This window comes from Schistocerca serialis, chromosome 2, assembly GCF_023864345.2.
Source record: "Schistocerca serialis cubense isolate TAMUIC-IGC-003099 chromosome 2, iqSchSeri2.2, whole genome shotgun sequence".
Classification (NCBI taxonomy): domain Eukaryota; kingdom Metazoa; phylum Arthropoda; class Insecta; order Orthoptera; family Acrididae; genus Schistocerca; species Schistocerca serialis.
Window position 1 is genome coordinate 634775587 of NC_064639.1, and position 72089 is coordinate 634847675.

Here is a 72089-nt window from a genome sequence, read left to right on the forward strand (position 1 = left end):
AGTAATGGACTCAAACAACCACGGAGCAAACAGTCAAAGATAAACATGCATCAATTAAACAATCAGAGGAAAACGAAATCTTAAGACAGCCACAAGAACAAGCACAAATACAACACGAAGTGACTCACATGTTAGATATAGAAGAAAAATTTCGGCTGACATATATAGAATACAAAGACACAAATACAGACATTAGCCCATTCTTGCATAGACCACCAAATAACCCACAAGACGAAACAACAATAACAACTATCAACACAATCATACACAACAAAATAAATGAAAATACAACTATGGAAGAGTTACAACTACTGGTTTATGTAGGAGCACTCACTACACTAAATATACACACTAGGCAGAGATCAGAACCAACCAACACACAGAAGAAACCCACAAGTCCAGCATGGCAACACAGGCTACAGATCAGAATAGAAAAACGGAGAAAAGACATCGGACAGCTAATACAATTTATAAGAAATGAAATATCAGGCAAAAAAACGAAAAAGGTTAGGTAAAATCTCGCAACAAGAAGCGATAGAGCAATTAGACGAAAAGAAGCACAAATTACAAGCATTGGCCCAACTACTTAAAAGATAAAAAAAAAAAATGAAAATCGAAGGAATCGAAACCAAACATTCAACAGAAACCAAAAGAAATTTTACCAGACAATAGATACCACACAAATTAAAATAGACAATCCACCAAACATAACAGACATGGAACGATTCTGGAGCAACATATGGTCAAACCCGGTATAACAAAACAGACATGCATGGTGGGTACAAGCAGAAACACACAAACAAGATGATACCACAAACGCCTGAAGTGATAATTTTGCAACTTGAAGTCAGGCTAGCAATGAATTCTACGCACAACTGGAAAGCCCTGGAAAAGATAAAATAGCAAATTTCTGGCTAAAGAATTTCACCTCAACACATTCGCATCTAACTAAATTATTTAACAGTTTCATTGTAGACCCATACACAGTCCCTGATACACTTACACAAGGAATAACTTATCTGAAACCTAAAGATCAAGCAGACACAGCAAATCCAGCAAAATATCGCCCCACAGCATGCCTACCAACAATATACAAAATATTAACTTCAGTCATTACACAGAAATTAATGACACATACAGCACAGAACAAAATTATAAATGAACAACAAAAAGGCTGCTCCAAAGGAGCACAAGGATGTAAAGGGCAACTGATAATAGATGCACAGGTGACATATCAAGCTAAAACTAGACAAAGGTCGCTACACTATGCATACATTGATTATCAAAAAGCTTTTGACGGTGTACCCCACTCATGGTTACTACAAATACTGGAAATATACAAAGTAGATCCTAAATTTATACAGTTCCTAAACATGGTAATGAAAAATTGGAAAACCACACTTAATATCCAAACAAATTCAAATAATATCACATCACAGCCAATACAGATTACGTGTGGAATATACCAAGGAGACTCATTAAGTCCTTTCTGGTTCTGCCTTGCTCTGTACCCACTATCCATCAAAACACAAATTATGGATATAATATTACTGGAACATACCAACACAAAATCACACATTTTCTGTACATGGATGATCTAAAACTACTGGCAGCACCAAATCAACAACTCAACCAATTACTAAAGATAACAGAAGTATTCAGCAATGATATAAATATGGATTTTGGAACAGACAAATGTAAGAAAAATAGCATAGTCAAGGGAAAACACACTAAACAAGGAGATTACATACTGCATAGAAGCGATGGGAAAAACAGATGCCTATAAATATCTAGGATACAGACACAAAATACGAATAGATAATACAAATATTAAAGAAGCACTAAAAGAAAAACATAGCCAAAGACTAACAAAAATACTGAAAACAGAATTGATAGCAAGAAATGACACAAAAGCTATATATATGTATGCTATACAAATATTGACCTACTCATTTGGAGTAGTGAAATGGAGTAACACAGACCTAGAAGCACTCAATACACTTACATGATCACAATGCCACAAATATAGAATACATCACATACATCCAGCAACAGAAAGATTCAAGTTAAGCAGAAAGGAAGGAGGAAGAGGATTTATCGACATAAAATCCTACATTATGGACAGGTAGACAATTCAAGAAAATTATTTAGAGCGAGCAGAAACTAGCAAAATTTACAAAGCAATCACTCATATAAATACATCGGTTACACCATTGCAATTTCATAACCACTTCTACAACCCTTTAGATCACATAACATCAACAGATACGAAGAAAGTAAATTGGAAAAAGAAAACATTGCATGGCAAGCACCTGTATCATCTAACACAGCCACACATCGAACAAGATGCATCCAAACATGGCTAAGAAAAGGCAATATATACAGTGAGACAGAAGGATTCATGATTGCAATACAGGATCAAACAATAAACACCAGATATTACAGCAAGCATATTATTAAAGATCCCAATACCACAACAGATAAATGCAAACTTTGCAAACAACAAATAGAAACAGTAGATCACATCACAAGCGGATGTACAATACTAGCAAATACAGAATACACCAGAAGACATGACAATGTAGCAAAAATAATACATCAACTACTTGCCATACAACATAAACTAATACAACAGCATGTTCCCACATACAAGTATGCACCACAAAATGTACTGGAGAATGACGAATACAAGTTATACTGGAACAGAACCATTATAACAGATACAACACCACATAACAAACCTGACATCATACTCACCAATAAAACGAAGAAATTAACACAACTAATCGAAATATCCATACCCAATACAACAAATATATGGAAGATAAAAGGAGAAAATATTGAAAAATACATCCAACTGGCTGAGGATGTCAAGGACATGTGACATCAGGATAAAGTTAACATTATACCAATCATACTATCAACTACAGGAGTCATACTACACAATATCCACCAGTACATCAACGCAATACAGCTACATCCAAATATATATAAACTACAGAAATCTGTAATTATTGATATATGTTCAACTACCTGAAAGTTCCTAAATGCAATGTAACATATACCGTACAGTTAAAAGGAAGTCACGCTTGATCAAGGTCCGCGTCACTTTCAAATTTTTCACCAGACATAACGTCTGAGAAAGGAAAGAAATAATAATAATAATAATAATAATAATAATAATAATAATAATATAAAAAAAAAGCCCCGTGGAGGCCCGGGAAAAGAATCGGCCTCCGGTATGTTCTGCCAGTCGTAAAAGGCGACGAAGAGAACAAACCACTAATAGGGCTAACCCCCCTTTTAGTGTGATTAGTTGGTTCAGGACAGAACTAAAGAAGCCTCGGACAAGCGCCGTCATGGTCGGGGACGACGCTTGAACCGTATGCCCGCCCACAATGGTAACGACACTGCTAGCCAACTGGAAAATGATTTAAATCCAAATAGAGGTGTTTTGCAGGATATGCTTCCTGCAACCACCCTAGAAGGAAAACAAAGACAGAGGATGAGATGGTCAGATGAAGTTAATCGACACCTCATGTTCTGTTATTACCAAGCAACAAACCTAGGAACCAACACAACTGGATACAGATCACAAGTATACACAACATTTATTACCAGATACCCAGAATTAAAATTTTTAACAGAACAACGATTAGCTGATCAGATCTGTGTCATAATAAAAAATAACAGGATACCCCAGTCAGAATTAGAAAACATCAAACATCAAGTACAACAAATACTGGAACAAAATAATGTGCAATCAGAAGAAGAAGAAAATACAGTAATGGACTCAAACATCCCAGAGCAAACAAACAAAGAACAACATGCACCAATTAAACAATCAGAGGAAAACGAAATCTTAAGACAGCCACCAGAACAAGCACAAATAGAACACGAAGTGACACAGATGTTAGATATAGAAGAAAAATTTCAGCTAACATATATAGAATACAAAGACACAAATACAGACATTAGACCATTCTTGCGTAGACCACCAAATAACCCACAAGTCGGAACAACAATAACAACTATCAACACAGTCATACACAACAAAATAAATGAAAATACAACTATGGAAGAGTTACAACTACTGGTTTATATAGGAGGACTCACTACACTAAATATACACACTAGGCAGAGATCAGAACAAACCAACACACAGAAGAAACCCACAAAACCAGCATGGCAACACAGGCTACAGATCAAAATAGAAAAACTGAGAAAAGACATCGGACAGCTAACACAATTTATAAGAAATGAAATCTCGGAAAAAAAACGAAAAACGTTAGGTAAAATCTCACAACAAGAAGCGACAGAGCAATTAGACGAAAAGAAGCAGAAGTTACAAGCATTAGCCAAACGACTCAGAAGATACAAAAAAAGTGAAAATAGAAGGATACAAAACCAAACATTCAACACAAACCAAAAGAAATTTTACCAGACAATAGATAACACACACATTAAAATAAACAATCCACCAAACATAACAGACATGGAACACTTCTGGAGCAACATATGGTCAAACCCGGTACAACATAACAGGCATGCACGGTGGATACAAGCAGAAACAGACACATACAAGATGATACCACAAATGCCTGAAGTGAAAATTTTGCAACATGAAGTCACCCAAGCAATTAATTCTACTCACAATTGGAAAGCCCCTGGAAATGACAAAATAGCAAATTTCTGGTTAAAGAAGTTCACCTCAACACATTCACATCTAACTAAATTATTTAACAGTTACATTGCAGACCCATGCACATTCCCTGATACACTTACACACTGAATAACATATCTGAAACCTAAAGATCAAGCAGACACAGCGAACCCAGCTAAATATCGCCCCATAACATGCCTACCAACAATATACAAAATATTAACTTCAGTCATTAAACAGAAATTAATGACACATACAACACAGAACAAAATTATAAATGAAGAACAAAAAGGCTGTTGCAAAGGAGCACGAGGATGTAAAGAGCAACTGATAATAGATGCAGAGGTGACATATCAAGCTAAAACTAAACAAAGGTCGCTACACTATGCGTACATTGATTACCAAAAAGCTTTTGATAGTGTACCCCACTCATGGTTACTACAAATATTGGAAATATACAAAGTAGATCCTAAATTGATACAGTTCCTAAACATAGTAATGAAAAATTGGAAAACCACACTTAATATCCAAACAAATTCGAATAATATCACATCACAGCCAATACAGATTAATCGTGGAATATACCAAGGAGACTCATTAAGTCCTTTCTGGTTCTGCCTTGCTCTGAACCCACTATCCAACATGCTAAATAATACAAATTATGGATACAATATTACTGGAACATACCCACACAAAATCACACATTTGCTATACATGGATGATCTAAAACTACTGGCAGCAACAAATCAACAACTCAACCAATTACTAAAGATAACAGAAGGATTCAGCAATGATATAAGTATGGCTTTTGGAACAGACAAATGTAAGAAAAATAGCATAGTCAAGGGAAAACACACTAAACAAGGAGATTACATACTGCATAGAAGCGATGGGAAAAACAGATGCCTATAAATATCTAGGATACAGACACAAAATACGAATAGATAATAAGCACTAAAAGAAAAACATAGACAAAGACTAACAAAAATACTGAAAACAGAATTGATAGCAAGAAATGACACAAAAGCTATAAATATGTATGCTATACCAATATTGACCTACTCATTTGGAGTAGTGAAATGGAATAACACAGACCTAGAAGCACTCAATACACTAACACGATCACAATGCCACAAATATAGAATACATCACATACATTCAGCAACAGAAAGATTCACATTAAGCAGAAAGGAAGGAGGAAGGGGATTTATCGACATAAAAAACCTACATTATGGACAGGTAGACAATTTAAGAAAATTCTTTCTAGAACGAGCAGAAACTAGCAAAATACATAAGGCAATCACTCATATAAATACATCGGCTACACCACTGCAATTTCATAACCACTTCTACAACCCTTTAGATCACATAACATCAACAGACATGAAGAAAGTAAATTGGAAAATGAAAACACTACATGGCAAGCACCCGTATCATCTAACACAGCCACACATCGATCAAGACGCATCCAACACATGGCTAAGAAAAGGCAATATATACAGTGAGACAGAAGGATTCATGATTGCAATACAGGATCAAACAATAAACACCAGGTATTACAGCAAGCATATTATTAAAGATCCCAATACCACAACGGATAAATGCAGACTTTGTAAACAACAAATAGAAACAGTAGATCACATCACAAGCGGATGTACAATACTAGCAAATATAGAATACCCCAGAAGACATGACAATGTCGCAAAAATAATACATCAACAGCTTGCCTTACAACATAAACTTTTAAAACAACACATTCCTACATACAAGTATACACCACAAAATGTACTGGAGAATGATGAATACAAATTATACTGGAACAGAACCATTATAACAGATAAAACAACGCCACATAACAAACCTGACATCATACTCACCAATAAAAAGAAGAAATTAACACAACTAATCGAAATATCCATACCCAATACAACAAATATACAAAAGAAAACAGGAGAAAAAATTGAAAAATACATCCAACTGGCTGAGGAAGTCAAAGACATGTGGCATCAGGATAAAGTTGACATCATACCAATTATACTATCAACTACAGGAGTCATACCACACAATATCCACCAGTACATCAATGCAATACAGCTACATCCAAACATATATATACAGCTACAGAAATCCGTAATTATTGATACATGTTCAATTACCCGACAGTTCCTAAATGCAATATAACACATACCGTACAGTTAAAAGTAAGTGACGCTTGATCAAGGTCCGCGTCACTCCATTTTTAACCGGACTTAATGTCTGAGAAAGTGAAGATAATAGTAATAATAATAAGAGAGCAAAGTAGATACCTAATTTTCTGCTGCTTCCTTCTCCTGTTCTGTTGGGCTCGCTTGCACTTAATCATGCTGGCTGGCTGGCTGGCTGACTGGCTGGCTGGCTGACTGGCTGACTGACTGACTGACTGACAGCGATAGATTTTGAGCAGATGCTGAGCTCTCCTTGTATACACCAAGATGCTGTGCTACAATTTGCTGAACTGCACGACCACATGATCCATCACAGTGCCCTCTAGTGGTAAACTCACGAACCATCTCAGTTCTTTTGGTCTGCTGTATCGGAGGCAGTAGTCTCTTGTGGGGTGGGAGCTTATATGTAGGGTTTAGAAATGACAGACAGTTCCAGCAGAGACAGATGTTTCCATGCATTGTGTAATGCATCTTTAATGCATGTCGATGGAAAGCATTTATTTGCAGGACTGTATTCTTCCTCTTCATACGTTCAGGCATTAATGCTCGCTTCCATTCTACATGTGGGAGACTATGGGTGCAGTCCCCAGCTGTATGCTTACGGGCAATGGCTGTTAAACTCCTCCCAGTCAGACATCAATAGCTCTTCGATAGAGCACATTCTTCACAGGCACGACGATGGGAATGAGCAGTTGCTCTTCAATGGTATATATCACATATGCGAATATGCTTCCACTGAAGCGAATTGACATCAACAAACCACCTCTTCCATTTTGGGAGAGTGAATGCTTCATGTTGAATATCTCAAAAGTCGGCGCATGTGCATGAGCATGTGTTGGTTACGACATGCATCTTGGCCCCATCCCTTTGCACTGTCGCAATCTGCTGAATTGAATTATTCTGCTTCTTTCTCCAACACTCTTCCATTATCATACTATTCCATTCCTCGTGTAGTGAACTGTGGCTACAGTCCGCATTTGACTGTGTACATGTAACGCAGCTATGGAAAGCTGCTCTATCCTTCACATTCATCTCGATGGTCTAAAACATCACGATGGTTCCATAACGACAGCTCAGGAAAGACTGAACGTGTGCCACAAATTCTGGTCACGTGACTAGAGAAAAAAATTCCCTCCAAAATTCGAAATGCCCGCCCATTTCCCAAGAGGATGACGCACCATCATGCAAAAATTCAAACTTCCCACCAGGGGGGCGTGGCACTTTCCCACCAAAAGCCGCCATCTTGGATAACGGTACTCACATCATCAGCTGACGTCACAGCCGCTGAACTTTGTTTTAGTGTATGTCAGAGGTTCATAATGTGGAACGAACGCAAATACTGGCTCATAGCCTTGCAGGGCAAGTGGCTGACGTTCGCTGCGAGCTGTTCACAACACAGCCGAATTCTGATGTACGTGAAAAGTTTCAAGTCGGTGAGGGTACAGTACGAACCTGAAACTAAACGGTCTGACGGAACATCTTGTCAAAGTTAACTTTCGGTGATAAAAAGCTGTTGCCAATGCTGAGCTGTCATTAAGTGTGTGTGTGTGTGTGTGTGTGTGTGTGTGTGTGTGTGTGTGTGTTGTAATAGACAAACCCGTTAAACGCTGTACAAAAACATCAGGCAGTAATTTGCAAGGTACGGTGCCACTAGGCACCGGGAAGTTGTTTTAGGCGAACAGGAGAAGCGGTAAATAAAGCTTTTCGAAGAGAAGTCGGTTTGTAAAGCATGCTATTATAAGTGGGACTACCTGTTCAAGTGTTGTGAATCGCTGTGCTATGTGTGTTTCTTTTGTAGGTGTAGTGATGGGAATGTATTGTCTTGGGAAGTGTAAGAAGAACGGTTGTTGCAAGAAAAGAGTTGCGAAAGGTGTTCCAAAACAAAGGGTTAAAAAACCACTGGATAGATGGACGAAATGCCAAGTGTAAGAATTCATTGGAGCGAGACGACGTTTTGTTGGAGTTGATACATTTAATTTGTTGAGATAAAATCGTATCGTTTTAATTCGTAGGTGTGCAATGGCAAGAGACCTAGCAGTGAAATCTGTTCAATAACATTTGAGTTGATGTAAAGGGCAAAAAATCCTTGAGAGATATTGTGAGATTATGCAAAGTGGGCAATATACGAAAACTAAGTTAATGGATCTCTTAAAGATTAATATAATAATACTACAGCAGTAAAGAATAGCCAGTCTAGTAGTATGTACTTGATTTACATATTTAGGTAAAGGTAATTTCAGTGGAGAACCCGGTCGAAACAAGAGAGACCCTGTATTTTCTGTGTAAGGGGAAGGAGGGGGTGGCTCTGTAATGTCGCTACTCAGTCCTTTAGCAGAAGCTATAAGAAGTAGAGCGAAATCTATCAGTAAGTATTACGTCAGCAGCCATATGTGGTAGTATGGCGACACGTGGGTCAGAAATACATACATGTATGGGAACTGCAATACGAGACTAATTGCACTCTGTGGAAAACTGGAACGCACAGCGGTAACGTTCGTAGCGTGTGGGTCGATGTCACCGATGTTACCGAAACAAATGCATCTCGGAGCTATATAAACATGGCTGAATATTGAAGCAGAACCGCGTATCACCGCTGCAGTCTACCAGCGTCACCGTGACGTTAGGGCCACGCCGGCAGCGTGTGTTAAAGCGTGTTTTAATTTGAAGTATGGTGAAAAGCAATTCAGATTCCCAAGAGCGAGGTTTGTACGGTTATTTATAATTATTTTAATTCAATCATTCTATCTGTTATAATTCATATTTGTTAATACAGTGTGGCAGAAAAATCATTCCTCTACTGGAAATATAAAAAAGTAGCCGCTCGATACCGCAGTTTGATTCTGTACGATTGTTTTACAGTAATTCCTAATTATAGAAAATGCCATTTCCGAAATGATTTCTGAAAACATTTTGTTTACATCCTATGTCCTTTGAAAGCCAAATTAACAAGAAAGGTCCTTATGCTCTTACGAAGAGATGTTCTAAAAAAAGTTTGTAAAGATATTGAACTTCATGAAATGTTATATATTATCGGAGCCTACCTTTCTTGACGAAGAAAATAGTTTTTATACATGGCTTGCTTCCCACAAAATTTAAAGTACCTTATTAAAAATAATCGTAATTCAAAAATGGTTCAAATGGCTCTGAGCACTAAGGGACTTTACATCTGAGGTCATCGGTTCCCTAGAACTTAGAACTACTTCAATCTAACTAACCTAAGGACACAACACATATCCACGCCCGAGGCAGGATTCGAACCAGCGACCGGAGCAGTAGCGCGGTTCCGACTGAAGCGCCTAGAACCGCTCGGTCACAACGGCCGGCTAATCGTAATTCGGTGGAAGGTACCATTTAAATTCAGTTTTATTAAACTCGAGTTTTTAGGCCAACAAAGTTGTTCGTAGAGTTAAGAGAACACAGTAAAAAGCCTAAGAACCGCTACTGAGAAACAATTTTGGAACCACAGAATTAGCTTATCCCAGTAAAATGAAGCTCCGAGAATGTGGAAATATGTTGGATCCAAGGATGTTAAAGATATAACGTCAGTTCCTAAACGAGGAGCCAAATACAGATAAGCATTAGGTCAGAAACGTAGATACTTCCAACGAAGAAGTAAAAAAAAAAAAAAAAACTTTCACGTGTCCAAACCTTTTCAATCTTTGTAGAAATCTCGTTGACAAAGAACAATAGGAAATAATCCGAACAGCTGATAAGGTCTATCACTGTTACCGAAGACTAAAAAGCAGTACTAACCTGATGACTGGATACTATCAGGTGACTGCCAAGTGGGTGGAGAGCCAACTTCAAGCCTTGTTTAATCAAACATGTGAGCGATTAATAATACACTACTGGCCATTAAAATTGCTACACCAAGAAGAAAAGTAGATGATAAACGGGTATTCATTGTTGTTGTTGTGGTTGTGGTTGTGGTTGTGGTGGTGGTGGTGGTGGTGGTGGTGGTGGTCTTCAGTCCTGAGACTGGTTTGATGCAACTCTCCATGCTACTCTATCCTGTGCAAGCTTCTTCATCTCCCAGTACCTACTGCAGCCTACATCCTTCTGAATCTGCTTAGTGTATTCATCTCTTGGTCTCCCTCTACGACTTTTACCCTCCACGCTGCCCTCCAATGCTATATTTGTGATCCCCTGATGCCTCAGAGCATGTCCTACCAACCGGTCCTTTCTTCTTGTTAAGTTGTGCCACAAACGCCTCTTCTCCCCAATTCTATTCAATACCTCCTCATTAGTTATGTGATCTACCCATCTAATCTTCAGCATTCTTCTGTAGCATCACATTTCGAAAGCTTCTTTTCTCTTCTTGTCCTAACTATTTATTGTCCATGTTTCACTTCCATACATGGCTACACTCCACACAAATACTTTCAAAACGACTTCCTGACACTTAAATCTATACTCGATGTTAACAAATTTCTCTTCTTCAGAAAAGTTTTTCTTGCCATTGCCAGTCTACATTTTATGTCCTCTTTACTTCGACCATCATCAGTTATTTTGCTCCCCAAATAGCAAAACTCATTTACTACTTTAAGTGTCTCATTTCCTAATGTAATTCCCTCAGCATCACCCGACTTAATTAGACTACATTCCATTATCCTCGTTTTGCTTTTGTTGATGTTCAACTTATATCCTCCTTTCAAGACACTGTCCATTCCGTTCAACTGCTCTTCCAAGTCCTTTGCTGCCTCTGACAGAATTACAATGTCATCGGCGAACCTCAAAGTTTTTATTTTTTCTCCATGGATTTTAATACCTACTCCGAATTTTTCTTTTGTTTCCTTTACTGCTTGCTCAACATACAGATTGAATAACATCGGTGAGAGGCTACAACCCTGTCTCACTCCCTTCCCAACCACTGCTTCCCTTTCGTGCCCCGCGACTCTTATAACTGCCATCTGGTTTTGTGCAAACTGTAAATAGCCATTCGCTCCCTGTATTTTACCCCTGCCACCTTTAGAATTTGAAAGAGAGTATTCCAGTCAACATTGTCAAAAGCTTTCTCTAAGTCCTTAATCTTTCTTCTAAGATAAGTCGTAGGGTCAGTATTGCCTCACGTGTTCCAACATTTCTACAGAATCCAAACTGATCTTCCCCGAGGTCGGCTTCTACCCATTTTTCGATTCGTCTGTAAAGGATTCGCATTAGTATTTTGCAGCTGTGACTTATTAAACAGATTCTTCGGTAATTTTCACATCTGTCCACACCTGCTTTCTTTGGGATTGAAATTGTTATATTCGTCTTGAAGTCTGAGGGTTTTTCGCCTGTATCATACATGTTGCTCAACAGATGGTAGAGTTTCGACAGGAGTGGCTCTCCCAAGGCCGTCAGTAGTTCTAATGGAATGTTGTCTACTCCCGGGGACTAGTTTCGACTCAGGTCTTTCAGTGCTCTGACAAACTCTTCACGCAGTATCGTTTCTCCCATTTCATCTTCATCTACATTCTCTTCCATTTCCATAATGTTGTCCTCAAGTACATCGCCCTTGTATAGACCCTCTATATACTCCTTCCACCTTTCTGCTTTCCCTTCTTTGCTTGGAACTGGGTTTCCATCTGAGCTCTTGATATTCATACAAGTGGTTCTCTTTTCTCCAAAGGTCTCTTTAATTTTCCTGTAGGCAGTATCTATCCTACCCCTAGTAAGATAAGCCTCTACATCCTTACATTTGTCCTCTAGCCATCCCTGCTTAGCCATCATGCGCTTCCTGTCGATCTCATTTTTGAGACGTTTGTATTCCTTTTTGCCTGCGTCACTTACTGCATTTGTGTATTTTCTCCTTTCACCAATTAAATTCAGTATCTCTTCTGTTACCCAAGGATTTCTACTAGCCCTCGTCTTTTTACCTACTTGATCCTCTGCTGCCTTCACTATTTCATTCCTCAAAGCTAACCATTCGTCTTGTAATGTATTTCTTTCCCCAATTCCTGTCAATTTTTCCCTTATGCTCTCCCTGAAACTCTGTTCAACCTCTGGTTTAGTCAGTTTATCCAGGTCCCATCTCCTTAAATTCCCACCTTTTAGCAGTTTCTTCAGTTTTAATCTACAGTTCATAACCAATAGATTGTGGTCAGAGTTCACATCTGCCCCTGGAAATGTCTTACAATTTAAAATCTGGTTTTCTGGTTTCTAAATCTCTGTCTTACCATTATATAATCTATCTGAAACCTTCTAGTGCCCCCAGGGTACTTCTATGTATACAACCTTCTTTCATGATTCTTGAACCAAGTATTAGCTATGATTAAGTTATGCTCTGTGCAAAATTCTACCAGGCGGCTTCCTCTTCCATGTCTTAGCCCCAATCCATATTCACCTACTACGTTTTCTTCTCTTCCTTTTCCTACTGTCGAATTCCAGTTACCCACGTCTATTAAATGTTCGTCTCCCTTCACTACCTGAATAATTTCTTTTATCTCATCATACATTTCATCAATTTCTTCATCATCTGCAGAGCTAGTTGGCATATAAACTTGTACTACTGTAGTAGGCGTGGGTTTCGTATCTATCTTGGTCACAATAATGAGTTCACTATTCTGTTTGTAGTAGATTACCCCCACTGCTATTTTTTGTTCATTATTAAACCTACTCCTGCATTATCCTATTTTATTTTGTATTTATTACTCTGTATTCACCTAACCAAAAGTCTTGTTCCTCCTGCCACCGAACTTCACTAATTCCCACTATATCTAACTTTAACCTATCCATTTCCTTTTTTAAAGTTTCTAACCTACCTGCCCGATTAAGGGATCTGACATTCCACGCTCCGATCCGTAGAACGCCAGTGTTCTTTCTCCTGAATACGACGTCCTCTTGAGTAGTCCCCGCCCGGAGATCCGAATGGGGGTATTCATTGGACAAATATATTATACTAGAACCGACATGTGGTTACATTTTCACGCAATTTGGGTGCATAGATCCTGAGAAATCAGTACCCAGAACAAGTACCTGTGGCCGTAATAACGGCCTTGATTCTCCTGGGCATTGAGTCAAACTGAGCTTGGATGGCGCGTACAGGTACAGCTGCCCATGCAGCTTTAACACGGTACCACAGTTCATCAAGGGTAGTGACTGGCGTATTATGACGAGCCAGTAGCTCGGCCGGCATTGACCAGACGTTTTCAGTTGATGAGAGATCTGGAGAATGTGCTGGCCAGGGCAGTAGTCGAACATTTTCTGTATCCAGAAACACCCGTACAGGACCTGCAACATGCGGTCGTGCATTATCCTGATGAAATGCAGGGTTTCGCAGGGATCGAATGAAGGGTAGAGCCACGGGTCCTAACACATCTGAAATGTAACGTCAACTGTTCAAAGTGCCGTCAATGCGAACAAGAGGTGACCGAGACATGTAACCAACGGCACCCCATACCATCACGCCGGGTGATAGGCCAGCATAGGTATGACGAATACACGCTTCCAATGTGAGTTCATCGCGATGTCTCCAAACACGCATGCGTCCATCATGATGCTGTAAACAGAACCTGGATTCGTCTGAAAAAGTGACGTTTTGCCATTCGTGCACCCAGGTTCGTCGTTGAGTACACCATCGCTGGCGCTCCTGTCTGTGATGCAGCGTCAAGGGTAACCGCAGCCATGGTCTCCTAGCTGATAGTCCTTGCTGCTGCAAACGTCGTCGAACTGTTCGTGCAGTTGGTTGTTGTCTTGCAAACGTCCCCATTTGTTGACTCAGGGATCGAGACGTGGCTGCACGATGCGTTACAGCCATGCGGATAAGATGCCTGTCATCTCGATTGCTAGTGATACGAGGCCGTTGGGATCCAGCACGCGGTTCCGTATTACCCTCCTGAACCCAACGATTCCGTATTATGCTAACAGTCGTTGGATCTCGACCAACGCGAGCTGCAGTATCGCGATACGATAAAACGCAATCGCGATAGGCTACAATCCGACCTTTATCAAAGTCGGAAACGTGATGGTACGCGTTTCTCCTCCTTACACGAGGCATCACAATGACCTTTCACCAGGCAACTCCAGTCAACTGCTGTTTATGTATGAGAAATCGGTTGGAAACTTTCTCATGTCAGCACGTTGTAGGTATCGTCACCGGCGCCAACATTGTGTGAACGCTCTGAAAAGCTGATCATTTGCATATCACAGCATCTTCTTCCTGTCGGTAAAATTTCGCGTCTGTAGCACGTCATCTTCGTGGTGTAGCGCTTTTAATGGCCAGTAGTGTATATTTGGGAGAGGTATTAAATGATATTCCAAATGATGACGTAAATGCATTGGTACGTACCTATAAGTTTTGTAGTGATGACCCACAGCAAATACAGTTTAAACAAATGTTTGAAAACATCCATAATTCTGATGCAAATAGATTTCAGTCAGTTTTAGTGCCTCTCAAACTTATTACTCGCACGAATAAAGACCTAAGTGTTTGGAAAAATCATACACCATAGTCTCCTCGCTGATGTTATAAATGAAGAAACAGGTTACATTAACAAGTAAAGTGAAACATTGCAAGCAGTCGTTCCCTGTGTGGAATGATGTCCCAGCACAACATGTAACATCGCTGACGTTACGGCCACGGCCTAGTGGCTCCACTGGCTGTCCGCCAGCCTGCCGTCAGCACGTCAGGGCGCCTACTCTGCATCCTCCCAGCAGGGCGATTTGCAATCCATACGTCAGCGGAGGCGAGGGTCAACAGTCAGGCACTCTGTCTTGCAGGGCTGCGATGAAGTATTTACAGAGGCGGAATAAAGCCTTCTTTGCCATCAACTTTTCCACTGGCCTCTCCTACCTGTCACCACCATGACCTTTACTCATCCTTCAGAGAACACCTGAACTCATCTTAATGGACCAACTGTCTATCATATTGCAAGGGCTTTGCATTGACTACTATCACCTTACGGCTGTGGCTGTAAAGCAATATTTCGCTGAATTTTTAACAAAATGGGGACATTCCGCTACCTAATATCAAACCGCGACTTCCGTGTTCAGAAATTTACAACTGGATAACTCAGTTCCTCGAACATTATTACCATCTCTTACATACATTTTAGTTCCTTAGAGTTCATACAAAGCTTTGACGACTGTAATTTATCAGTATTCCGTGTTTTCAACAGAGGTGTAAGTGGGAATGCGTGTCGCCTTTGTTAGCTGGACAAGGAACGAGATCATGTAAGAATCGGTAAGTATGAAGCTGTATCTAAGATAGCTGAAGTCAGCAATCTCACCTGCGATTCACTAACAGTACCGCACTACACCTCCATCACAACCCATGTGTATTATTATTTTTGTGTTTATACAACTTATGCCTTTGACAGCTAGCATTGTGCTGACAGAGATTTGTTTGTATGAAAACATTTTGAAGTAAAAGGTGTTATTGCAAACATTTTATGGATTCTTTGGCGGGGTGGGTTAGTCTGCACCACACGTGGATGCTGAAGAAACCAATCCACAGCTAACTTGATAAAGAATAAGAAAAACAAATATTCTTGTACAATCTTTATTTTTGCTTGCGTGAGGAACAATCGAAAAGTTTCCGTTCGAAGGTCATACAGTCCAAAATCGGTACGCCGATCAGGAAAAATCGCTTTGAGCACTGAGGCAGACGTGCCACCGACGTAACAGGATGAATATACCCGATTCGTAAAACACCGTGTCCTGCTGCATGATGAAGTCCGAAACTGCCTATTGTACATCCTCATCTGACAGGAAAAGTCGACCCTGCAAGGACATTTTTAAGGGACCGAAGGCGTGATAATCGCATTCGGAGATACCAGGACTACAGGACGGGTGATTAAGCATTTCACACTTGCCGTAAATTCTGCATGACGACGTTTGCGATGTGGGAACGTACGGTACTGGGAAACAGCAGCACCTCCTGGCGTACAATTCCACAAGGTTGGCTTTAGACAGACTTCTCGCCCCATACATATCTTTCTTTTTCTGATGCCTATTTGTATATTTCGGCAACCAAGAAAAAAATGGCAGCACATTGGTTCTGTTTCGACACCTTATGTGTGACGCCACCATAGTTTACGTTTCCACATGTACCAAATGTATATCAAATGTATATCAGAAAGGCACAAAATTCACACTGATCCCTTGGCTACACGTCGATGCTTATGTGCCGGCGTAGGAGTGGTGCAACTTTGCATATGAACTGCAGTAACGTCTTCAAATAGAATTTCTTGGTCGCACTTTATACACCTACAAAGAGAGACAGTTCTGTGTTTACGTTTGACATAGTTTTGATACTGTCCAGTTGGTTTAATTTATAATTTAAATGAACATCAGAACATCTCATTCGTTTCCCAACAAGTAATTCGTTACATGTGATCATGATACGTAGTCGAATTCTAAAACGTATATTATTCTTCTTTATATACTCTCTGTTCTATGGCATTAACAATTAATTCCAGTCTTCCCTGTTGCTGTTTAACCAAGAGCATTCGGAAATAGTAGTTTTCTCTCTTACTTCTTGCATAATAGTTATTTAAAAAGTCACTCATCATCTTAGTGTTCTTGGTGTGCGCTACCAGCACTTCTTCTTAATATTCTTGCAAAATTTCCGTATGAAACTTCACGTTGACAATATTTGCAATTCATTTGCTGTTAAGTGTTCCTGTTCCATCAGTTTTAAACTCCATAAATGGCCGTAAGGTTACCAAGTGCGCACTGTGGAGTCCACCACATTTAGACACAATTTAACCATCCTTATTAATCGGAGCCAAATCGAAATGGATGTTAATAACAAATAACACACATAGACACACCGATTGGAGTGATGCCCACTTTCCGTTAATACTTGCAGCAAAAGCTGATATTGCACTTTTCCCAGTCACAGTAAGAAACTGTGGTGATTAAAGTAATGTGTAAGGCTTTCTTGCACATTTAAAGTGGCTTTTTCTTTTCCCAATAACAGTTCGTTCCGACAATATGGCTATTCTTTTCGCCATTTACTCCGGGTTTTTATTTTTGACTTATATTTCTCCCGACTGCAGTTCCCGTTTGCGCATACAGAACACATTTACTCCATCAAAATCAGTAACATCTCTAAAAGGCGATAGTTCACTTGTGTGCGAGACATTTACTCTTTTCCTTAATACCTATGAGTTAAGTGTTTATGGGAAGCAGGCTAAATTCGGTAGTATCTATACTTGACGGTATTGTTGAGAACAGCATTCTGGGTTGAGAAAAATACATTGCTCCAACTATAAGATAACACTAGTGCTGTCTCTGTTGGAGTTCGTGGTAAGTCTCCTCTTAGTTTATAATTAAAATGACAGGTATACGCAACACAGTTTTTAATCTTTTCTTACATAAATGTGTAGGTTTCTGTGGCCAGAGACAGTTGACATGAAAGAATGGAAGATTTCCGTTCATAAGTGTGGAAGAATATAGGAACGAAAGGGAACAGGGTATATCGGAAGCCTACACTTATGGTATTTTCACGTCCAATCCCACAACGGCCCAGCACAGGATAACTTTTGTCCTTTTTTTTTTACTATCAAAGTGCAACGCTTAAATGTTGCTCAAAACATTACATATTAGTTCAGAACGCTGTATAAAACATTCTTGGCCAGTGGTTGCTTTCATGTATCGATCAACCCAGACATGGCGACAGTACTGGGGCAAAGCGGTTTCTACACCAAAGTACCTTATCCTAGATGGCGGCGATGACGTCACCAACCCAAGTGTGGTTTCTATGCCAAAGTACCGTTATCCAGGATAGCAGTGATAATGCCACCCAACCCCAAGGGGGATTCTACGTCAAACTGACATCAGTTGATGATGTCATCCAAGATGGCAGCTGTGACAGCTGATTATGCAAGTACTGTTATCAAAGATCGCGAGAAAGTGCCACACATCCCTGGTGGGAAGTTCAAATTCCATCAGGGCAATTCAACCTCTATTAACCTAAGAAAAGGCCAGGAAGATACGTCACTTGGGATACCTCCACTAACCTCAATCGACCGCCACCTCCTCCTAGTAGGGATTGGTTTGGAAAAGGACTCGAACAGTGCTGGGTTGCTGGTGAGAGGAAGGAGTGTACTTTATTCATTTTGGAACAATTTATTTAGGGATGGAGTATATTTAGTACACTGATACAAAACACATGCTTTGACATGCTTGGGATCACATCTTACAGCCTACAGACATGCAAACTAAAAGACTCTGCAAACATGCTTGCTAATTGTCAACTGTCGAAATCATGCAGCAGTCTATATTTAAACAATTAGAGGCAGCACCATCATCCAGTGTGTTCATCACGAGGTCCAGACTCCAACTGACCTAGTACACAATACCACCACCAGAGAGTACTGTCGTCCATTCTGTGATGTAATCCAAGATGGCAGCGATGATGTCAGCTGATGATGCAAGCACCATTATCCAAGATGGCGGTAAACAGTTTGTTCACCATGAGGTCTAGTATACAGCACCACCACCAGAGAGCGCTGTCGTCCATTTTGTGATGCAATCCAAGATCGTAGGCGGAAATAGTGAGTAAACGACTCAGCCTGTGCTGGACATAAGTTTTTATTTTGCATGCAGGGTCTTCACCACGAGATCTAGACGCCGACTAACCTAGTACACAATACTGCCACCAGAGGGTCATGTCATCACTCCTGTGATGTAATCCCAGATGGTGGTCTGGAGGGGGAAAATGGAGCAAAAATGACTCGGCCTGCACTGGGCTGCTGGAGAGAGTAAGGAAAGAGTGTATTTATTTTGGAACAATTTATTTAGGGATGGAGTATATTTATCACACTGATACAAAACACACTCTTGGGGTCATGCCACACAGCCCACAGACCTGTAAACTACTCTTAAATAATGCTCTGCAGACACGCAATCAGCTCCTAATTCACCGAAATAATTTCGGTTCAGACAATCAGATTCCTCATAAAAATGCAGTACACTGATGTGTAGACACGCTCAGTACTCGTAAAATGTCCAAATAATGCATAGTGCAGCCTACAGATGTGCTCACAAAATAATGCAACAGATACACAAACAACGTATGCAGACACCGTCCACCACCCCCAGTCCAATAGACTGCACCGGAGGCTACATGCAGCCCTGCAATGTGATGCAGCCATTAGCTGTCAAACCACGCACAGATGCCCTCAAGCATGAGGCGGCAACATCCCTCTCATAATTAGTACCTGAAAAATTCCTCTCGAAATACGTGTTCACCTAGGCACCATTGCTGATGCGACCAGATGGAAGTGCAAATGCTCCAGGGGTGCGTGTGCCATCACAGCTGCCAGCTGCTGCCGGATGCAGGTGAACGTTGCCTTTATTTTTGGGTATACGGTCAGTGTTATACTGATATCACAGAACTCCAAGGCGCGCTCACGTAGGTCACATATCGGTAGCATGTGTCTTTACCATTGATGACAGAGTAGCACAGGGCACATTGTTCCTAGAATGACATGAGAGATGCATCTAACCATGCCTAACTGGCCAGCATGACTGACACAATGCTGTGAAGTGCGCGCTTGTAGCTACAGCTACAAACCATCGCAAGCACATCTAAGAAGGTTCCCAATCTTATACTGATGTCACATGACTATGTAAAAGATAAGAACCGAGTTGACCTCATGGAAATTGTATAGTGTCCCAGAAATAGTTAACACTCGTTTTCTTGATGTCTCAGCTTGTACGCACGGAAATTCTTGCCCTAACAGAACCTATTTACAAAAATAGTGCAGAAAAACCTCGAATGCAGTCTTTCTCGCTGACCTAATGTGGTACCCCATCCATCACATGTTACCCTTCCCGCTTTCAACAGACACAAACGTCCCCTCTACTATGTAGAGGCTCGTATATCCCAGCGGAAAGGAGGTGAATGAATCGAGCATTATGATTGGCTCTTACCGAATTTACTCGCCGAATTACTTGTGCCACTGGTATCAAAGCACCGTCCACCTTATTTCCTTCTGCAGGCGAGACTTTCGGCAGTCATTTTACACAGATCGTCATACTGCACTGGCAGTTAAATTTTACAAACTACCATACATATCATCATATATGGAAAGACTTCTACTCAATTACACTGCTCTCCTACCAAGGGCAAGAGCTCGAATTTTAGTGTGCGAAACTGATCTCCAACCGAGCAATAAATTACCGCATACCGTGTCGATGTAGTAAACATACAATTCGTATCCTGCGCCAAACTAACTCACCCCTTTTATATCATTCATACATATACTATAAAGACGGACAGTACCATATACACTCCTCACAGCAGTAGATATTTTCCCACAGCCAACGATCACAAGTCATCCACCCCCAATGCACGACCAGAGCACCCTCAGTCGATCGAATTCGCTTTCAGAGCTGTTCTACAAATTCGGGCTCGTTTCCCCTCGGCACATACATTACTGCTTCTGCTCCGAACCTGCTTCCTTGCTTTTCTACACACATCTCCAGACTCGGGGATTACAAGAACACATACATTTTCGCATGGTTCGCCATAATATTATACCATCGCGGTACTTTTCGATATCAAACACTAGGTAAAACCTACTGATCGCTAGCGCAACATAATTCCCTAGATATAGACTGGATATTATTTCTCTACAAACCCAAAACCTTAGCTAGGAGGGGCTTGCTGTAAACCACTAACTAGACACTTGTCACGATTGCGAAGACACTCGGCAACTCGAAACAAATAGAGGAAACTGATATTTCCACTCTCGAATACCGATATCAGTGATGTGGTAGATTCCAAATCATCCATATTATTTACAAGGTCAACTCAAGAACTGGCAAACATGTCTTTGACATGCTATATGCACACACCACAGTAGATCTTCTCTCAACTAAATAAAGGCGCGAAATGCGCAGAAGCAGTCAACTGAACAAATTACTGGGGAGGGAATAACGATCAAGTGCAAACCCACCTCCATATTCAATCTTCTCAAATTTCCACGCGGTCACGAAAGCTATCCAACACATACTAAGTATTGGTTGGCTATTCGGTCGTCTAGAGGACAACACGGTTAATTCATCTACATCCCTACACTCCAAGAAGCATCTCCAGTCTGACAGCTCCTACTGTTAACAGGAAACGTGAATCACCCCCGCACAGGTCACCGGCGCTGCAGGCTGAGCATGCACAGGAAAAATGTTTTATCCTCAGAAATCTGTCACATATACATTATACCCCTGTACTTAGAACTAAATGTTATGATCATAGTCTCAGTTGAACGACATTTGACAGTGAGTGAAGTATCAGATATGCACTCTGTTCACGGCTGTGGCTCTGGCTCTGGAAATAGAAATATCAGTACCACTCTTATGACTTGACATACTCTACCCATGCTTTTACTGTACTCCACGTCAAATCCATACCTTCCTTACAACTGGAAAGTCATTTTCTTTGCACATGTCGGAACACAAACACATACTTTATAAGCCTGATGCTCAAATGCGAAGATATCACGCACCCCCATACTACTGACTATAATATTTCGTCAATAACTGATCACAAGCGATACGAAATAATACTGAGAGAAAATCAACTATGAGTGGGCAGTCTCATAAGTTTTTTTTGTGAGTGTTACCACCATGCCCTAGAAAGAGAGACATAATAGGCCAGATGTTAAAAAGGAACTCGATCCCAACAACTACTGTATGTTAGTGTCACAAGCAGTCATGGATCTACAGGTACACACCAGTATCCATGTTAAACGTTATACTGGTTTTATAAATCTAGGTACAACGTTACCTCTAAATGAGGTGGTTTTGCTATCCGGACAAATACAGAGACGGCGATCGCTGGAATGTATATTATGAGACCAGCACTCCAGTTACACATAGCCCACGATGCAACTTAGTTATAAAATCGCTGAATTTTGAAAGTGATTCGGCTAAGGGACGTGGTATGTAAGTGGTCTTTGCGACTCCCTCACACCTTCCCAGCTAGACATTTCTATAGTATTTGTAACGTTTTCTGCCTTCATAGCATGTCAGAAGTTCTGTGATATGTCCACTGAATTACAGGCGATGAGTGATTGAGAAGGATCACAAACAGCAGTAGTAGATTCTAAACATTCTGCTTGGTGTCTGTTCTATATCGTGTCTCCCTACCACTTTCGCGCAACGACACACTGAGCGTGTTTTTTTAGGGAATTGACTAGTTTGAACCTGGGACCTGTTGCTGGTAAGGAGACGCCAGACAACACATGACACGTAGAATTCAGGAGAGATCAGTGAGACTAGCGATGATATAACCAAATACTTAATGATTTCAGCGTCAGCTCCACTGCACTCCCTGTAAAAGAATCTTAATACTAACTAAATTTAGTGGAAGGGGTTCCTATTTTTAGTTAGCTGGTAAAATAACGTCGAAAAAGCAGTTAAGTGTACCATTGGAAATTTTATTCTACTCACAAAACATCGTTTATAAATTGCACTATTGATAAAAGGAAATGTTTTAATACAGGATGGTAAAAACCAACTGCGTTCAACAAAAATGTGGACGAATATTCCCCTGAATGGGTTTCCAAGTTCTACAATGGATCGAAGGATGACCTATGCCATATCACATCTATAATCTAGGTTTAATTTAAGTTTCACAAAAGAGCAAACTATCAAAATGGTCTACAGTGACCCTCAATTAACTTTAATTACTTATCTAACTTGTCGTAAATTACAGTGGCTGATGTGGCTTCTCAATAACTATATAACAGAAAAATCATCGCGTTTCAGATTTTTACTTCAAGTGGCAAATGTGAACACCATGAGCTGTAATTGACGATCGACACTAGTATTACGCAAAAAGGGGGTGTAACAGATGAGACTTCTGCAGTTCTGAGTGAAGCTTTATGCGCTGTTATGCGGCATCACGTGCGTTCATTACCTTGTCGGTGTTCGTCAGGGGGCGGTGGGAAGCACAGCTCCGCTCACCTCGCCATCTCCGAAGCAACTCTCTCCTAACTTATCCTTACAACAATTTACCGAAGTTGGTTTTAAAGAAAAACAATCTGGCTGTGTTTTCATCTGACCAATCAGGGTCTCAATGTTAACCTTAAGCTCTGCCTACAAAAATTCTGCCTATCCAATGAGAAACGTTATACTTTTCGTGGTGGGGCAATGTTTTTTAATGTTTGCAACGTAACAGAGACGCGAAAAAGTCTCACGCTAACACTTGCGGGTGGTGCAGTCGTAGCGGTTAGCTGGCGACGTGGGTGTCCGTCCGTCCCTGATCGTAGGGCCTTCCAGCTTAACACGGTTCTTCTCTCGGCTTCTGTTCTCGTTTCTCCCCTCGGAACTGCGTCTGGCTCACGGTGGGAAGGTATGACATGCATTTAGGCATTCTTGTGTTAGTCTGTGGTATTCCATTTGCTCACTCGTTACTCGTATTACTTTGGTTAATTTAATGTCACGATTTATTCGGAGCTATGTGACATACTACTGGATTTGCTTATCATGTCAGGGTTTTCATGGAAGGTGTTGGATTTGCCTAACACCTTACAAGATGATGTGCTGATTGAGGTCATAAGAAAATGTACACTAGCTTTTCAGATCTTACACTACGTGCTAGAAATGATGTCCATCAATTGGCATCAAGGCTTTCCATTCAACCATATACCTGCGTTGGTTCACACCCACGAGTGAATCATATTTATGGCACTCTCATATCTCGAAACGAGGCACCTTACCCGAACCTGGCTGCTACACTAAAATTCCATGTGGTTTTAGTCACCCCTCCCCCTCCCCCCCCCCCCCCCCCCCTTACGCATCTTGCTACTGCACCCATTTCTGCAGCTTTGTGATTAGCGCATGGGATCGTTCCTATTTAAGCCAGAACTGAGTAGAAGTCAGAGAAAGACATATCCACCACCTTCTGCAATCCATGTAGAAACAGAGCGACCTGAGTCAGTGCAACAGGACCATGTTTTGACCAGTGGATGGATATCTGCACAATGTGGTACGTCTCCAAACTAGATACAGATACTACAGTCCGAAGCAGACCTGAGTCCATTCAAATCTATCATCGTTATTCTCTACCCCCCAACAGAGAAAAATTCAGAACTATAGAAGCGCCACTGACTTCATCCGATATAGAACTCACCTAGGCACTGTTGCTAACGCGTTGACGCATAGCTGCAGTGTAGTCCAGCATAGAGAGATTTTCCTAATGAGAGCCACCATTTGTTATCGAATTTACCTGTCAAACTGCTGCTGCTGCTGCTGCTGCTGCTGCCGCCACCTATGTGGGACGATCCTGTTAAATATACGGCTTTTGATCCCTTGCGGAGGGAAGTTTAAGTTTTAATCACCCGTACTGCAGCACAATGACTGTATCCCACACACGATACTGTAAGTCACAAGAGACGCTCTCTGTGACCCTGTGCCGTTGTTTGAAACATTGTTTTCTAACACGCTTTGTACACTACCGTACATTTTGTTTTTCTGCCACGACCTTCGAGGTCTGTCTTAGATCCTAAACTGATATTAAGACGCTCTGATCCATGGCCTCTCACTGAAAACTAGACATCACATGGTGTAAATCTTTTTGTTACTGCGGCTACTATAACACACGACCCAAGATGGATGACTTTAAATAATAGTTACAACATAAGGAAACTAGAAGAGTTTGACTGCGTTGTGGAGAGTTTCCAAATTGATGTCCGAAAGTGACTGACAAAGTCAACATTTAAACTCATCTGTCACAGTGACGGAATAGATGATGGCCCTATGTTCCCTTTCGACTGATTCCTCCTATTTCACTCATGTACGTGATCACTGTTTCGCTGCTAGCAACCACCAAAAGGTGCTACCCGTCCACAAAACTCATTCCCCAAGTCAAACAAGCGATGTCTGTCAATCATTTTGTGGTAACCAACAGCGCACCAATGTACGGATGGGATTTAATAGACACCGTCGATGTACTGTAATAATAAGCATCACAGTTGATAGCACCAACAATTTTAGCAATTTTACAGTAACTTCAACACCGGCCACTGATGTGACAGCATGTTTCCCCAATTTCAGTATCATAGCTAAACCGCCCCTTCTCTACTTTGCGAGTATCATTGCGGATGTAGGTAGATGACTGCTCAGTACGTCCATTCAGTGTTAATTCTCGAACACACAACCATCAATGTATACCAGACAGCGCCCTACATATTTCTAACACCTCGAGCACAGTGCTTAATTTACGATATATCTCTCTGCGTATGAGAGTCACAGAACATTCCTGCTGTCTTAGGGTAAAATTATAGAGTGAAAGACCCTCGTCACACTGTCACGAGGGTTGCTACCTGCAGCACCGTTACCGAATTAATCTGCAACCAATCAGAAGAAGACCGCTACACTCTACGTCTCGTGAATGAATGGAGCTTTCCGTGACCTCACCCGTCCAAATGCACGAGATTTCTCGAGATGTGCTCATCTCGAGGAGCTTAGCCCTCCTTATCGATGTATTGTAACTGATTTCAAAGTGTCATGATGTAATAGAAGACGGTTAAGAAGAACAAAAAATGGATGATTTTTATGCACGATGGAGCTCCAGACAGATGGAGTGCGACACATTTTTTCGTAAATCAACCAAACTATCAACGCTAAAGTATTGTTCTAGAGTCTAGGATCGGTACCTGGAAGGTACGGGTAAGAGAGAACATAAACACATGCACTCCTAAGGCTACAACGTTCTGCAATTAAAACGCGCTACGATGTTAGATCGCTTGCGTTTCCAAACTATCAGTAGTGTGGAATGTAGCGCTGTTAATATTCCAATGTAAGAAATACATTTCAAGCGCAGGACATACATCCTCCTTCCCGGTTTCACTAAGATATCGAACCGTAAAACGAAAAAACTACTTACTTAAAACATTTGCTCTGTGTGATGCGAGTAAAATACAGCTTTCCAGAGAGGTAAAGAGCCCACTTTCCCATTCGATCACGCTTCGGAAATTATACTATGCCTGTATCAGACCTATATAAAATAATCGTTAGTAACGGCGAATACCTCTTACGGGGAAACAGATAAACGCACAGCAGCAGCGTCCGACAAGTGAAAATTACAAGTCATTACGTCACTAACTCTGTAAGCAACAAACCTGTCAGGCAAATGTGTATATGGGGATTGAAGTGCCTCACAAGCACCTATCGCTAACTTAGTTATGACGCTGAAGTATCGAGTTTACACCCAAGACGCGACAGGGGGGATGGAGTACATCGAATAATTCAAAGTTCGTCTAGAATGCATCATCAGTCAACCATTAAATCGTACCTCGCTATAGCTCCATCTCAATCAATTGGGCTAGGATCTATGCAGAGTGTATGACCGGAAATCACGTAAACGGAAGTGCCGCTATCGTGGATATTTAGAGTATAAAAGGATGCACGACGACCGCAACCGATCAGTCTTATGTGGTAATTGAAAGTATCAACATAGATTCCTCCAAAGTCCTTAAAATTCCTCAGCTATTAGGGAGGAGGACGAAGAGACCAACCGACGAACACTTTGGTTTATGGTTACTACTGGAGAACCTGGACAATCTTGTTTCTGACATTGGCTACATTAATTACACCGTAAATGGTACGCTCTTTAGGAAAAAGATTTTAAATGTGCTTACTCCTATTACAGAACTGTTTTGCTATAACATTCTGGTAGTTAAAATCTGTGATCAAGGGACTGTCCGGAGCAGCTAGAGAAGGGACGATCTGTAATGTTAAAGAAGAAGATGTATGTGTCAATTGTTATCTGTGCAGTAAATTCTCCAAGTTCGTCACTGCAAGACATGGCGTCAAGGCGAAGCTACCATTTGTCCTACATGGAAGCGGTAGTGTGACAGCAAGAGGAATATTGGATAAAATCGGCAAGGAAGCACTGGAAACCATTCCGAAGAAATATAAAACGTCTGTGGCTGTACCATATATAGTGGAATTAGCCGACCTTGAATTGGGTGTTCTAATCTAAGAGTTGCCTGGAATATTGCAACAGCTACTTGTATATGATTATTACCTTTTGGATTTAGACATAACGCAAGACCTTTCCGGAATTTTTAATAAAGTGGAGATGTGCGACTACTTAATTTCGACCCACGACTTCTGCATGGAATGAGACCACCATGGAAGGAGCAATGTTCTTGTGGACGACGATAAGACAGCTGGAATAGACTGTTTAACGTAGAGTAAAGGTATATAACAAATTTATATGTCAAATCACAAGTCCAGGAGTAAACAAAGTTATCGGTAACCATTTTATAGACTTTATAAAGTAGCTAGACACGCGACTGCGGGGAACCATTACGTTTCTTTGGCTAAGGAGCATGATATTACCGGGCTGGAGGCTACTATGTACAACTGCAGAATGGATCCTGTGTTCGATCCAGTGCAAAGCTGTTTAAGAGTATTAGACACTAACAAGCAGTGTTTACAATCCACTTTACTCTGTGAAAATTGCGTCTATGTGGTGTCGGTTAACTAATAATTTACAGAATAGTTGCTGTGTGGTGTTTAACAACGTTCTGCAATTTGTCTACTGGGGTAATAAGAACACCTGAAAATTGACTGGAGTGCAAGTAAGTCTGCCGGACTCTCAAGACCGAGGAAAGCTTAAAAGTTATGCTCTGTCTGCATACAGTTTTAATTATCTACCTGCAAACTACGTAGAGGTTCTTAACACAGACTCCAACAAAGATAATATTAGTATTACGCAGAAGTGATATGTTAAAGCAGGAGAAACTTATTTTTCTCCGTCTAGAACATTGTTCTCCACAATAACGTCCGATATAGATATCGCCGAATTGGGACTCGTTCCTACAAATAATGTTACACCCCAAGTCTTAAGAAAAAGAGTAAATGTATCACACAGACTTAAACCATTCCCCATTAAAGAAATTACTCCTTTAAGTTCAGTTAACGTTTTATGTGCACGACAAACGAAATTGGAAATGGAAGACATCGAACTAAAGAAAAGGTATCTAGAGTATACAGAGAAGACAGCTGCCATAAAGGAAGAATATAAGTTGCAAATGGAAAAGGAGGCTATTGCGGATGTGTAGGCCATCTTTACGTATGGATTAAAACACAGTGTATGGAAAAACCTGTCTACGAATGGGGAATACAAAATAATGGTATTTACAGTAAACAGCCATGGAAACTGGTCACGTGTTGGAGTACTGGCAGAAATCGATGGAATCGAGAACGTTTACTATATTAAGGGATACACGAAAAATGTATTTATTAAGCTCTGTTCCCATTTGGATCGGCTTCAAAAGGATGGTTATATTCTATTTAAGTGTGGCGAGCTGGATGTTGTCCACCTAGCTACAGAATGGCCACTTGCCGAGTTTAAAACTGATGCAATAACTACATTCAATGGACACTCGTTTGCAAATGTTGTAAACTTCTACAAAGAAATGCAGCAAGAATGTGGAGCGGAAGAGTCGCCGACACACACTCAGGAAGACGTGGAACGTTTTAACAGTAGCGTCATGGAAGAGATACGAGGAAAAATTAAAATCCCCGAATGCTCTCTCCTAGAAGAGCTGCATGAAGGAACAGACCTAATAGTTAAAGCCATAAAACAATTTTACAGGAAGAAAATTAGATATCTATTAGAATTCGAGAATATACCTTCTCCCTATTTGTCAAATTACTGGTTGGAGAAAGAAATAGATAATTCAGATGTGGATTTAAGTTATAAGTTAAAAATTAAATTGGACATTATTAAAACTACACCTAACAAAAATAAAGAAAGAGTGGTTTTCTGTGTGTAAATGTATACGCAAAAGTTAATAATAATATTGTGCGAGAATATACACCTGGTTTATTTGCTAGGCTACCGAAAATCCTATGAGATTTTCTATATACATCGATCTATGTGCCTGTATTTTGGATGTGGAAGTGAGCAGTTAGATGACCTTGAAAAGTAGTTGAAACTATGGAGCTGAAAGCGCAGCGAACCCCTTTTCGTATCTGTATGAAGTCACCGCCGCCACCTTGGATACCGGTACTTTGACGTAGAAATCGCTTTGCCCCAATACTGGCGACGAACAGAAGAAAACTAGATAGGCAAGAAATCAACAGATCGCAGCCAACAGCCTGTTTACCCTACGTGGAAAAAGCCATGACCGGATTGGTAAGCTCCTTCGCCAGGTTGGTGTCCAGCGTGTCTTATATGGCAGTCCAAAGATCGAGAAAGTGCTAGGCTCCACCATAGATCAGGTATGCGCTTTACACTCTGCACGTCTGTGCAGGGCGGAATTTCAGTACGGAGAAATAGATATGGGTGAAACTGGCAGGCCAATAGCAACGTGTATATTTGAACAGCAGCGCTACATTCGTATAGGGCAGCGCAGCAAATGTGCAGTTGCCGATCACCACCAATAGTGCAGCAAAGAAATAAAATTTAACGAAACCTGCGTACTTACCAATTACGTGGGTTGTAAAATGTGAGCTCATAAAAGCCACTGAAGTCCTAAAAGACTGTAAAACATGAATAGAGAGGTTGGAGTCAGGATTGCCCCATCCTAGCTGCCAGCCCTCTGTCCAGCAAGCCACGCGAGCACTACCAGCAGCTAACTGTAGCCACGCGGACTCCATCCAGCCAGAGGAAAACAGCAGCTCCCGCGTCTCTCGACGAGGACCACCAATCGTGGCACACAATGTAAGACGCAACAGATAACATCGGGTACACTTCCCTTTCTCCGTAGTAAGCTAGTACGATAAAATTCCCAGTCCTTCCACAGTAAGAGATCAATTAAAGCAACGCTAATTATGAACTGTAACAGAATGTCATGCTCATTCAGCAGTAATGACATGACATAAGTGTCTCTTCAGAGCTAAAACATACCAGCAGGCCCAGGGGAAGGCCACTGTAACTGTGGCTGAAACGTTGATATATCCACTACAGTTCTTTACATTATTAAGCGGCACCGTACTCATAAACTTTTGTGTCAACCTTTTCTTGGCCTTGAATGTCCGGATGATCTATCTGTACACCAGTCAGCTTTCGTGTATTCTTAATCACCCAGCAGACGAAGTGTGTAACATCTTTAAATGCAATACAGCAACTGTTTTGTAAGATATCTGATAATTTACACTACATGTAAACGACTGGCATGGAGTGCAGTCGAGTACAATTTAAACACTTTTTGATAGAGTTTAATAACCTTAAACACCTTTCTACTGAGTTAAACGTGCTACTCTGTAGTTGTAGATTACAGCTTGTAGTCTGTTTACCTTATTTTCTTTAGCCAAGGAAGGTGTCAAATTTTCTCGTTGATGCATATCAGGGCACTTCTAAAATTGCTAATGTATGTACCAATTCAATCCTGGCCTTCTGATTTGACAAACACATTTGTTATTTACTATAGAATATGAGCTCACCCGCATTAAACACTTTCTTCTAGTTGTCTTAGTGTGTCCACAATAACTCTGGCATTTCCTCAGCCGTCTTTTTCTTGTACACAGAAATGGCAGCCGGCCGGTGTGGTCGAGCGGTTCTTGGCGCTTCAGTCTGGAACCGCGCGACCGCTACGGTCACAGTTTCGAATCCTGCCTCGGGCATGGATGTGTGTGATGTCCTTAGGTTAGTTAGGTTTAAGTAGTTCTAAGTTGTAGGAGACTGATGAGCTCAGATGTTAAGTCCCATAGTGCTCAGAGCCATTTGAACAGAAGTAGCGTTTGGCAGTAGGTAGTCACACTTCTCTATTTTGTTAAAAATCACAGTAAAATCTTGCATTATAGCGACGTCTATGAGGTGACTGTTCTATGTAAGAGGATCTTGCAGTATTCCAGGCAGTTGGTCGAATAGGACACCCACCTCCCTGTATGGTGCAACCACTGGATTTTTATATTTCCCGTAAAGGGTTTGCAGTGTTTCTTTCACAGTTTTTTTCCAGTATTTCTCCTGCTGCCGCATTATCGTTGCCATATAGTACTAAGGGTTGCTTCGTCTTGACATCATCTGTCATAGAGACGAACTTGGAGAATTTGCCATATAGATAACTATGAACCTCACCACAGACTGTTTGTTTAACATTATAGAACACCTGTTACCCAATTATTTTTCGCAATTCACATTAACGCAGATTTTAACCGTCATAATATCGTCACAAAACGGTTTTGTTAACGTATTTACAGGTATATATGCCTTCAGGCTAAGGTGTATGCCATTTTTGGAGTAATGTATGTTACCAATATCGGTAAAGAGATTACCCGAATTCTCCCGTAGTAACTGCACAAAAAGCAATCCTTACTTGGTCTTATTTTCCTTCATAAAAGCTGAAGGATGTTAAACATTCTGGAGCGAGACATATTACCTTCCACTACAGCGAAATATTGATCAGTTGCGTTTACCAGCCTCCTTATAATTCTAAAGATCAGAGATGTTGAACACTTCTTCTTGCAATCATGATGGCATTTCCAATTACAGCTCCTAAATTTAGAAGGCTGTGGCATGCTGATCCCTGTTTCCATGCAGATAGAAAAGGATTACATAGTGTATGTACAGGAAAAGATGGAAAAAACTTCTATGAAGGATGAATGTATGTTGTTGAAAACGACCAGCTCGTTGCCGATGTGCAAGCAAGGCTTACAAATTACTTCACTCACAGCATACGGAAAAAAATCCGGATACGAATAGAGTAAAAAAAAAAATCTACATTTACTGTAAATACTGATGTAGAGTTACCACATGCTGGTGTACCTGACGAAAATGATGAGTTGGATGCCGTAGTCTAAAAGAAATATACGTGAAAGCGGTCGTATAATATTACACTACAACAAAAGAGGAAGGTGACGCTACATATCTACACATCAATAAATTTATGATGCTAAAAATTTCCTCCACAATTTGTAAAAGTATCCGATGGAGATTTACAGTAGCGCAATAAAATGTCGCAGTTGTCACTTAAAAATTATTTTTACAGTGTCTGTCCCTTAAGATATGTATGCATGTCTGAAGGAGCAGACATTATAAAAATAAGTATGACAGCCCAATTGGTCAAAAATGACAACACTACTAAAGTTGAACACTATTGTCTCATTAACCCTGTTGCGGGAATACAGGTAAAGCTGCGAGCACTAGAGGCGTAGACAGTGTGGCATATGGAGGTTTGGATTGACCTGCAAGCCTGCATTTGACAGCCGAGATGATTGAGGCAACTACTCGGAATAAGCAGGAAATTCTGTTTCGAGTTCCAGTCTGACACAGTTTTTTATGTGTCACCGACAGGTGCTATTTCAACAACTCATACAACGATGTCAAAATTATTCGCATTGCGACTAGTATTCCGGAAAAATCTTCCCCATACTGTCAGACGCCTATAGACGTAATTTCTGTAGTATAAATTGTTACCAGCATGAATCGATGTTTTCCCTTTTTTCTAATACCCAGTCAAGATTAACGACATTTGCTTTTTCCGGCTATATTTAAGCTTCTTCGGATATGGTTAATACATTATTAACTGATGTGCTAGTACAGTTACAATGGTAAACATCCACTGAAATGTGTGGATACAAATCATAGGTCAATATCGTTAAAATTCTTTTTCTGATTACTAGTTTCAGCTCACGGACGAGCCATCTTCATATCCAAAACACAAAAAATTGCAGGAGAGGCAAACAATAGCAAAATACTTTTGGTATTGTTATATATTGTTATGTATCATAGACTGAAGTTCAAATATAAATTGTTTATTCATTTGGATCTGAAGACGGGTCGTCAGTGAGCTGAAACTAATAAATACAGGAATTTTATCGATTCTCACCTACGATTTTTAACTACACATTTTAATATATCAGATCGCCCGTCTAATATCGACGTCGTAATTGGTCCCTTCATTCCTACAACACTGGCCAGAACAGCGCGACTTCGTAATCAACCATGGAATCAAGATCAAGATTTTTTTGGATCGTCAGTCATCTGACTGCTTTGATGTGGGCCGACACGAATTAATCTTTTGTGCCAGCCTTTCCATCTCAGAGTAGCAATTGCAATACACGTCTTCAATTATTTGCTGTATATATTCCAATCTCTGGTTCCTCTACAATCTTTTCCATCTAGATTTCCTGCTGGTACCATGGAAGTTATTGCCTGATCTCTTCGCAGATGTCGTATCATCTTGTCCCTTTTGTTGTTAGTCTTTTCCATATATTTCTTTCCTGGCCTATTCTGGGAGGAAGCTCTTCATTCATTATCTTATTAATCTATCTAATTTTCAATATTTTTCTGAAGCACCACATGTCAAATGCTTCGATTCTCTTGTGTTTCGGTTTTCCCACTGTCATACAATGCCGTGCTTCAAACGAACACCCTTAGAAATCTCTTCCTCAAATTAAGGTCGCTTGATGCTAGTACACTTCTCTTGGCTGGGATCACCATTTTTGCTAGCGCTAGTCTGCTTTTTATGTCCACGTTGCTCCGTCCGTCATAGATTATTTTGCTGCCTGGGTAGCAGAATTCCTTAACTTAATCTACTCCGTTATCCCCAATGTTGAAGTTAAGTTTCTCGCTGTTCCATTTCTGGTGCTTCTCATTAGTTTCGTCAATCTTCGATTTACTACCAGTCCACATTCTATACGCATTAGACTCTTCATTCCACTCAACAATTCCTGTAATTCTTCGTTACTTTTACTGATGGTAGCTATATCATCAGCGAATCTTATCATTGATATTTTTTCGCCCCGAATTTTAATCCCACTCTTGAACCTTGTACGGATATCAGTGTAATTTGTTTATACATTCCCATGGTATAATTTATGTATTTCTTGTGTGTGATCAGTAGTGTGTTTTTAGCGTCATAAGTAGTGAAACCCATCTTTTCCTTGCTCAGTTTCTGTTGAAAAACCCAGAACTTGTTGTTGGATATCGTGGAATATTGTCATTCATCCCCTGTAGTTTCATGAAGTTACGATAGGTGGCGGCGCTTTATGTAGCCTTCAAAATGGCGTCTGTAACGGAGGTGCGTTCCAAGCAGACAGCTGTCAGTGAGTTTCTTTTGGTGGAGAAGTAGAGCATTGCAGATGTTCATAGGAGCTTGCAGACTGTCTACTGAGACCTGGAGGTGATAAAAAGCGTTCTGAGTCGTTCGCCGAGGCGTCTGTCATCGCAACAATGTCGCGTAAACCTGTCCGATTTCCTGCGTGGCGGGCCGGCCGCATTCAGCTGTGACGCTCTCTTTCGAAGTGATTGACGGATCGTAATGAAACACTTCGCCATACAGCTGGACGTCTCTGTTGGTAGTGCTCACACACTCGTCAACCAGTTTGACTACCGAAAGGCCTGTGGCCGTTAGTTCATTGTTACCTGTCAGAAGACCATAGAGAGGAATAAAGGACCGTCGGTGCGGAATTGCTTGCACGTTAAGAGGCTGATCGTGACGATTTTTGTCGAATATCGTCACAGGCAATGAAATATGACTTCGATCAGGAAACAGAACAGCAATCAATGGAGTGGGGCCACACTACCTTTCCTCTGAAGAAAAAGATCACAGCCACCCCGCCAGTCGGTAAAGACATGATGATGGTCTTCTTGGACTCTGGAAGGGTTGCCGTGTTTGATGTCCTTAACTGATCAACTCTGAGGTATACTGTGCAACCATCAGGAAATTTAAAAAACTACTTCAGCATGTTCGCCGTAACAAAAATTTGAACTAACTTCTTCTCCATCACAACTCAAGGCTCACACAAGTTTGCGCACTTGAGAGCACCTCACAAATCTTCGATGGACTTTTCTTCCTCGTCTTCCCTACAGCCTGAATCTTGCACCTTCCTACTTCCATCTGTTTGGCCCAATGAAGGATGCATTCCGTGGGAAGCAGTACGTGGATGATGGCGAGGTATTGACGTTGGGTCCGACGTCGACTAGTGGAGTGGTACCATGTAGGCATACATCACTTGCCAGTAAGGTCGACGCATAGAACCGAGGTTCTTTTGAAAAATAGGGTTTGTATCCATAAGGGTGGGGTGAATAATAGGTAGAAATTGTTACAATATTTATGATTTCTCCGATTTTAACCCGAAACCGATTAACATCTCACGCGGAACTTCTTGATTTCATAATCAAATAATGAGATACCTCAAATCAGATAAGGAGGATGCAGAATGTTGCAGTGCTGCAATAAAGGTATAAAACGAGATTAATTTCTGTCTCCTTCTCGTGTATTCAGTACCGATCTGTTCGAAAGAATAGTTGAGTTCCACAAACCAACAGATATTATTAATGCTACCTCTTTACAGAGAAGGAACACGAGATGAACAATAGACTTGTAGTAACAACGGGATCTTGACAAACTGTGCCCAATAAGAATGGCAGTTCATCGAATATTACGCCGAGGATAAGGAGCTACTGAGCAACGAGTAGAGCGAATTGCGAGGTCGTGCTAAAAAGTAATGACCCCGAATTGTTTACGTGTAAGCTGTGTGTGTGTGAAATCTTATGGGACTTAACTGCTAAGGTCATCAGTCCCAGAGCTTACACACTACTTAACCTAAATTATCCTAAGGACAAACACACACACCCATGCCCGAGGGAGGACTCGAACCTCCTTCGGAACCATCCGCACCGTCCGTGACTGCAGCGCCTAAGACCGCTAGGCTAATCCCGCGCGGCTTACGTGTAAACTCTTACAGCTTTTAAAAGAAACGTTATTAACGTTCTACATCTTTTTTTTCATGTCTATATATTTATTTCTCAATATAGTCACTCTGGCGACGAACATGTTTCTCCCAATGAGAGACCAGTTTGTTAATACTTGCACTGCACAATGTTTGGCACTGTTGATGGAGCCACAACCTCACCTCTGCCTGCACCGCTGCATCACTATCAAAGTAAAGTTCTTGAAGGTGCTCTTTCAGTTTTTCAGACAGATGAAAATCGGATCGTTCCAAATAAGGACTATATGGAGGATGATCGATAATAGTGAAACAAAGGCGTCGGATTATTGCAGATGTCGCAGCTCTCGTGTTTGTTCTGATATTGTCATGCTGAAGGAGTGCTCCATGTGTGGACGAAGTTTCGAATTCTAAACTCCATTAGAGCACGCTGTCTCTCACGCACCGCCAAGTTACAAACTAGAATTCGGAGTCCTCTGGAGATACACTGCTCCAAATATGGAGATACGTAGAATAAAGATGTAGAATGTTAATAACTTTTGTCTTATTTTAAAAAAAACTGTAAGAGATTTCATACAAAACATTCGCATACATTTGTTATCGGCACGGCCTTGTAAACAGATGTTTTGGCAACTGATGGTCGTAATTAAGATGTCAGCTCTAAATGCCTCCCGAATAACTGACCCGAGCGTTGTCGCATTTCCACACAAACAACTTCAGTTATGATTCGTCCATGTCTTCACCACCAGATTGATCAGTGGGCTTGCATAACAGACGTAGAATTCTGCCGCTTGGTTTATGATGCGACATTAGGATAACAGGATAGAAAGAATTCTCTTTGTCGTCGAAGCTACGTTCACAAATCATTGAACACTACTGCAGCAAGTATGCGTTACTGGGCTCTGAGGCTCCGCATCTTGTTGAGGCAGGATGAGCTTCAGATGCAGAGGCGCGTGAACGCTTGATGCTGGATTTTTTAAGACGATCTGATTGACCCTTACTTCACTGGAGGAACCTTAGTGGGTAAAAGGCACGCTCAGTTTTTTACCTTAGTGCCACCCGCTCTCCTAGAGAAAGTACCACTTTTAAAGTATTGTTAGTGCCAGCACCACGAGTTCCCTGCCCATTACTCGCTTGTGGCTAGACAAACGCTTTCCCAGCTCTTTCCTTGACGCTGGGTAGGACTTGAAGACTTTATCGTTCAGTCTGCACGTCCACTTGATTCAACAACAATGGACATTTTACCGAGGCAAATTCGAAGACGAAGTTTGTGCACAAGTACCAGCAACTCAAGAGGATTTAAAACGTCGTACTTTTGAAATATGTGGAACGTTATCGAATGAATCTCGGTCACTCCAGAAGTCCTTCCACCAGCAACTGAAAACGTATATAGCAGTAGACGGTGGCCATTTCCAATATGTGATGACATCAATGGATTGTTAATCAAGTGTTCATGACAACATTGTTTTCGAATTTGTGTTGCTATCGTTGATGTAATTTTGCAATGTTTGTGTGTATCTTAGAATGAAACTCATGACGCAAAGTTACTAGCTACAAATCTTTGTATCTATGACCCCCTTTTTTTTTACAATTCTGTTAAATTTTTAATGTCCACCTTCCTTTCGGGGCTCTGGCAGATAAAAGATCAGAACTGTTACCTTAGTTCCTGCCAATGAGTAAGTGATCGTTGTCGCAGATGAAATCCGTGCCTTTGTACAATATTCGTTCAAAAATGATGATGTGTTTAAGACGACAGGACCTTGTTTACGCTGCTCTTATCATACACGACTGGTTTTATGAGCTAGCCGGCACGGTACCTCAGCGTGATTGGTCAGAGAGCTGGTTGGCCTCTGCAATAAAAAAAAATGAGTGGAAAGATCAACAAACGAACTTGACCGGATGTCATATGACGTCCGCAACGACCAAACACAACGATCAACTACGAACAAAATGAGCAAGGAAAAAATAAAAAAAATATGAGCACGATGTTGGATTGTCGTATCTGCCATGGCCATCATAGTCACCAGATCTGAATACTACTGTGCCTTTATGGTCTACTTTGGAGAGCAAGTTGCTTGATCGTTATCCACCTCCATTCTCCGACTATTTTGTAGAAATAAAGGTACAAGATTCGATCGACAACCATACAGGAGCTGTATTTAGCCATGTTGAGGCAACTGGAAGGTGTTTTGAATGCCAACCAACTGTTGTCGTCGTTGTTGTTGTGATCTTGAGCGTGAAGACTGGTTTGATGCAGCTCTCACGCTACTCTATCATGTGCAAGCCTCTTCTTCTCCGAATAAATACTGCAACCCCCATCCTTCTTAGTTTGCTTAATGTATTCATCTTCTGGTCTCCCTCTAAGTTTTTTAACCTCCACACTTACCTCCAGTACTCAGTTGGTGATCTCTTTATACCTCAGAATGTGTCCTGTGATGTAACCATCTAATCTTCAGCATTCTTCTGTAGCACAACATTTCAAAAGCTTCTAAAACACTTAAAACTTATAAAACACTGATACGACCTATTCTTGAGTACTGCTCGAGCGTTTGGGATCCATATCAGGTCGGATTGAGGGAGGACGTAGAAGCAATTCAGAGGCGAGCTGCTAGATTAGTTACTGGTAGGTTTGATGGTCACGTGAGTGTTACGGAAATGCTTCAGGAATTCGGGTGGGAGTCTCTGGAGGAAAGGAGGCGCTCTTTTCGTGAATCGCTGAGGAAATTTAGAGAACCAGCAATTGAGGCTGACTGTAGTACAGTTTTACTGCCGCCAACTTATATTTCGCGGAAAGACCACAAAGACAAGATAAGAGAGATTTAGGGCTCGTACAGAGGCATATAGGCAGTCATTTTTCCCTCGTTCTCTTTGGGAGTGGAACAGGGGGAGAAGATGCTAATTGTGGTACGAGGTACCCTCCGCCACGCACCGTATGGTGGATTGCGGAGTATGTATGCAGGTGTAGATGTAGATAATGTCTTCTTGCCTAACTGTTTATCGCCCATGTTTCACTTCCATACGCGGCTACACAGCGGGCTAATATCTTCAGAAAAGAATTCCTGAGACTTAAATCCACATTCCATGTAAACAAATTTCTTTTGTTCAGAAACGACTTCCTTACCACTGCCAGTCGAAATATTAGATCCTCTCTACTTCGGCCATCATCACATATTTTGCTGCCTAAATAGCAAAACTCATCTACCACTTTTAGTGTCTTGTTCCCTCATCTAATTCTCAGCATCACCTGATTCAACTGGACTACGCTCCATTATCCTTGTTTTGCTTTTAATGATGTTTAATACACTGTCCATTCCGTTCCACTCCTCTTCCAAGTACTTCACTGTCTCTGATAGAATTAAGATGTCATCGGATAATTTGGAAGTTTTTATTTCTAATCGTTTAACTTTGATCCCATCTCCAAATTTTTCGTTGGTTTCCTTTACTACCTGCTCAGTGTACAGATTGATTAACATCGTAGATAGGCTACAACCCTGACTCACTCCTCTCTCAACCATTGTTTCCCTTTCATGCCACATGACTCTCATAACTGCAGTTTTGCCGGTCGGTATGGCCTAGCGGTTCTAGGCGCTTCAGTCTGGAACCGCGCGACCGCTACGGTCGCAGGTTCGAATTTTGCCTCGGGCATGGATGTGTGTGATGGGCATGGATGTGTGTGATGTCCTTAGGTTGGTTAGGTTTAAGTAGTTCTAAGTTCTAGGGGACTTATGACCACAGCAGTTGAGTCCCATAGTGCTCAGAGCCATTTGAACCATTTTTTATTCTTTTATAAAGAAGTCGTGTTACTATTTTGCAACCATGCCTTATTAAACTGATACTTCGGTAAGATTCAAACTGGTCACCACCAGCTTTCTTTTCAATTGAAATTATTATATTCGTCTTGACTTCTGGGGGTATTTCGCCCGTCTCATAACACCTACTGGACATTATAATGTGTTGTTGGTATTTATATATTCTTGTCTTTTCTCTGTATGAGAAAGCATGTACCGGGTGATCAAAAAGTCAGTATAAATTTGAAAACTTAATAAACCACGGAGTAATGTAGATAGAGAGGTAAAAATTGACACACATGCCTGAAATGATATGCGGTTTTATTAGAAACCCCCCCCCCCCCCCACCCATATTGCTAGACGCGTGATAGAGCTCTTGCGCGCGTCGTTTGGTGATGATCGTGTGCTCAGCCGCCACTTTCGTCATGCTCGGCCTCCCAGGTCCCCAGACTTCAGTCCGTGCGATTATTGGCTTCGGGGTTACCTGAAGTCGCAAGTGTATCGCGATCGACCGACATCTCTAGGGATGCTGAAAGACAACATCCGACGCCAATGCCTCACCATAACTCCGGACATGCTTTACAGTGCTGTTCACAACATTATTCCTCGACTACAGCTATTGTTGAGGAATGATGGTGGACGTATTGAGCATTTACTGTAAAGAACAACATCTTTGCTTTGTCTTACTTTGTTATGCTAATTATTGCAATTCTGATCAGATGAAGCGCCATCTGTCGGGCATTTTTTGAACTTTTGTATTTTTTTGGTTCTAATAAAACCGCATGTCATTGCAAGCGTGTGTGTCAATTTGTACCTCTCTATCTACATTATTCCGTGATTTATTCAGTTTTTAAATTTACGAGGGCAGTTCAATAAGTAATGCAACACATTTTTTTTCTGAAACAGGGGTTGTTTTATTCAGCATTGAAATACACCAGGTTATTCCCCAATCTTTTAGCTACAGAACACTATTTTTCAACGTAATCTCCATTCAATGATACGGCCTTACGCCACCTTGAAATGAGGGGCTGTATGCCTGCACGGTACCATTCCACTGGTCGATGTCGGAGTCAACGTCGTACTGCATCAATAACTTCTTCATCATCCGCGTAGTGCCTCCCACGGATTGCGTCCTTCATTGGGCCAAACATATGGAAATCCGAGGTGCGAGATCGGGGCTGTAGGGTACAAGAGGAAGAACAGTCCACTGAAGTTTTGTGAGCTCCTCTCTGGTGCGAAGACTTGTGTGAGGTCTTGCGTTGTCATGAAGAAGGAGAAGTTAGTTCAGATTTTTGTGCCTACGAACACGCTGAAGTCATTTCTTCAATTTCTGAAGAGTAGCACATTACAGAGTTGATCGTTTGACCATGGGGAAGAACATCGAACAGAATAACCCCTTCAGCGTCCCAGAAGACTGTAACCATGACTTTACCGGCTGAGTGTATGGCTTTAAACTTTTTCTTGGTAGGGGAGTGGGTCTGGCGCCACTCCATTGATTGCCGTTTTGTTTCAGGTTCGAAGTGATGAACCCATGTTTCATCGCCTGTAACAATCTTTGACGAGAAATTGTCACCCTCAGCCACATGACGAGCAAGCAATTCCGCACAGATGGTTCTCCTTTGCACTTTATGGTGTTCGGTTAGACAACGAGGGACCCAGCGGGAACAAACCTTTGAATATCCAACCTGGTGAGCAATTGTGACAGCACTACCAACACTACCAGCACTGAGTTGTTTGATGGTGATCCGTCGATCATCTCGAACGAGTGTGTTCGCACGCTCCGCCATTGCAGGAGTCACAGCTGTGCACGGCCGGCCCGCACGCGGGAGATCAGACAGTCTTCCTTGACCTTGCGGCGATGGTGACTCACGCTTTGCCCAACGACTCACCGTGCTTTTGTCCACTGCCAGATCACCGTAGACATTCTGCAAGCGCCTATGAATATCTGAGATGCCCTGATTTTCCGCCAAAAGAAACTCGATCACTGCCCGTTGTTTGCAACGCACATCCGTTACAGACGTCATTTTAACAGCTCCGTACTGCGCTGACACCTGTCTGAAGTCAATGAAACTATACGAGACGAAGCGGGAATGTTTGAAAATATTCCACAAGAAATTTCCGGTTTTTTCAACCAAAATTGGCCGAGAAAAAAAAAGTGTTGCATTACTTATTGAACTGCCCTCGTATACTGACTTTTTGATCACCCGGTAGAAGTATATCATCGTAAAATTGGATGATATTTTTGAAAATACAAAATTTTTTATCTGTATGCGTAAGTTCAGTTCTCGATTCATGTAGAGGATTTAGTCTCACGAAATTGGATGAAACTTTTAGCAAACGTCTCTTATTTTGCGGCTACCGACGCTGGGATGTCGGGCTGTAGACCGGGAGCTGACGGCGTGACGCAGAGGCGCCGCAGACAAAGAGCCGGTGGCGGCCATCAGCAGATTGCCCAAGCGTCGGGCAAGAACCGGAGCAGAGCAGAGGGGAGCAGGGCAGCAGGCACCAGGCAGAGCCGCGGCCACTATCCTCGCCTCATCTGGCGCCGCCCGCGCCTCAGCCACGCACCACCTGCGCCATTAGAAATTATAATGAAACGCAGCCAATGCGCGCTTTTGTTCCGCTCTTGTTTCATGTGCCAACTGTGCCGTAAGTCAAGCACGGAAGCCTTTCTAGCCGCATTAAGGCTGCTGATGGTGATCGTAGATGGAAGCTCGCGGAGGTCAGGTAGCGGCCAGACTGATTCTATCTCGCAAAGTCGCCGCCTACATTCCAATTACGATGGAAATTTCTTATAATGCTTCCCTCTATAATATTTCCAAGTACGACCTGGTCGGTGGTGTACATTAGATTTTATTTCACAAATATGAGGACAAGCAAATCCAAGATACGGTTGTATTAGCATCATCATCCATATTTCATTTTTGAGAGAGAGGAATGACTCAGTGGTTAAGATACTGGTTTCGTATTTGGAATAAGCGATGTATTAATCAGTCTTTGGTTGTCTGTACTTTTTATTCAGTCTTACAGGGTTATATTACAAGTAGTTTCTTTTAATATGAAACTGACAAGGTCCTCACACAAAACTCCTCATGCAGGACAAATACTCTGCACCTCAAATACGCCCCTATATTGACGGAACATTATTCTGATGTTGTTCTTATGTCTCTCCCTACCGACATCCTGTCGCTGGGAACAGCGACTATCTTATTAAGCAACAAATATTTCCGCCGGCCGAAGTGGCCGTGCGGTTCTAGGCGCTGCAGTCTGGAACCGCGAGACCGCTACGGTCGCAGGTTCGAATCCTGCCTCGGGCATGGATGTGTGTGATATCCTTAGGTTAGTTAGGTTTAACTAGTTCTACGTTCTAGGGGACTAATGACCTCAGAAGTTGAGTCCCATAGTGCTCAGAGCCATTTGAACAAATATTTCCGTTAGTCTACATTCTCATTTTTTTTTCTTTTACCTTCTGGCTGCTACTTTCAGTACCAAGTACCATCATCATCTCTCAGCTAGGCGTGTTATATGCCCATAAACTGGTAGCCAGTAAGCGAAATAAAAGAAACGTGACTATGGACCAAAGCGAATAAGGTTTTCACCTTATGAGTGGCCGCCACCAATAAGAAAAGGTATCACACGTGGGCAGTCGATGTCATGTGATCGATCGTCACGTTTTTACAGAAGGAGACATCCTTCGCGGATTCAGTCATAGATGATTGCCAGTAATGAGGAAGATGTTAGAATGGGAACTGCGACAGTTTCAGGACAACGATTTCTGACCTGTCGCATTCACGGCAATGTCCCTACCGCTCTAGCCTCCCCCTACGCTCCTCTCTGTTCCGTTTTGGTAAGGTGCCAATATTTTACACATTCTGTTGGAGCGATCTAATGCCGTAATTTATAATATTCCTGAATTGTAGTCGACGCATCACCTTTATTAATGTACCTGATTTTGTTCCTGTGCTCCCTACTGTGCTGTGGATATTTTGTTTGGTAAGTTTTCTATATCTGAAAAAAGAACCTGGTGCTATATTATTATAAATGGAGCATGTTCTAAGCATGTCTGCGACACTGATTCATAAATATACTTCTGGGAGATCTGAGAACGACAGCTAGTTACTGCTCATGAAATAAAATATTTCCCAACAAGCTATGTTGTCTTCCAATACTGTGAATTAAGGTACAAATGGTGGGAAATTAGAAAACGTGGGCTGGAGAATTAACATATTGGCTGGGACTACTGGAACAGCCTGCATGGTTGCTAGAGATTTTTCCAAGATGGCGGATGCAGTCTGCCCAACGCAGTGACGTCATAATCAAACATGGTGGATCCACGATGACAGAAGGTCCTACGGTCACCAGGATGTTGGGTGTGTTAAGCGCTGTGCGAATCTGCCTCCTACGACGATACTGTGTATAAACTGCCTCTATTGAAAAAAACTATTTCTGACCACTACATGTCAGTATTACAGTAAAACTACGTTACAAGGCACCCCAGATTCTGTACTAAGTACAAACTACAAGACAGTTAATAACTACTGGGGAACTCTAAAAATTTTTGCGTTGTAAATGATAGAACGGGAACTTTTAAAAATACATCATTCATGCATGTCCGAATGAACATTGCTTCATAATTTGGAAATACACAGGCACTGAAATATTGTATTTATCTGCCGACACCTGGCAAAAGACTTTGAATTAAATTGAGTCTCCTGTATGGGAACATACTTAATGAATGCACGAGTACAGTCATGATCGGAGAGCCAAAGGGAAGTGCTACGGCTCGCGAAAAGAGGAAAATCCGGGTTCGAGTCCCGATGTGGCACGAATTTTCATTGTCGTCTTTCCATTATACAACAGATGGTTGTCCATATTTGCAACTGCAAATATATTTGATGTAAATTAGGTATGTCTTTACCGTCGCTCCCTTCGGTCACCACGCTGTGTGTCAACTCCACACAACAAGTTGGTTGGAGGAAATTATCGTATCTTTCTGCATGAAGTACTACTGCAAATGCTGGAGAACTTAGCGCTAGCAGTCAGGCAAGGATTATGGTTCCAACATCATGGGCCCCATTGCATTTCGCTGTTAGTGTCAGGGGATATTTATACAATGTTTTTCCCAACTATTGGGTTAGAAGGGGTGGGCGAGTACGGTGCTCACCACGTTATCCCGACCTTCCTACCATGTACAAGACGTCAACAGGCATTACTGAAGAGCTGGTCGCCTGTTTGACTGAAGCTGCAGCCATAACTCGTGGCATATGTGGTTGTTTTGAACGGTTTAGACAGAAATTAGCATGCAGATGACACCTACGTTTTAATGTAAACGCACGACGTTTTCAGCAACATCTCTGAAACAATAAATACAGACGGAAGCAAATAATTAAAATTTGTACCAAGGCCGGGATTCGAAGCCAGGTCCCCTGCTCACTAAGCAGATGTGCTAAGCACTATGCCACCTTGGCGCAACGGTTAACACTGTCGCACGAATTACCGTAGTATATTTCCCTCCCTAATACAAACTCTAATTCTCACCTCAGCTCATCTTGGTGTTCTCTTCTGCAGTGCCAGGGTGGCGCTGTGCTTAGTGCACCTGCCTAGTGAGCAAGTAGACTCGGAACCGATTCCAGACCTTGGTACCAAGGTTCAATTCATTGTTTCGGCCTGCATTTATTGTCATAGATAAAGTTGAGACTTAGTACGGCTCTAGAACATGCATTTTCATACCTGAATCAATATTAATCAGATTCGATTTGGTCATCATCGTTGATTATTATTGTCAAAACCTTCATGGTTCTCCTCTGATATTTTTTGTAATATAAAAAGGGCTTTGTTTCATGACCTCTAAACACTCTTATAGGATTTTTGCACCCTGTATATAAGTACTAACAAACCAATATGTTTTCTATTGCGGTAAGGTTCTTTGAATGATTATCACTCACAATCAAAAGGTGAGGTTCCCTGCCAGCGATGTGTGTTCTCTTGCGCTCAATCCAGACGGAAACAACAGTCGTCGCTTAAGTACCGTGAGAGAATGTGAGACTGGTGGCGGTCAGTCTTCTTGTTGGCCACTGAAAAATTCTTGAGTACCGAGACAAGTGCCGGAGGCGGCTACTCTGTTAACGTGGAGCGCTGGCCGTGAGAAAGCGCTGGGGCCGCTGCACAGCGACGAGCCGGGTAATTACTGGCAGCGCCGGTTGATGGGCGCCGGACTAGGCGCGGCCGCAGGAGCAAGTGGACGGGCCGGGCCGGGCCGTGAGTCGCAGTGGCAGCCACCGTGCGACACGGCCGGCAACAGGCTGGCTAATTACCGCGCTGTCCTCTCTCACTGGCTCGCACCCGCTTCGTGGCGTTATCACTGGGGCCAGCAAATGGATACAGGGCTGCCAACAATCCATCGTGAACTAAATTATTTAAGAATACCAGCGTGAAAATAGCATTTAAATCTAATAACCCACTGCAGATGAAACTGAAACGCACAATTGGAGGATCAAATATATACCAAAACGCGTTTACAAAATACTATGTAATGACTGTGAGAAACAGTCTATTGGCCAAACTGGCCGTAACTTTCTAACACGTTTTAAAGAACATGCTACTGGTACTGCACGTACCAAGTCAATATTTGGTCAACGTCTTGATGGATACAATCATTCTGAGGGTTGCATTTCTAACGATTTGAAAATATTGCATACTGTGCCACAAGGACTACTGCTAAATGTCCGCAGCTCGTGGTTGTGCGGTAGCGTTCTCGCTTCCCACGCCTGGGTTCCCGGGTTCGATTCCCGGCGGGGTCAGGGATTTTCTCTGCCTCGTGATGACTGGGTGTTGTGTGATGTCCTTAGGTTAGTTACGTTTAAGTAGTTCTAAGTTCTAGGGGACTGATGACCATAGATGGTAAGTCCCATAGTGCTCAGAGCCAGCCAGCTACTGCTAAATACTTTAGAAGAAATTCAAATCTTTTCACTTCACAAAAGTAATCCGTTATCTGTTTTGAACGAACAACTTCAATTCAAAGACAAACATTCCTTTGGGCTTTTCGATGATCTGCTTTAGAATGTTCACTCTTCTGTTTTGTAATTTTATTTCACCAAACATTATTTTATGACTGACTATCTGTTTTAGAATGTTTGCTTATATGCTTTTAGACTGCATATTGCTAATTCACATCCTTTTGTTTTTGACATTACGGCTCATAGTATTATAATTTTAAAGTTCTTCCATTTTCATTATTTTTGTTTGTTTATGACACTGGCATGCAACTTAAGTAACAGCAACGCCTTTTTAAAAATTGTCACGTGTAATTTAAAAAAAAATTGCAGTCTACATACGAACTTCATGGACAATATTTCATAAATATGGACAACTACTTCGAATCCTATCTGTGCAGAATGTACTATACATGTCAGCTAAAGATTATTACAGCCTACTCACTGAAAATCGTTTCAATAAAGACATGTTGCTGCTCAATAATACATCGTCTGACGTGACAATCTTCGCCATTCCACTTTCGCAACAACTTCTTTAAAAAGAAGCCTGCTGCCACATCTTTGCACTGACGTTTATCCTCACCATGGCAACCACTAGTTTGCCAATCGACTTTACAACAACTTCAGTGGAAAGAAGCCTGCTGCCTCATCTTTGGAACGGCGTCCAACTTCACCATGGCAACCATTGGTTCCTAATGGTTCACTAACAGGCCTTGAGAGGGCAACCCATGTACTGTGAAAACGAAGTTCATTTATCCTACATGTTTTCATATTTTTAACGCTTCTTAATTGACAATAGCTGTTAAATAAGCTAAGTTTAATGTGTGTCTATTTTTATTTCTTGACAATGTACTTTTAAATAAGAAATTTTACATTGTTATTCAACTTATAACTCAGTGGTTAGTAATGACATCACACCGTCAGAAGTGGGCGGAGTCTCCATTATGTATAGTAAGACGTGCACTGGTTTCTCCAGTAGTGATTCTCCAGCAGAAGGAGGTTCTAACTCAATGGTAAGTCATCGATTTATAGCTTTATAGCTTTATGTATTTTATTTAATGTATATAGCCCTCTAATTAAAGCTTTGTATGCGACTTATAGGTCAGAAGATGACCACAGTACTGGTCGAAACCGGTCACCGTACTAAATAAGTTGTGATCAAGACTGTTTTTAATAGCAAATATCGTAAACTAATCAATCATAACTTCTCTCCACACTATTGTCCAAAAGTTGGGCTTAAGAAATGGTATCTTTTCCCCGTATGGGATACCTTCAAAGACTGAAGATACAAATTTAAAATTTAACGTAACCACAATACGTCATGAACAGTAACAAGATACAAGGGGAGTTTAATAAGTAATGCAACATATATTTTTTTCTGAAAGCTGGTTCTTTTATTCAAGATTCCTATATACCATATTAGTTCCCACTCCTTTGGCTACAAAACCCTATTTTCCAGCGTAATCTCCTTTCAAAGCGACGGTCTTTCACCACCTTGCTGGTCGGCACCTCGTGTTCTAGTGCCTAGCGTTGCTGCCTCTGGATCACATGGTCCCGGATTAGATTCTCTGTCCTGAAGGCTATTTTCTCTGCCCTGGGACTGGGTGTTTGTGTTGTCTTCATCATCAGCATCATCATTCGTGAATGTGGCTAAAATTGGACTGTGTAAGGATTGAGGCATTATACGGGCGCTGATGACCGCACAGTTGAGCGCCCCACAAACCAAACATCACCACCATCACTAACCACCTTGCTGGAAAAGCCTATAATCCCACACCGTACCTCTATACTGGTCGACGTCATAACCAACGTCTAGCTGCGTTAATAACCTCCTCATCATTCGCGTCGTGACGACGTACGCAGAACAAGGACTTGTTTGAAAAAAAAAAAAAAAAACAGACGTCGTGTCCCTCCTGTGCATAGTTCTGTTGTTGGATGCCATACTGCTGCTCACTTTTGCCAGGACAACGCAAGTGTTACGTGGTAATGGAATTTTTGGGTTCGAGAAAGCCATAGCAGTGCTATGCACGATCTCTATGGCGACACGCAACTAGCGCAAAAGAGGACAGATGCACTGTTCGCTCGGACGTGGAGGACTGTGATTTATTTTTTTTCTGTTCTTTTATCATCATTTATCTTGAGCCAGCAAACGGAGCTGTTTGCAGTCGCACTGTCAGACGATAGCGCTAAGGAGGACTTCTGGCCCTTATGCAAACTTATTCGGCTTGGCACTAATTAATAGTTGCTGGAAACATCGCAACCCGGCGCATCCGCCGTTCCCGAGGTACAATTGCAAACAGAAATCCACTGCCATAACCTACCAGCGATGATATTTACGTTAAGCCTAATGCTCAGCATCAACGGAACTACTGTCTGTCATAAAATCTTTGAGAAATACCTGTTTGGTCTTAGCGCATTCTAACTTAAAACTACCTCTACGCTGCAATCTGATGTTTTGCTGCTGTGCCCCACATATCTCGCTTCATAAACTTGACATTTTACTTCATACACTCCCGAGTTCCTCATCCAGTTCTCATCTGCGTCTGTCTTCTGCCTCAATCTCTGTCATAATTTGTTCTCCGTCTTGAAAGCTGTAGCAAAGCATTTCAAGAATGAGCAGCATTCGTAGGAGAATATAACAGAAAGCATGACGATATTCCATGTTGAAGAAACAGGTTGGTTGCTATCAAATTTAGAGGAGGTAGAGATCTACTGTGCCTTGAAAGAGAAGTGCGTCGGCGTTTTAAACGACAGGACAGAAGTATCTAAAGCGCATTTCTGAGTACACTTTAGCGATATCGTCCTTAAGAAGCAGCCTCCAACACATTTTACCCAGTGACATAGGATTTACGCCTGCTGTTCCCGTTCAGATTGCAGCATAGAGTTAGTTTCAAGTTAAAATGCACTAGGACCAGACGAGTATTTCTCAAAGATTTTATGACAGACCGTAGTTTCGTTGGTGCCGAGCATTAGCCTTTAAGTAAATATCATCGTTGGTAGATGATGGCAGCGGATTTCAATTCTGGACTGTACCTCGGGAACGGTGGATGCACTGGCTTGTGAGTTGTTACGTTTTAGGGTTTGAGTTGACAATGCAAGCGTGCAGCTTGTTTTTAAGTTGAGGCCTCATGGCATAAAATTTTGTGAGGTAGGTTATAACTCAGAACGTCTGTGATCGTTGTAAGTCTGTCGGTATGAGGATGATTGTTTAATCTGGTTTCCTTTTTTTAGCACTTGAAAATGGGATAATGTTGTACCGAAAATCATGAGGTAATCATACGATTCACAACTGGGTTGAATATCCTCCATATTGCTTGAATAACAGTTCTATGATCGTTTCACATCAGTTATGATGGCTTCGCATCAGTAGCGGTAAAGATTTTTCTCACTTACAGAAGTCATAGCTAACTTGTTCTTTTGACAACTAAACAACACTGGAAAGTCATTTCTCAGTGAGAAACCCACTGAGTAATCTTTCCTTAAGTACAGAATGTAGACGGCCTTCCTCCTATCGACTTCGTACAGTTTCACTGAAATGCTAATCATATGCATATCCAAGCACGTAGGGCACTTTGTGTCTTGTCAGCCAACGGCGCCTGGTAATCCATCAGCCTGAACTCTCATAACTCTGAGGTGGTCATGCTGCTAGAAGTAAGGGCTTAACGCAGTGGAGGCTGATACCTGGTTTGGAGTTAAGATATTTGCGGGCCAGTTGGACCTCTCTAGGAGAAAAAGCAGAGTTGTGAAAGAAACCTCTAGCAACATAGACCACAGGTGGCTACACGCTGTGAAAGAACTGACGATTGTATCCAGCCATAATCAATTTATTTGCGAACCGTTAATATTTTGAAAATTCTAAATACGAGGTTTATTGTATCAGTGATACTAGTCACCGGCACTTCACAAACAAATAAAACATTACAATGTTTCAATAACATACGGATAGCAAACCAACATTTTGCTCCTTAAATACAAATATGAGCCTTAAAATGGCTTAAATCGAACAGTAGTTGTGTTATAAGGAAATATAAGAGTTTTAATATGTACTGAGAATTCCCTCATCACAACTTTTTATTACAAACACAGAAGAAGTAAATAATATTAACGAACCTCCGACATTTAATTGGCAAGTATGACTAAAAAAAGCAATTAGCTGATGAGACTTGTTCATGACAACTCTTGTATAGATTTTTCACGACTGGTAACATCCACGTAAAATTGTATAAAGTTTTATTTTCCAATAAAAGGAAAAACAACCAGTTTCAGAACAACAATCCCATCTTCATTTGCATCTGGGAGGCTGTTGCCCTTCAACCTGGTTTTGCTTTCCTGTTATTGGAAAATAAAATGTAATGCAATTGTATGCTGATGTTGCCAGTTATGAAAAATCTATACGAAAATTCTGTATGTACTATGAAGGGAAACATGAATTAGAAAAATATGTATGATACAAAAGAGTTTTAAATGTTTTTCTTTTATGTGGTGTTAAATCATCTTGCTTCAAAAACCAGAAGCAATCGCGAATCATGGCTTATCTCATCGGCCCTGATAACTGGTCTCCATTGCACTGATGTGTTGGTGAGTCCTTTCACCTTCATCACTAACAACTCCCGGATTTTCTGAGGAATAGCTAAGGTGTGAATAGAGGAGTCGTAGTTTGAATTCCGCATTCTGTCCGGTTATGTCTTGAGATGGCATTTTTTCTCCATTTTTAGGCCTAGGAAGCCCTTCAGTACCATCAGAAATGCCTTCTATCCCGCCTGCTCCATTTGATATTCCTTACTATCAAGATCCGAGCCATTCATCACTTTTCCGATGTCAGGCCCAGTGAAGATTCCTCCCATAATTTAGTTTCACAGAGTTCAGGAGAACTGTCAGATACTTGAAACTTGAACACACAGCTTTCACTTTCTCATCAATCCAAGTTTGATTTGAAGTGGAGCAAGAAATGCATTCTGGACACCAACTAAGGAGCTGCAAAGTTATCTTTTTTCACCAGGCTCATAACATACTATTTAGGACACAGCTCTACTGCCCAATAAACACACAAAACAGCAGTACTTTGCGTAACCTGTTTGCAATCCAACTAATATCCTTCAAATCCCCATATATTTGCCACTTAAATTAATCATACGTTATTCCATTTTTTTACAGTTTTGGCATGTGTCCTTGTGCAACTAAGTGAGTAACTGTAACAGTTTGTTTTTGGTATCCGTCTTGAAATAAAACTGATTTCAGACTGTATTTTGATGAATCAATGAAATGCACCATTCTGTAGGGTCATGATTTATTTCAAGTGTTATATATATATATATATATATATATATATATATATATATATTATATTTGTTGCTGAAATCGCCGGCATCGGATGGAATCCCAATTCGGTTTTACAAAGAGTAAAGCATTAGCCCCTTACTTAGCTTGCATTTGTCGACACTGGATTTGTCTTATAGCCTATAGAACGCTGACAGAGAGCCTTTTCTTTTCCCCGGGGTAGTTGTACGCCTACACACATACTCAGCAAGCCACCCTACGGTGCGTGGCGTAGGATACCTTTTACCACTACTAGCCATTTTCTTTCCTACACTGGAGGTATACATTAGAAACCGCCTTAAGTCACAACTCTTCTTGTTGTATTAAATACACGATGCATTTCGGACCCTGACGATGGACCCACAGGGTTCAAAATGCATCGTGTATTTAATAAAACACGAAAAGTTGAGACTGAAGACGTTTTTTAATTCATACCTCCAGCGTATTGAATACAGTCATGTTTGAAGCTACAAAATATGGATAAAATTAAATTTCCTTTCCAGTTCCACTTGCATACAGATCGAGGAAGAAACTACTGTGTACTGTTACATAAGAAGTCTTCGAGCCACTCACATATCTGAGAACCTATTCCGTACGTTCGCACCTGCGTTAACAGTCTGCTGTGGAGCTCCGTGTCAAATGCTTTTCGGAAATCTAGAAAGATTCGTGGACAGAAACTTTTCTGTCTCAAGGAAATTTATCTGAACACAGAATATGTTCAAGAATTCTGCATCAAACAGATGTTACGGATATTGGTCAGTAATTTTGAGGATCCGTTATTGGAGGCTTCTTATGTACGGATGTCACTTGCGTTTCTTTTTTCAGTGGCGACAAATGCAAGCTACGTAAGGGGCCAATGCGTTAGAGTACTCTTTGTAAAACCGAATTGGGATTCCATCCGATACTGGCGATTAAAAAAAAAAAAAGAAATTGTTCAAATGGCTCTAAGCACTACGCGACTTGCCGGCCGGTGTAGCCGAGCGGTTCTAGGCGCTTCAGTCTGGAACCACGCGACAGCTACGGTCGCAGGTTCGAATCCTGCCTCGGGCATGGATGTGTGTGATGTCCGTAGGTTAGTTAGGTTTAAGTAGTTCTCAGTTCTAGGGGACTGATGACCTAAGATGTTAAGTCCCATAGTGCTCAGAGCCATTTTTTGAACTATGTGACTTAACATCTGAGGCCATCAGTCCCCTAGACTTAGAACTACTTAAACTTAACTAACCTAAGGACATCACACACATCCATGCTCGAGGCAGGATTCGAACCTGCGACCGTAGCGGTCACGCGAGTTGAAAATGAAGCGCCTAGAACCGCTCGAGCACAGCGGCCGGCCTGGCGATTTATTTTTTCTCAATTCTTTCAGTTGTTTCTCTACGCCAGAGATGCTTATCAGTATGTAGTCCATCTCTGCGATTGTCAGACAAGGGTATGACTGTATGAGCATTTTGCGTGAATGATTTCTTAGTCGTGAAATATTAAATTTCGGCTTCCGTTTTACTATCTTCTACAGTCATACCAGAATGGTTAACGAGTGACCAGCATAGTAAACTTCGACCCGGTAGCGACTTTACGAAGTACCAGCATTTTTCCGCACCCCCCTCCCCCCCCCCCAAACCGGCTAGATGTTACGCTAGTAATTCTTGTATGCTTTGCGCATCGATCTTTTTACAGAGGCACTAATTTGTAGCAATTTTTGCCTGTACGCCATTTACGCGGCCTCTTTTGAACCAAGAGAACAACAGTCTTTGTTTCCTCGGCATTTTTCAGATTTTGTTATTAAATCACAGTGGATCTTTTCTGTCCTGAAACCACTTACTTGGCACATACTTCTCCAGAGCACTATCTACACTCTGTTTAAACTTCGTCAATAGTTCCTCTACGTCCATCATTCTAGTACAAAAAGGTGTCCGTTCATTGTCTAAGCGAGATGGTAACAACTGCGTATCTGCTCTGTCTAGCAAAATACTCTCCTAGCTTTGTTGACTGATTTATTAAGTTCCGCACACAAAACGCAATGATGACATCATGGTCACTAGTCCCCGTCTCTGTACTGACGCTGTCGACGAGGTCTGGCCTGTTTGTAGCTACAAGGTCCAAGGTCCATTGCGTGTAGGCTGAGAACTTTGCTGGAGGGCAGTAAATTCGGGAATTTTTCGACAACTTACTGACAAAACTTTTGCTCACGAAGTGTCCTTATTCTGAACGCTCTCCGACTACCCTTTCTGCTTATCGACTGGGGAGAATTCATCAGATTACCTCAAAATACCATATGCAGTGCACAAATACTCTGGTGCCAGAGTACTGCTTCCTCTGTGTTGTGCACCCCTGACCTGTCAAGGGGGATGCTGCAGTTCCCCACTCGATAACGCAGGTATAGAAATCTGCCGCTAAGGGCGTCGCAGAGTCGATGAAGCCTTAGGTAGAGACTCTTCTCTCGGCTCCAAACCAAAGGACTCCGATCCACTCTAGGAACACTGCAGCAAGTTCCAATCTCTGCTTTCACCCCGTGTGCGAGGCCAGCTGCCTTTACAGCCTCCGTCAGCCGCCGGTAGCACCGAGGATGGCCTCAAAAACCGACCGACAGGCGTCGTTAGTGCCAACGTGAGGCACAACTTGCATACGACTGCGCCCTACACGCTCTATAATTGCAGGCAAGGCCGTCACCACATCCTGGATGAGGCCACCTGGAAGACATACCGAGTGCACAGTGCCTTTCTTTCCGGCCATGAACACTGTCTTCCTAAGGGGCTCCACAACACACCCAACTTTGGAGCAAACAGTAACTAGCATACACCTGCAAATGTTTCCCTGCTCAGACACTGATAAAGGAACGGCCACTTGCTCACTCACAGAGCGAATAGACGTGGCCTGACGGCCAGTCTCCACATTGGCCTTCCGCCTCGAGCGAGGCGAACGCATTACCACCAGACACTTACCCAGCTCTGAGGTGCATCCAGCGTACTAGGAGGTGCCTCGGCAGCAGAGCCCGTGAAGGAAACTGGCGTCACCTAAGGTGTCCTACGCGATGCGCCAGATTCTCCGCCGTACTCTCCGCACAGATTCTCGAAGCAGTTTGAAGGCTGCTTTCGGTAGGCAAAATTGTATTTAGCTGTTCGCGAACTGTGGCCAGCTCCTCCAGCGTCCGCACGCATCTGACCCGTCCTACCAAGACCACATGAAAAAGTAAACTATAGAAACAGAGAGAAATCTAGGATCGCAACTTGCTATCTTCCTAACTGGTTACCAATGGATGCTGTTACCTTAATTATCTGTGTATATGGCTGTTCAGAAGAAATGAAAACTGCGTTACATCTGCCTGAATGTACTCTTGCAATTAAAAATGCCAGATCAAACCGCTTAAATAGCAAAACACGAAAGAAAGTTAAGGAATATACTACTAGCAAAACACAGGAAAAGCTAAATACGTACCTGCCGCACTCGATACACGAACAAGCAACAACTGAGGGCATGGTAGTTTTTTGGTGTAACAGATTTCATTTTTGTAAACTTGAATCACTCCAAGTTCAGCTTGTAGCCTGGAGAAGAGCAAGTAACGGACTGCATTATGAAATTCATCTTGTTGGATTAAATGAAGTTCTTTAAGGACTTCAGGCTTGTAAGTACTATCAGAGTTATTATCAGGTACATCTTCAACAGAATAACTGCCATCACGGCATCCTGTGATTTCTAAATCGTCCCATTCTAATGAACGTAGTGGTATTATCCCTTCTCCATGCGGAACTGGTCTAACCGCCGATGGGACATTATCGTAGACTATTGTATTCTTTTTCTTTCTGGAATATCCTTCAACGTTATGCAGAAAAGTCAATAATGTGGTTAGTAGGCTTACAATGGCGCTGAAAATGGCACTGAATTTCTCTCATCTTTCGCCCACTGTTCAAATTGACCTCGCAACTTACACAACACACTTGCTAAACCCGCTTTTCATACTGACCGCTTGATTCAAACCCAAAACATAAAGAAATATGCCTTTCACACACCTTACATTGTTGCCCTAACACGTGCTTTCAATATGAAACGACCACAAATATAACAAGTGTTCAAGTTAATGTAGTCATTAAACAACTAAATCGCTCTTGAAGACGAACACAACTGTTATCTATCACCAGTTTGAGTACACAAACTTATCTGAGCTGACAGGTGATTAAACAACTCTTTTTTCCGCCACCAACAACTCGCGAGCGTTGCCAACCATAGTACTTTAAAATTCCCAGCGTGAAATATACACCCCTATGATACACTAAACAAAAAAAAGGGACGTGCTGAGACTGTTTTAGAAATTCGTTTTATTGCTAACAGGTATAAGTAGCAAAAATGGTGTATTGTTCACGTTAACCATTGTTAACGTGTGTTTCTCTTACAGCTGTACATATAAAGACGTACACTACCTCAACCGACGCCTACTATCAACATCTACATATGACCAAAATAATTCGTCGTTTCAATAAGCGGTTCAGAACCTACAACAGGAAGTAAAAGTGAGCAATAATACCAATTCAGCCTGAAAGACGTAATCCAGACAAGAGGTAAAAATTGTAGATATAATATTGATGTCTCGGAAAAATTAATATTTATTAAGAAACGGCATGTAATGACATCAAATGTTTTCAAAAACGGGGTTAATTGTATAAAGTTTAGCAGCGCATTGAATACACATAAAAAGACGATTTAAATGGAATGCCCTGTTAACCAATAGGAGAATATTTTGATAATTTTTTTTTGTATGATGTGTTTTGATAAACTGATAGATTTGGTGTTTTTGCAGTCGAAACAGAACCAGTATACGTAGAACCGATTCTGACGTCTCAAGAAGACATTCGTCGAAGGACAAAAATCTGTTGTAGTAGTCCTAGTATAATTTATGTATAAATCAACAAAATGCCATTTTCTAAATATTGAAATATTCAGGAGAAACAAGTCAGGGCAAATTAGTTGCGGGGAGGAGATGAGCCTATTTAATGGGGTGCGCCCCACGCCTCGGCACTAAGTATATCGAGTTTGGAGCAGCATATACTGTGTCGGTGACAGCATAAGCTGGGCTTCTGCACTTAATAAATTTTCAGTGGGATACAGGCAGTAGAATGTCTGTGAGTATATCCTTGTGCAGTTTAACTAAGAAATTTTTCGTGTGTCGTATTTGGATTCAGTACGGAAGTACTAAGGAATGACGAGATACGTTTGAAGGTCTCTAACGCTATAGATACAGCAATGAGGAATAGCGCAGTAGGCAGTACAGTTGAAGAGGAATGGACATCTCTAAAAAGGGCCATCACAGAAATTGGGAAGGAAAACATAGGTACAAAGAAGGTAGCTGCGAAGAAACCATGGGTAACAGAAGAAATACTTCAGTTCATTGATGAAAGGAGGCAGTACAAACATGTCCCGGGAAAATCAGGAATACAGAAATACAAGTCGCTGAGGAATGAAATAATTAGGAAGTGCAGGGAAGCTACGACGAAATGGCTGCAGGAAAAATGTGAAGACATCGAAAAAGATATGATTGTCGGAAGGACAGACTCAGCATACAGGAAAGTCAAAACAACCTTTGGTGACATTAAAAGCAACGGTGGTAACATTAAGAGTGCAACGGGAATTCCACTGTTAAATGCAGAGGAGAGAGCAGATAGGTGGAAAGAATACATTGAAAACCTCTATGAGGGTGAAGATTTGTCTGATGTGATAGAAGAAGAGACAGGAGTCGATTTAGAAGAGATAGGGGATCCAGTATTAGAATCGGAATTTAAAAGAGCTTTTGAGGTCTTACGATCAAATAAGGCAGAAGGGATAGATAACATTCCATCAGAATTTCTAAAATCATTGGGGGAAGTGGCAACAAAACGACTATTCACGTTGGTGTGTGGAATATGTGAGTCTGGCGGCATACCATCTGACTTTCGGAAAAGCATCATCCACACATTTCCGAAGACGGCAAGAGCTGACAAGTGCGAGAATTATCGCACAATCAGCTTAACAGCTCATGCATCGAAGCTGCTTACAAGAATAATATACAGAAGAATGGAAAAGAAAATTGAGAATGCGCTAGGTGACGATCAGTTTGGCTTTAGGAAAAGTAAAGGGACGAGAGAGGCCATTCCGACGTTACGGCTAATAATGGAAGCAAGGCTAAAGAAAAATCAAGACACTTTCATAGGATTTGTCGAGCTGGAAAAAGCGTTCGGCAATATAAAATGGTGCAAGCTGTTCGAGATTCTGAAAAAAGTAGGGGTAAGCTATAGGGAGAGACGGGTCATATACAATATGTACAACAACCAAGAGGGAATAATAAGAGTGGACGATCAAGAACGAAGTGCTCGTATTAAGAAGGGTGTAAGACAAGGCTGTAGCCTTTCGCCCTACTCTTCAATCTGTACATCGAGGAAGCAATGATGGAAATAAAAGAAAGGTTCAGGAGTGGAATTAAAATATAAGGTGAAAGGATATCAATGATACGATTCGCTGATGACATTGCTATCCTGAGTGAAAGTGAAGAAGAATTAAATGATCTGCTGAACGGAATGAACAGTCTAATGAGTACACAGTATGGTTTGAGAGTAAATAGGAGAAAGACGAAGGTAATGAGAATTAGTAGAAATGAGAACAGCGAGAAACTTAACATCAGGATTGATGGTCACGAAGTCAATGAAGTTAAGGAATTGTGCTACCTAGGCAGTAAAATAACCAATGACGGACGGAGCAAGGAGGACATCAAAAGCAGACTCGCTATGGCAAAAAAGGCATTTCTGGCCAAGAGAAGTCTAGTAATATCAAATACCGGCCTTAATTTGAGAAAGAAATTTCTGAGGATGTACGTCTGGAGTACTGCATTGTATGGTAGTGAAACATGGACTGTGGGAAAACCGGAATAGAAGAGAATCGAAGCATTTGAGATGTGGTGCTATAGACGAATGTTGAAAATTAGGTGGACTGAGAAGGTAATGAATGGGGAGGTTCTACGCAGTATCGGAGAGGAAAGGAATATGTGGAAAACACTGATAAGGAGAAGGGACAGGATGATAGGACATCTGCTAAGACATGAGGGAATGACTTCCATGGTACTAGAGGGAGCTGTAGAGGGCAAAAACTGTAGAGGAAGGCCGAGATTGGAATACGTCAAGCAAATAATTGAGGACGTAGGTTGCAAGTGCTACTCTGAGATGAAGAGGTTAGCACAGGAAAGGAATTTGTGGCGGGCCGCATCAAAACAGTCAGTAGACTGATGACCAAAAAAAAAAAAAAAAATTTGGATTCAGAACGTCACTCCTGATTGATAAATTTAAAATTTTCTCAAGAAGTGGATTGACGGAGGCAACAGAATCTAATGATGTGTGAGATTTTGTTTTCTGAAAGGTGATCTGAACGTAATCTTATTCGCAGTCAGCGAAACATTCTGAGCTTTAGTTTCCTACAGCTTGCATCCACTTGTAATTACGACATTTTTTTGGCCAGTATAGTTTGAAAATGTACAATTAATGAATAAATGAAATTTTTCGTGCAAGTTTTTCACGGTCTACCGCCTATGTTCCCCGTCTGTGGGTTGTCACTTGTGGGGAAGGTACCATGAATATTAATTTGTAGGTTATGCGTATCTATTGATAAGAAGAGGAATACATGTAACAGTGAATGATCCGACCCTACGACATCAGTGACGAGTTACCGCTAGTCAGTTAAGCGTCTCATATGTTTTCCCAGCAGCATGATGGTTGGAATCTCACATCTTCATGCTGACCAGACGTCTGCATGCCGCCTCCGTGGTGCCACCGTTGTAATGGCAGGCCATGTATAAGTCTAATCATGGCATTTTATAATCATACCACGAAAACGAATGAAGTTGTTTGTGAATTACCCATTTGATGACTTTTTGATGGCTTAGTATCACGTTCTACACGTTCCTTTACTTTCGTGGGTTATGATGAGTTTTTTCAGTTCAGAGTCAGATATGAGGGAAATTTTAACATTAGTAATTTTTATCCATTTCATTTCTTTACTGCAATAAGTTTTCTGTCACTCTTCTGAACTGCTTCCACGAGTTATCATACCTACTATTAAAAAATATAAAATTTGAATCATCTGCTACAACAAATTACTTTCAGAAGGTGCCTAGAGCATTCTCGTGTATGGAATTTTGAGTAAAGTAGAGGACTGATGCACTTCCTTTCTGGATATGGAAATATCCTACACATCTGAAGAGAATTGGGAAGAGGGAAGTGACCACTGTGAGTGCGGCGAAATTGGCACACCAGATCACGTCCTGTAGAAACTTTTACTGATTGAAGATACAGAGAGGATTGTTAGGTAGACATTATGAGGTAAAACTGTTTATGACATAATCAGAGTAGAAGAGGACTTTGAAATGCCTATTAGAAATTAGACGCCTTTGTAGAAGAAAGAAGCATCTATGTGAATACCAAGAGTTGAGGTGGAAAACCAGTGCTATGCAAAACAGGAAGAGGTCAGAGGTGAAAGAGTATCAAGGAGCTCTGCATCGAAAATGAACTTGAAGGAAACATTGGAGAAGGGGAAGAGGACTTAGACGAAGGTGAGATGGGATTTATGATACTGCGGGAAGAATTTGACAAAGCACTGAGAGACCTAACCCGAAACAAAGCTCCTGGAGAGAACGAAATTCCGTCAGAATAACTGATAACCTTGGGAATGCCAGACATGATAAAACTATTCCACTTAGTGCGCAAGGTGTATGAGACTGGCGAAATTCCCTCAGACTGCAAGAAGAATGCAGTAATTCCACTTCCAAAGAAAGCAGTTGCTAACATGTTAATATTTCCAAAGTATCAGTTTAATAAGTTATGACTGCAAAAAGTTCACACGAATTCCTTATAAAAGAATCGAGAAACCTGTGGAATTCAACCTCGGGGAAAATCGGTCACGTAGAAACGCGCGAGGAAATACTGACCCTAAGACTTCTCTTAGAAGATAGCTTAAAAAAAAGCAAACCTCCGTTAATTACATTTGCACACAGAAAAAGCTTTGGAGTGTTTATTGGAACACTGTTTTTGATATTCTGAAGATAAATGCGGTAAAATAAAGGGAGCGAAAGAAAACCATACGACAGTTGCAACAGACGACGGTCATGAAAAGCAAGCAGTGGTTGAGGAGGAAGTGAGAGTATTATATCCTATTCCCAATGTTATTCAGTCTGTACTTTGAGAAGGCAGTAAAGTAAACCAAAGACAAATTTGGACAAGGAATTAAAGTTCAGAGAGGAGAAATAAAAATTTAAGATTTTATGATGACATTGTTATTCTGTTACAGGCAGAAAAGGACTTGGAAGAGTGATTGAATGGAATGTATGGTGTCTTGAAAGGATGATATGACAGGATTATTAACAAAAGTAAAACAAGGATAATGGCATGTAGCAAAAACAAATCAGGCATTGCTGAGAGAGTGAAATAATTGTTGATGGCCGAAGTATAGAGGGTATAGAATGTAGGCTATCGGCAACAAAAACTCCTATGAAGGAAAGAAATTTGTTGATATCGAATACCGATTTACGTGTTAGGAAGTCGTTTCTTAAGGTATTTGTCTGGACCTTTCTGGACCGTACAGTGCAACATTTACACTACTTCCCGATCTCAGAGATATAATAAATTGCGTAGAAGTCTGTGCTCTGTTAAAAGATCAGATGTCGGTGCCTCAGCAGGTCTTCACATCTCTCGTTTCGTAGTGGTTCTCCTGAACGGATAGACTCCGAAGGATGTGTCATGTACTAAGGTAATACTTGAGTTAAATTATAAAATCGTGACTATGTACTTTAATAACCTGTTATTATTTAATTTATCCCTTGTCCTAATCTGACTTTTACATGTCTTTCAGTAAATAAGTTGGCATTAATATTCTACGTTGCCCGTCTTACTACGATGATGCAGTTGATAGATCGCCTTTGTCACAGCGTTAAGTGCTCACTGCACGAAACAAAAGGCGGGTGGGAGAGAGGCGAACACATCTTCATTTAGCGGCTTTAACACGAAATCCGATTTTCTTGGTCACTCATCATCGTGTGAAAGATCGACCACTAATACAGGCTCCACTGTTTAGTAAAACATTCCGTCTAAAATTCATATCGTTCTTTATCTCTTTGCTTGTTCTGCTCCTTACAGCCAATATATCATAAAAAAGAATTTATATGCAGAGGAACAGTAGTTACAAGTGCAGCCTTTTTCTGGAAGTGAAACTTGGACGACAAAAAGTTCAGACAAGCTTTCGTAATGTGTTACAGGGAGAATGCTGAAGATTAGATGGGTGAATCATTAACTAATAAGAAAGTACTGAATAGAAATGGCATAACTTTACTAAAAGAAGGGACTGGTTGGTAGGATACAATATGAGACATCGAGGGATCACCAGTTGATTGGAGAGAAGACTGCGGTGTAAAACTTTTGAAGGGAAACCAAGAGGTGAATAACGTAAACGAGTTCAAAAGTATGTAGGCTGCAGTAGTTACTCGGAGACAAGGAGCTTCGCACAGAATACAGTAGCATGAGGAGTTGCATCGAGCCAGTCTCGGGACTGCAGACCAGAACAAAACAACGACAACGACATGCCTGCTCTCTGTGTCTCTCATAAAAAATGTTGCAATTTATCTTTCTGTATCTGATCGAGCTTTCAGTTGGGGACGTTACGAGCATATGCCGGGACTTCCTTCTTTTTACGAATTTGTGAAAATCCATATTAACCATTCTTGATCTTTCAATACATTCACGTTTTCATCTGAGAACAAGAGCACTGGGGGATATCCTTTAATTACGTGAGTGTTTTTTTTACCCAGTATTCGGGTAAAAACACCTAAAAATGAAAGAAACTTTTCAAACATTGTTTAAAACACTTTAAAAAACCACGTTTTATTTAGGAAATATATTGAACAGTGATTTTGGCACGTGATTAGAAACAATCCTGTGTAGTGTTCGGATGGACAGACAGATAGAGACAGATACACAAAAGGCTCCACGAAAACAGTATTAACCATTCTGACGGATCACTTAAAAAACTGACCTATTGGTATCTTATATACAACAAAATAATGTCACTGAAACTTTACATATTATGCAGATGAAAGACAACATTCCAAAATGAGATTTTCATTCTACAGCAGACAACATTATTTATACTTTCCGTTGAACCGTATGATTACCTAGCTTTCCATTCTCTTGATTTATATAATCACTAAGAGAATTCATATCGGTTAACGTCAGCTTAGCTAACATCCACAAACGATTAACTTCTGACTCGTTCGTTTTTTTTAGACGTGTCGGCATGCTGCTTAAATTTTGATACAAAATTATGTTGAACATAATAACTTTGGGTTTATGCGCGTTGCAGGATATCACGACTGACTTACTTACTGACATACAGTGATACCGATCATGGTTGCAGGGAACTCCCCGAATGAAATCTGACATTTCTGTGGCACTTGTTTCAAACCGGGAATCAAGGGCATTCAGTTCGTTCAGAGATGCCATACAAACTGGTGGCAACTTCAATAATGTCCGTAATAATAATGTTATTCTCTGAAATAAAAAAGTTGACCTGAGATTTTCATCGTGTCCCTCTTCAGCCGCTCGGTATGGCCGAGCGGTTCTGAGCGCTTCAGTCTGGAACCGCGCGATCACTACGGTCGCAGGTGCGAATCCTGCCTCGGGCATGGATGTGTGTGATGTCCTTAGGTTAGCTAGGTTTAAGTAGTCCTAAGTTATAGGGTACTGAAGGCCTCAGATGTTAAGTCCCATAGTGCTCAGAGCCATTTGAACCATTTTTTGTCCCCCTTCGTCCCTCCCTTTCCCATAAGGGGGGTAGGACGTCAAACAGGACGACTTGGAGCAGGAGAGAGACCACAGGAATTTTTAACTTCCACTGTCTATACTTTTAAAAATAAATTCATAAAACTTTGTCAGAATGACCAGAAAGGATTCAGGATTTACACTTATAGTGGTGGAAGTTCAAAAATATAAGAAAACAATTTATTTTTTTACATTTGTATTTCACCTTGTTTCACTTACCATTGGCTGCATATGTTGCTCTAGGTACACTTTTCTTAATAAGTAAGGGAGATTCTTCAATCAATTTTGCACAGCATACAAACCATACTTACAGGTGTATGTAACTCTAAAATTTTCCAGATATATCAAAAACTGTGGTAAAAATTGAGATAATTAACTATAATATTTGAGTTTTTTCGAAACATAAAGTTTAAAATGTAACAGCACATTTATTTTTTCATAAATTAAATAATTTCTAGAGTTTCATACACCTGCCAGTATAGTTTGTATGCTGTGCAAAATTCATCGAAGAATCTCTCTTACTTGTGAAGAAACGTGTACCTATAGCAACAAAAGCAGCCAATGGAAGTGAAAAAGTGATGAACTGTCACATGTAAAAAAAATTTATTTTGTTATTTTTTTTTAACTTCCACTGCTATGATTGCGAATTCTGAATCTTTCCTGGTCATGCTGACAAAGTTTTATGAATTTATTCATGAAAGTATAGACAGTGGGAATTAAAATGTCCTGTGGTGGCTCTCCTGCTCCATGAGGGCCCGTTTGATGTCCTACCCCCCCCCCCCCCCCCCACCCCTCTTAAATGAGATCTGGTGAGATTTTGCCGGGACCCACCCCCCTGACCCACCCCCTTCCTTGAACTCATATAATTAATGGACCACGTCGAATGAATTCGCAATTGTGAATAAGGACTACCATCAGCTGCAGAATGGAAGGACGACACTGAAGATTTGTGTCAGACCGCCGTATTCCGCTTATCGCGAGCAGTCGCCTTGCCATTTGACTAGCCTTGCACGATTGACGGCCAGAGAAAAAATTCCGTATGCAGTCAACCAGTCAAAAGAACTTTGCATCGTTACGACAGTAACACAGAGAGTGCAATATCGTAATTAATGGACATCCCGTTGCCACAATTTGTACAACAGCCGTTACTTTGCATCACCAACACTGTATGGGAGTACCAGACGTCGGAGGGCAGCAGAGTGCTCGCAGACACTGCCCATGTCGCGGAGAGGCCGTCGCGCCGGCTGCAGCTCGTTCTTATTCGCGAGTGCGCCTGCGCAGAACAAATGCGTCCGCGGCCATCTGCGCGCGGCGCGGCCGTAGCTCAGCAGGCGGCGGCGGCGGCGGCGGCCATACGCATGTGCGCCGCGTCGCGCCGGGGGCAGGCTTGGCGGCCGTTCCCACGGCTGCCGCGCAGTCAGCGGCCGGATGCCGTCCGCGGCGACGCCGTGCGCCGGCCGGCGCTGCCCGTGCCTGCTTCCAGCCCCGCCGCCACGCCTGATGGAGAGCCGCGCCATTGTCCACCGGACGGCGCGAGTCACCTGTCACGGCTTCATACAGCTCGTCCGCCGCCCTCGCTGTCTCCCTCCAGCAAATGGCGGACTAAAAGTTCGGACGCCTAACGCCACACTTCAGTCGTTGAGAAACACGGCAAAGTAGCTTCGTGTCACTTTGAGAGCTTGTTGTTGGACCGGTATACCCAAAGTTGGTGCTATTGCACTGACGGAAGGTGTTACACACGAATCCACCACTCCGATATTCATCAAAATTTGTGGAAAGCTAATCATGCTATTGTGGTCGTCAGTCCGAAGACTGGTCTGACGCAGCTCTCGATGCTCCTCTATCGAAGCGTCTTCATCTACGAGTAACTACTGATGTCTACATCCCCTGAATCTACTTACTGTGTTCATCTCTTGGCCCTCCCCCCCCCCCCCCCCCCTCTTCCTCAACACACACACACACACACACACACACACACACACACACACACACACACACATTCCCTCTCTCTCTCTCTCTTCCCTCCAGTGCTAAATTAATAATCTCATAATATCTCAGAAAGTGTCCAATCAATCGAACCCTTCTTCTCGTCAAGCTTTTCTAAAAATCTCTTTTCTCCCCAGTTCAATTCAGTACCTCCTCATTAGTTACATGATCGACTTACCTAATCTTCAACATTCTTCTGTAGCACTATATTTCAGAAGCTTTCAGTCTCCTTTTGTATAAACTGTTCAAATGGTTCAAGTGGCTCTGAGCACTATGGGACTTAACATCTATGGTCATCAGTCCCCTAGAACTTAGAACTACTTAAACCTAACTAAGCTAAGGACATCACACAACACCCAGTCATCACGAGGCAGAGAAAATACCTGACCCCGCCGGGAATCGAACCCGGGAACCCGGGAGTGGGAAGCGAGAACGCTACCGCACGACCACGAGCTGCGGACTAAAAACTGTTCATCGTGAATGTTTCACTTCCTTACATTGCTACACTCCATACACACCCTGTCAGAAAAAGACTCCCTAACAGTTAAATCTATATTCGATATTAATAAATTTTTCTTCTTGCGAAACGCTTTTCTTGCCGTTCCCAGTCCACATTTTATATGCTCTATACTTATGCCATCGTCAGTTCTTTTGCTGCCAAAATAACAAAACCCATCTACTGCTCTAAGAGGCTCGTTTCCTAATCTAACTCCCTCAGCATCACCTGATGTAATTCGATTACATACCGTCATCCTTATTTTTTGCTATTGTTGATGTTTATCATGTCCGTACCGTTAATCAGCTTTTCCAAGTCCTTTGTCTTCTCTGACAGAATTACAGTGTCGTCAACAAACCTCAGAGTAGTAATTTCTTCTCCCTGGACTTTAATTCCTACGCCAAATTGTTCTTCGGTTTTTTTGCACCGCTTGCTCAGTTTACGGATTGAATAACATCATGGACAGCCTGATCACGTATCTCGTATTAAACAAGCTTTTATATTTTAGTCGGTACTGACGTCCATCGACATTGCTATGTGGTTTACGAGCTGTTCAACTTCAATGGGCGTGCCGTGGTTCGAAAAGAAGTGAATAAACTGTCTGCCGATAAATCCCAATTGGATGAAACATTAAGCTCACCTGCCAGTTTGCTGCTTCCTCGACCATGATGGCATCGAGCTCCTTCACTTCTAGCACGGGTTTCGGTAGCTAAAGAAGAATTTGTTGACTAAAGGCAACAGGGGAATGCTACAGACAGACAGATGTGCTGTATAAGTCAGATACATGTAATAAATAAAACATATGAAATGAGAGGTACCCTGTTACATGATACAAAACATCAGCCAACTTACAGTTAATGAAATATCTCGCAAATAAAATCGCTTACAATAGGTCAAGACAAAACAATAATGAAATGAAATTCTATGATTCCAAAGACATTTTCAAGTCTCAAACGTCTATGATGTATATCTACAGACTGAAATGAATGAAAATTTCTACCAAGGCCAGGACTCGAACACGGGTCTCAGAACCTCTGCAGAGCTTCGGCATCTTGTCTGTGACTGATAATAATTAATCTGTGGACCTCAAAATTTCTCTGGCCCCAGCAGTATATAGTTCCCTATTGAGGCTGGCCATCCGTGGTCTCAGATTACCGAGGAAACTTGATTTAATACTATCGATTCATTAATTAATTTGACTGATTTTCGAATTAAGAACTCAATCAACACATGATTTATTTAATATGATCCTAATTAAAATGCATGCCAAATCTGTGATGGAAATGTAATTTCGGTTTAATTTACAACCCTCTCCCTCTCCCTTTGCTGTGGGGTAACAGTACGCGGAAAGTAAAAAGGATTACAAATAAATAGGTGGAAAAACAAATTAAGAGCTTTTTACTATCACCGAATTCAAAAAGTAAATGTCATAATGACTTGAGAGAAAGGCAGAAAAAAATGTCTATCCAGGGAAATGCAATGCTGCACTCTTGCTTCTTCTTCCTCCAAGGAAACGTTCTTTTCTGAATCTGCCGAGGGGCTCACTCCGTTGCCGATTTTAAGTAATTTTCTTAGGGAAGCCTCCGAAAACCCATTACCTTCGGATGCCTGCCGTATTCTGCGTTGTTTTTCTATAAGGCCAAAAATTTGACAGCGGAGCGGTTCTGTTTAGGACTGTCGAGCTCGTGTTCTCGGTCGGTTACTGGACAAGACATGATTATTTTCAAAGAGTGTTTAAGAGGTAGGTATGTTTTAAAGAAACACTGCTCAACGAAAGAAACTACAGAAAAGAACAATTAATATAAGTTCTCTAAGGTGAATAATGAGACGTCTAACGTAAATGAACACTAAAGAAACTGATGTAAATCTAGAAAGGACTACACAAGTCAAAGTACAGCATATGGGTTAAAGTTCGCAAAAATTTCTTGGTGGGGTACAAGTACGCCCTGCGAACTTCTACGTCAGCACGGGTGCATACTTATACCCCATTTCGCTATTTTTTCAGCATTCTGCAGATAACACACGCAACTAAAGTCATGGAGATCAAGGAGGTTAGTGGAAGCTTATAGCCATCAGTTTCGGTACCGACTTCATTTAATTTTTAAATAGATTTGGGTTCACGTAACTCTCAATCAAACCTACATAAATGTTACATCGAAAACATAGAAAATTGACTTTTCGCATTCTCCAGCTGTAAGAGTGCGTACTTTTACCCCAGCCTGCACTACACTCCTTGATACGTGGTACTTACTGGAATTAAGGTAAACGTGGAAGGCAGGACCCACCAATATAATTTTCTTTCCACACAACCCATTTACTTAACAATATATAAACTGTGTTTTACAGGAAGTCGAAGAATTTAACCATAAAACGTTCTTTAACGAAATGAACAAATTTGCAGAATTCTTTTGACCTTAAACCTTAACTTGAATAAGCTTCTAATCGTTGCAAAAGAAATCTGAAGTGCTGCATTACAAAACAGCAAACAATATGACAATGATTACAAGACGGTCGGACCTGCAGCCCGCCCGTTATCGGGTAAAACAGCGGTGTTTACTTCCGCGCTGGACACAGTCTGACTTATTAAATGCCCTTCTGCAACACATGAAAACTATATAAGCACCAATGATGACAAGAGTGATTCAGTTACTCAAAACATATGACTTAACTTTTAATTCTTTTAATTTGAAACCTGTATGTCAAAAGGTTCGGGGTTAAGATGCGCACCTGTGCTTGAAGGTTAAACAGATTAGGAAACAGTATGAGAATGATAAAGCTTACTTCAAAGCAACCAACTTCTTAATTTCAATCGGCAACCAAGGTGCGACTGGATCCCAACCCATCCCCTCTGACAATTTTATTTTGCCTAAAGCCCTGGTGACAGTTGGCTGTCAATATTTTCAAAGTTAAACTGATTATCAGTTTTTAAGACCGCTCTGAATGAACGCCTTAAAACATTACTTGTGAACACACACTTATTACAAGAGAACTCATTCGACGGAACCACAAGATCCAGCTAAAATACACCAATAATGACCCGGTCTTTCAAATCCAGAAACGAACAGGTTAGTACAACAGGTTGTAACCAGAAGGTCCCTCTTTTGTTTAACGGCAACCTGTTCCTTAGAACAACTGTTCCGGCTGATTAATTAGAACATTAACGATCGGGTACAAACCAGAAAGGAAGGGCAATATAATAGCGGGACAAATTTTCAAACGGCAACTAGTGTCTTAGTAAAATACTACTGCCTAAATTTACGACCAAAGAGTCGAGCGAGTAAAACTCTGAGGGTCGGGTACAGACCAGAAAATAATACGGAGGGTAGGTAGACAATGAAACAAATCACCACGAGAATGACAGAATTTGACTGCCCTTTATCAGCAAGCAGTTCCAGGAATCCACGGTGCGTCGTGGCGGTTACTGAGTGTTGCCGCTGAAAGCCAGGTAGAAGAGGGCAGCCAGGCCACGAGCTGTCGTCTGACACGAACGTTGTCAACCAACTGACGGGATGTCCGCCAGCTGATTGTAGTCGACGCTGACCCCGGTGAAGTACTCCGGTATGTTTGTCCTGTGCAGGCACTCCTTGCGAAGCTCATCGCTTCGGCCGCTCGGACTTCGTCACCACCTCTTGTCGCGAAGCTACGGCCAATGCTCAGACTTCATGCCTCCTTCTCGGGCCAGTGAACCCCGTGTATATATCGGCAAGCAAAGACCTTCTAAGGACACAACCCACACATACCAACTCTTCTTCATAGATAATGGCAATGGGGCCGCAAGAGGGATAGTCGGTACTACACCTGAGCCGCAGGCCGTGATAGCCGAGCGGTTCTAGGAGCTTCAGACCGGAACCGCGCGACTGCTACGGTCACAGGTTCGAATCCTGCTTCGGGCATTGATGTGTGTGTGATGTCCGTAGGTTAGTTAGGTTTAAGTAGTTCTAGGAGACTGATGACCTCCGATGTTAAGTCCCATTGTGCTCAGAGCCATTTCAACCACACCTGAGCCAGAGGCGCCAGGCAGAACTCAATGGCGCCACGACTCACTCTTGCATTCGTTATGGCACAGAAAGAAGAAAACAGACTCCGAATACAGGAGGAATTTCCCCATGCATTGAACCATGTAACGTGGTTTCATACAAATTGCTGGCTCGAGGCAGGCTGGTGACAACTCAGGAAATTGGGAAAGCCCGCAAGGATCTGTACGTTTTTGAAGGCGTTTTGTGTGAACTGCAGGGTGGGACCTTGCGTTATTTTACTGGAGTATGTCGTTGGGTACCCTGGTCATGAAAGAAACGAAACGGCAACAGGGTTACTATTATTGTCGCCCATAGGCGAGCATTCAGCCTCCCTTAGACAGTTATAAAATCTTGTTTACACACTGGTTCACAGCCTCGATATATTCTTTTGTGAAAGCATTGTCCGTTATGGCCTGTACGATTTCCAATTTTGTTTTCTATTGGCCAATTTAGATTTTTTAATAGTTATCAAGCAGCTTTCGGATAACTTCTATATCACCTCACATGACAGCAGATGTAGCACGTAAAACAAACTATCAACACATATATGGAACGATTTACAAACACGCTAACGTAATCTTTTAACAAAACGCCAACGTGATCTGTGTCAAACGTGGACAGAATGTTCATAATGTAAGTGGGCTGTTGCACTGAGTTGCTTGCTACATCTGTTGCGACAGGTTACATGGAAGATGTCATTTGAAAAATTACCAAATCGGTCTAGTTGTAATACCCAAAAGCTCTCTATGCCACGATCTTATTAGAAGTGGCTTGATTTCTGCTATGTCATCCGTGTAATCGAAATTGGCATTCGAAAAATCATACGGTCTTCTTGTGGTATTTTTATTTATTTATTTGCGTATTTATTTAACCTGATCTGATTAGAGCCATCAGGCCTTACTTGTATTAGACCAGGGTTTTACATGTACACGACCTTTTTTGTATCATAGTTACGCACGAAAAAAATAGTGTTAAAATGACCTTAGTGCCTGTAGAGACAATGCGAGAAAATGGAAGTGATTATGAATTAATACAGTTATTATTGGCAGTATTTCTCCTACTACTGCTGTTACTGCCTTCACTACTACTGCTGTTACTGCTGCTAATCATAACAACAATGATAACGATAAAGATGATGATGGTGGTGATGGTGGCGGCGGTGGTGGTGGTGGTGGTGGTGGTGGTGATGGTGATGGTGATGGTGATGGTGTTGCTGTTGTTGTTGTTGTTGTCGTTGTAGGTGGTGGTGC